Below are 70,100 nucleotides of genomic sequence, written 5' to 3' on the forward strand. Positions count from 1 at the left end.
GACCTTCTTGCCGATAAATGACTTCATGGTACGTAGGAAACAGTAAATAACTTAAAATCTGCCTCATCCATTTTCTTCTTCTTGTTTTAGCTGGACTAACATGGCTGATCTGTTCAGTAACAAGCATACTCTGTATTTGCACAGTGCTTCACAGTTTGTAAAGCAATTTTTCAGATGTTTGTTCTTACCATAACCTTGTTGGCAAGAAGAGAGAATTTTACTTTCCTCAATTTGTTCATGAGAAGTGAGGAAAAGTGAGTTGTTGCCTAAGGCAGAAGTGGAATGAAGACTTGGCCTTAAGTTTACAGAAGTTAAGTCATGGCTCTCCCTACTAACTGGACTCTGTTATTATGTCAGATCATCATCTCTTTTGCTATGACCAGCGCATTTTCTTAGCAAAACTCGATTAGTCTTTGCCCTGCTTCATTCCACATTCCAAGGCCAAATTTGCCTGTTACTCCAGGTGTTTCTTGACTTCCTACTTTTGCATTCCAGTCCCCTATAATGAAAAGGACATCTTTTTTGGGTGTTAGTTCTAAAAGATCTTGTAGCTCTTCATAAAACCGTTCAACTTCACCTTCTTCAGCATTACTGGTTGGGGCATAGACTTGGATAACTATGATATTGAATGGTTTGCCTTGGAGACGAACAGAGATCATTCTGTCGTTTCTGAGATTGCATCCAAGTACTGCATTTTGGACTCTTTTTGTTGACCATGATGGCTACTCCATTTCTTCTGAGGGATTCCTGCCTGCAGTAGTAGATGTAATGGTTTTCTAAGTTAAATTCACCCGTTCCAGTCCATTTTAGTTCACTGATTCCTAGAATGTCGACGTTCACTCTTGCCATCTCTTGTTTGACCACTTCCAATTTGCCTTGATTCATGGACCTGACATTCCAGGTTCCTATGCAATATTGCTCTTTACAGCATCGGACCTTGCTTCTATCACCAGTCACATCCACAGCTGGGTATTGTTTTTGCTTGGGCTCCATCCCTTCATTCTTTCTGGAGTTGTTTCTCCACTGATCTCCAGTAGCATATTGGGCACCTAATGACCTGGGGAGTTCCTCTTTTGGTATCCTATCATTTTGCCTTTTCCTACTGTTCATGGGGTTCTCAAGGCAAGAATACTGAAGTGGCTTGCCATTCCCTTCTCCAGTGGACCACATTCTGTCAACAACACAAGAGAAGACTTTGCACATGGACATCACCAGATGGTCAACACCAAAATCAGATTGATTATATTCTTTGCAGCCAAAGACGGAGAAGCTCTATACAGTCAACAAAAGCAAGACCAGGAGCTGACTGTGGCACAGATCATGAACTCCTTATTGCCAAATTCAGACTTAAATTGAAGAAAGTAGGGAAAACTGCTAGACCATTCAGGTATGACCTAAATCAAATCCCTTATGATTATACAGTGGAAGTGAGTAACAGATTTAAGGGTCTAGATCTGATATACAGAGTGCCTGATGAACTATGGAATAAGGTTCATGACACTGTAAAGGAGACTGGGATCAAGACCATCCCCATGGAAAACAAATGCAAAAAAGCAAAATGGCTGTCTGGGGAGGTCTTACAAATAGCTGTGAAAAGAAGAGAAGTGAAAAAGGCAAAGGGGAAAAGGAAAGATATAAGCATCTGAATGCAGAGTTCCAAAGAATAGCAAGAAGAGACAAGAAAGCCTTCTTAAGTGATCAATGCAAAGAAATAGAGGAAAACAACAGAATGGGAAAGACCAGAGATCTCTTCAAGAAAATTAGAGATAACAAGGGAACATTTCATGCAAAGACGTGCTCGATAAAGGACAGAAATGGTTTGGACCTAACAGAAGCAGAAGATGTTAAGAAGAGGTGGCAAGAATACACAGAAGAACTGTACAAAAAAGATCACGGCCCAGATAATCATGATAATGTGATCATTCATCTAGAGCCAGACATCTTGGAATGTGAAGTCAAGTGGGCCTTAGAAAGCATCACTATGAACAAAGCTAGTGGAGGTGATGGAATTCCAGTTGAGCTGTTTCAAATCCTGAAAGATGATGCTGTGAAAGTGCTGCACTCAATATGCCAGCAAGTTTGGAAAACTCAGCAGTGGCCACAGGACTGGAAAAGGTCAGTTTTCATTCCAATTCCAAAGAAAGGCAATGCCAAAGAATGCTCAAACTACCACACAGTTGCACTCATCTCACATGCTAGTAAAGTAATGCTCAAAATTCTCCAAGCCAGACTTCAGCAATACGTGAACTGTGAACTCCCTGATGTTCAAGCTGGTTTTAGAAAGGGCAGAGGAACCAGAGATCATATTGCCAACATCTGCTGGATCATGGAAAAAACAAGAGAGTTCCAGAAAACCATCTATTTCTGCTTGATTGACTAAGCCAAAGCCTTTGACTGTGTGGATCACAATCAACTATGGAAAATTCTGAAAGAGATGGTAATACCAGACCACCTGACCTGCCTCTTGAGAAATCTGTATGCAGGTCAGGAAGCAATAGTTAGAACTGGACATGGAACAACAGACTGGTTCCAAATAGGAAAAGGAGTACATCAAGGCTGTATATTGTCACCCTGCTTATTTAACTTCTATGCAGAGTACATCGTGAGAAACACTGGACTGGAAGAAACACAAGCTGGAATCAAGATTGCTGGGAGAAATATCAATAACCTCAGATATGCAGATGACACCACCTTTATGGCAGAAAGTGAAGAGGAACTCAAAAGCCTCTTGATAAAAGTGAAAGAGGAGAGCAAAAAAGTTGGCTTAAAGCTCAACATTCAGAAAACGAAGATCATGGCATCTGGTCCCATCACTTCATGGGAAGTAGATGGGGAAACAGTAGAAACAGTGTCAGACTTTATTTTGGGGGGCTCCAAAATCATTGCAGATGGTGACTGCAGCCATGAAATTAAAAGACGCTTACTCCTTGGAAGAAAAGTTATGACCAAGCTAGATAATATATTCAAAAGCAGAGATATTACTTTGCTGACTAACGTCCGTCTAGTCAAGGCTATGGTCTTTCCTGTGGTCATGTATGGATGTGAGAGTTGGACTGTGAAGAAGGCTGAGAGCCAAAGAGTTGATGCTTTTGAACTGTGGTGTTGGAGAAGACTCTTGAGAGTCCCTTGGACTGCAAGGAGATCCAACCAGTCCATTCTGAAGGAGATAAGCCCTGGGATTTCTTTGGAAGGACTGATGGTGAAGCTGAAGCTCCAGTACTTTGGCCACCTCATGCGAAGAGTTGACTCGTTGGAAAAGACTCTGATGCTGGGAGGGCTTGGGGGCAGGAGGAGAAGGGGCTGACAGAGGATGAGATGGCTGGATGGCATCACTGACTCGATGGATGTGAGTCTGAGTGAACTCCGGGAGTTGGTGATGGACAGGGAGGCCTGGCGTGCTGAGATTCATGGGGTCGCAAAGAGTTGGACAAGACTGAGCGACTGAACTGAACTGAGCTGAATCATCTTTTTTTCTGAGTCTACAGTGCTCCTTGAATTTTCCGACAAGAAGACTGAGAATTTTTTGGTACAAACCATCACCATGCTCGAAAAAAAGTAAAAATTTTGAAGTTGAAAATTATAACCAAGACCCGCAGTAATGAACACTCTAAGAGAGCTGGCAGATTTAAGTCTCTCTGTTTTTGATGCACTTGGGGAAAACGTTGCTTCTTTCCTCATATTTCTCCGAAAACACTGCAGCAGTGTAGTGGTGTTAAGAACTTATCTAACCGATAAGATAGGAAACTCGGCTTACATGTGGATCCCAACTCAAATTCTGATTTAATTATATTCACTGGCCTTTTCTATATTCACTCTTCATTTCCATGAAAAACTTTGTGAATGGTATGCAGCAAAGAGGAATAGAAAAGACTGTTGCTGCGTTCATAATTTTAAAGTATTTAACTTTTCTGTTTAGGTCAGTGAAAACCAGCAGGATAATCCCAATACTTCTCAAATGGAGATGGGCTCCAAGACAAGTTCAGAGAATATAGACAACACCCAGGCTGAAGGACCCCAGAAGAGACAATTTATGTTATCCTGGATGTAAACAGCAAGCAAAACAAGGGAAGGAAACACAGGCTGCCTGTAGTGATGGGAGAGCCTATGGGAGGCCCTCAGCACTCTGAGGTTGTCAGAAAGGCAGTGAAAACTCATCCCGGCAGAGAAAGGCTGGTATACGGTGCAGAAGGAATTGGCGCATTCTTAAACCTTGGAATGCCTCTCAGGTGTTCTGAAAACCGCCATGTGAGAGTTACTTTTTCTCCAAAGTGGATCGAGACAGGGAAAGAGGAGCAGGTATTAAGTGTTCCTTTCTCCTTCCTGCCGCAGGCCCTCTTGTTAACAGCCTGGATGGCAAGAGGAAGGATTCAAACAAGTCATCCCCATGGTTCCTAGTTGTTACTCAGGCTGTTCTCTCTCCTCCAGGCAGGAACGTTTCCGACGAGGCTCAGCAGGAAAGACTCTGCCTGTGATGCAGGAGGCACAGGAGACGAGGGCTTGTTCCCCGAGTCAGGAAGACCCCCTGGGGGAGAAAATGACAGCCCACTGCTGTATCGCCTGGGAAATCCCCAGGACAGAGGCGCCCAGCGGACTGCAGCCTAGGGAGTCACAGAGAGCCAGGCCTGACTGGCATGGCTGAGTGACTAAGCATCGAGACAGGAGCAGGAAGCAAGGTCTTCACAACAGTGGGGCAGCAAGCCTCGTGGCCGGCAGAAAAGCCACGTGGCTCTGACTTCTGAGTGCAGGAGTCCGCAGAGCTGAAATCGACAGTGCCTTCCTTTAAACCTTACAGTTTGCTGTCTGCCTTTGAGTGAACTAAATCAGGAGGTCTTTTGCTTGAACCCAAACTACCCGCCAGCCACACAGAGACAGAAATAAATGCATGCTGTCACTCCTGGTCTCTCCCTGCCTGTCTCCATCAACCTCAGATGCCTTTGGGGAGACTTAGAGATGGAGCTGAGACTTCTTTGTCCCCCCCAGGGGACCAAAGCCCATACCCCCTTGTGTGAATGTACTGGGGATTTCAGGGAGGGGAGGAGTTAAACTTCCAGGCACCCAAGTCCCTTTCTTGCCCTGAGAGGGGAAAAGATTCTGGCCCAGGTGCAGGCAGTCAGAAGCACCAAGGACTGAGGGGTGGCATGAAGGCACATGTGTGGAGTCAGAAGGAAGTCCCTGAACCTGGTTTTCACGAGACGCTGAGAGGTGCACGAGAGAGGAACCAACAGTGGCACGTGGGCGATAACCCTGCTGCTGCTGCTGCTGCTGAGCCACTTCAGTCGTGTCCGACTCTGTGCGACCCCATAGATGGCAGCCCACCAGCCTCCCCCGTCCCTGGGATTCTCCAGGCAAGAGTACTGGAGTGGGGTGCCATTGCCTTCTCCAATAATCCTGCAGAAAGGGGCTAACGGAGGAAGAGACCGACACTTAGCTTCTCTCTCTCTTGCGTCCACTGTCCTCTCTTTTCCGCCCAAGCCAGACTTTCCCATCAGCTCACGACAAACAGAAGGGGGACGGTGGAAGTAGTGGCAGCTTTTACTTTCCTGGGCTCCAAAATCACTGCAGACAGTGACTGCAGCCGTGACACTAAAAGACGTTTGCTCCTTGAATTGAAAGCCATGACCAACCTGCTGCTGCTAAGTCACTTCAGTCGTGTCTGACTCTGTGCAACCCCATAGACAGCAGCCCAACAGGCTCCTCCGTCCCTGGGATTCTCCAGGTAAGAACACTGGAGTGGGTTGCCATTTCCTTCTCCAATGACCCACCTAGACAGTGTATGAAAAAGCAGAGCCATCACTTTGCTGACAAAGGTCCCCATAGTCAAAGCTATGGTTTTTCCAGTAGTTGCGTGTGGATGTGAGAGTTCGACCATAAAGAAGGCTGAGTGCCAGAGAATTGATGTTTCTGAACCGTGGTGTTGGAGAAGATTCTTGAGAGCGCCTTGGTCTGCAAGGAGATCAACCAGTCATTCCGAAAGGAGATCAGCCCTGAACGTCCACTGGAGGGACTGACGCTGAGGCGCCAGTGCTTTGGCCCCCACCAGCTTTCCCCTGCCGCCCCGAACATCCCTGGGCAGCTTTAATTGTGCCCCCTGGTTTGCACTGTGATTCTGTAGGAGGAAAGACACCTAATCCGCTCAGTGGGGCTCCGGTAAGATGTGAGGTGGGGAAGGAACTGTGAGCTCCTGGAGGAGGCTCTTCGGATGGACTCAGTATACTTTTGTCTGTTGTGTCTGTACGTGTGTGCGTTCAGTCGTGTCCGACTCTTTGCGACCCCATGGACTGCAGCCCTCCAAGCTCTCTGTCCATGGGATTCTCCAGGTAAGGATACTGGAGTAGGCTGCCGTTTCCTCCTCTGGGATCTTCCCGACCCAGGGATCGAACCTGCATCTCTTGCCTCTCTTGCGTTGGCAGTCGGATTATTTACCGCTAGCGCCGCCTGTGAACTGCTGTGGAATGGGTGCCTTGCACACCTGAACTCCCATCTCATAAACACCAGACAGATTTCTCAGTAACTACTTCACGTGAGACATGTAGACTGTCTCCAAACCATTTCCCTGTCCTGTCTGGATATTCCAGCAAAAATTAATCCAGAATCCCTAAAGGAGAACGGGAGTTCCCAGTTTAGCTTAAAAACACTGGAAGCTGGCCTGCATGCGCAGTTTCCCGGTACCACATCGCCACCTGCTGGACGGAGCCGCAAAACGCACACCTTCCAAACCGAGGCCTTGGTCCTCTTGCAGCCAGGTGTTGAAACTGGCCAGGGGAAGTTCCATCTGCTGTCTCCTTTGCGGAGCTGTCCAACTCTGAGTCACGGACTGTCAGCGGAAGGATCCAAAGACACTAGCAGTCAAACGCAAACGGTGTATTCAGGAGCTCCGTCAGCCCCCCGCACAGGCATCACTTTGGATTTAACGTGAAAAAGTGGCACTTGCCTTTCTGGGAGAAAACTTCTCCCCCACTTCATCCCCCATCAGGATGTTTTTCTGTTTTGTTTTGTTTTTGCCCTCCAGGGAAAGGTCACTCTGTCTTCTGATAGTGTGAAATCAAATCATCTTCATCTTGTGAGAGATGAAACTGACCTGAAATGGAGTCACAGAATATTAAGGCTTTGCCTACCTCTGATCCACTCCACTCTAGAGTTTAACCTTCTGGGGGTCCAGCCAAGAGCCTGGGATGCTTATTAATGTCCTTCCCGTGTCAAACTCTGAGCCCCAGTGTTTATCTCATCAGCACCGTAAGTCTTTGAGGAAACTTTTTGCTGACTTACCTACCCCCACTGGAGTGGGAGGGGAGCCGGGAAACTAGTGCAAGCTTTAAGGCCCTGAAGAGCACAAAAAGAGCGGCCTCTGTCACACAGGCCTTTGACTTGTCAATCTGTCCCCTGCAGAAACCTAGCAAGTCCTGAAGAATGAAAGTCTCTTTCCTACAAGTCAGCCAAGTGGCAGGTCCAGCTGTAGCTTCTATGCCAGATGCAGCATCTTTGCAAAAGAAATGAGCGTGGTCTCAGGTATATGGTTGTGGTCACTGATTGGATGAGTGTGGTGTTTCCCCCCCCCCTTTCACTATTAGAAAAGGGGATCAGAAACTTTTGAACTCGCACAAAGAGACAACAGCATATATTATTTAGTTTTGCCCCAAGAAACTGTATTAACACATTTTCCTTTTGTTAGTGAGAGAGTGTGGGTGATGTGTAATTCCCACAGACCATCATATTAGTCAGCTCTATCGATGATGATTAGTAAAGACCCTGACGCTGGGAGGGATTAGGGGCAGGAGGAGAAGGGGACGACAGAGCATGAGATGGCTGGATGGCATCACCGACTCAATGGGCATGAGTTTGAGTGAACTCCGGGAGTTGGTGATGGACAGGGAGGCCTGGTGTGCTGCGATCCGTGGGGTCACAAAGAGTCGGACATGACTGAGCGGCTGAACTGAACTGAACTGAACTGATCAATGGTATCATGCTAATCGAGCCAGAGGAGCTGAAGTAGTCACCACTTAAGAGGCCCTGGCTCACATGCATTTCAGATGCTGGGAGGTAATTCTATGAAGAACCTGCTAAATCAGGGGCACACCAGGATGTCTCCTCTTTAAGCAATGTTATATCCCACTGTACAGGAGGAGGCCACAGTGCCTCTGGTTCCTGGGGGTAGCATATTTTGCAGCTGGGTATACTGCTTCTGCCCATTTATACGGTGACAAAATAAGCTTCCAGCTTTGAGTGGAACTTAGATTAGGGACAGGTTTTGCAGAAGATGCAGTCTGTGGTGAAAACAGCGCTGCTACTCGGATCATCCAGCCGAGCTGACCCTGTGGTATTAGAAGGATCAGATATAGAAGAAGATTCCATGTGGAGTTCACAGCACATGTGGGAGAGTCACAATGCAGACCCCTGTGGCTCTGCAGCAAGGCCACGCCATTTTCAGTGGAAGGTGTAAGTTTTCAGAATAACACCTTCTGGTGTTCTAGTGGACCCTGGCTTAAATGGAGCACCTGACCGTGAGACGTCTTGTGACGATTCGTTCAGAACGGCCCGTTGTGTGGTGAGTTCTGTCAGGTTTGCCAAGTCATAATTCAGGTGTGGCCAAAAACTCCCTCTTGTAATTCGGAAGTGGTGTACCCAGAGCTGAGTGTGAGCGAGAGAAAACATCACAAGTGAGTGGCATGGGCACCGTGGGGGGCATTCCTGCAGAGACATCCGTGGCTGCACTCCTGGAACCTGTGAAAAAGCAGAGACGTTACCTTGCCAACCAAGGTCCCTCCGATCAAAGCTTTGGTTTTTCCAGTAGTCATGTAGGGAGGTGAGAGTTGGATCGTAAAGAAGGCTGAGCACCAAAGAACTGAAGCTTTTAAACTGTGGCATTGGGGAAGACTCTTGAGAGTCCCTTGGACTACAAGGAGATCCAACCAGTCCATCTTAAAGGAGATCAGTCTTGGGTGTTCATTGGAAGGACGGATGTTTGGCCACCTGATGCGAAGAGCTGCCTCACTGGAAAAGACCCTGATGCTGGGAAAGATTGAGGGCAGGAGGAGAAGGGGACGACAGAGGATGAGATGGTTGGATGGCATCATCGACTCAATGGACATGAGTTTGAGTGAACTCTGGGAGATGGTGATGGGGTTGCAAGCTGAACTGATGAATATGTTATTTGGTAAATGGTAAATGTGAGGCATCTCTGATTGACCATTTTTAGCTTCTTAGCTTCCCGTTGGGCAAGACTGTTATAATGTATAAGTTCAAAAGTTTCCAAAGACCACCTTTCAGTTCAATAATTTGCTAAAAGATTAGTAGAGCTCAAAAAACCATTATGCTCACGCCATGTTTTATTACAGTGAAGGAATACAGACAAAAACCAGCAAATGAATGCGGTTTAGTCTAGGCATGCACAGCTGGTTCAGCATCGAAAGCCTTGTTCATGTGATTCATCCCATGAGCTGACTAACGAGGGAAAGCCATATGATCGTAACAGCAGATGCAGTAAAAACCATTTGACAAAACCCAACACCCATTTGTAAAAACTGTCAGCCAACTAGACATAGAGGGCAATTTTCTCAAGTTGATAAAGAGCATCTACAAAAGTCCTATAGCCAATATCATACTTCATGGTGAGAAACCGGATGCTTTCCTGCCAAGATCAGACACAAGGCGAGGATGTTTGCTTTCCCCACATCTGCCCGACACACAAACCTTTCATCTCAGTTCGTGGCTTGCCTATTCATTCTTTTCCCTTCTATCTCTCTCTTTCTTTAACCTCTAACATATTAATAGCTACAGTGAATGTAAATGGTTTAAGTGTATCAGTTAAAGGGCAGAGATTGCCAGAGTAGATTAAAACATAGCCTAGTTACAAACTGTCTTTAAAAACTCAGTTCAGATATAGCTTTAGAGGCAGACTGAAGAGAAAGAATGGGGAAAATATATGCATAATGAAGACACCGATAAAAGGAAAACATTAGTGCCTATCTTAATACTAGACAAAGTTGACTTCAGATCAAAGAAAATTACCACTAACTACTACTACGTAACGCTGAAAAGGTCAGCCCATCAAAAAAGAAAGCAATCGTGAGTGTGCAAAAGCAGAAGCGACAAAGGGGCAGTGTGTGTGACGCGAGACCCGCGAGAACAAGAAGGGAAAACAGGCAAGGTCGCAATTCCAGTTAGGCACTCCGGTTCGCCTTTTTCAAAGCTGTATAGAACAACTATACGGACAATCAGCCTCAGAGAAGAAGAGCTCAATAAAGTCACCAACCAACAGCACTTAATGAAAACTTGTAGAACACTCCACTCAACGGCAGAATACAGGCTCCATTTAAGCACCCACAGAACGTACCTCTCGTACCAGGCTTCGGCTTTTTCTACCTGGGAATTCCTCATTTAGTTGGTCAGGTGCTGTGTTGTTTTTTTTTCTCTGATACTTCCAACTCCCCTTAAATTGTTACTGATATTTTCTAGTGAATTTCTGGATCTTTGCCTGCCCAGACCATAGGAAAGTTCCCAGGGTCTTCATACTCTTGGTCTCATGACTGAAAGTAAAAATAGCTCGATACAAGTGTATATTCATTTTCATTCAGTTCTACTTTTTCTTTCCAGAACATTCTATCCTGTCTGCCTCACTCCCTTTCTTGCACACTGAGGCAGTTTCATGTTGCTATATGTCTTGCCTCTCATCACACCATCTCCTCATCATATAACGTGTCACAGAACAATATGGGGTTTTATTTTGTCTTTGTTGTTGTTGTTGTTCTTGGTTTGATTTGGCTTTTTGTCCACTGAATTTTTGAATCTCAGTTTCCCCTCTGTTAAACATGTAACTGGGGCAAACTGCTCAAATTCCCAAAACTGTGTCATTTATAAAATGGGAATAGTGACTCTTGGTGGATTGTGGTATCCTTAGCTCCTTTTCCTTTTGTCCTTCAAACTCTAAAATTATTTGTTTTAATGAGAGACGTTGATTGAGTTGGATTGGGAGACTGATCCTGGGGAAGAAGTTTACTGGAGACTCTGGGGGTGGCCTTGGGGAGATTTCTGGGCAAGGGGGCCAGCAGGGACAAAGCTCAGAGGCAGCGTCACGTCTGGTGCTTTCAGAAGCCCGACAAAGAGCGTGCTTGGTATTTCTCGCTGACTTCATGTTTAGGACTCAGTGAAGAGGGAGGTAAGGGAAGAGGGGTGAAGAGATTTGGAAAGTACTAGTGATGGAAGAAAGGGCAGATACAATTCAACGGAGAGCAAGGAGTGGAGGGAACACAGATCTTCCAAAACAAAGGAGATCATATGGTGTTTTGGCAGAAAACGATTGTTTCAGAAAGTTTCTTAATCCCCGTTTTAATTACAGAAACTACTTTTGTTTCTCCAGATCCTATCCTGGATCTTGATCATATGAATGCACTGTTTCATGTGGTTGCAGCTTTAGCAAAGCAAGTTTTGTGCTTTCTGGAAAGATTAATAGGTAATCCTGATGTCAATCTAATCTTTTAGTCAGAACATATCCATTTTAGACTATTTTCCACGTTGACTGTTGATGACCACAACAACCAAGTCTAACTTTTGTCTGTCCTGAGAAGGGTCCCATTCTCTGCAACCCCATGGGCTGAGGCCCGCCGGGCTCCTCTATCCACGGAATTCTCCAGGCAAGAAGACTGGAGTGGGTTGCCATTCCCCCCTGCAGCGGATCTTCCCCACCCAGGGACTGAACCCGGTTGTCCTGCTTTGCAGGCAGATTCTTTCCCATCTGAGCCACCAGGGAAGCCCTCGCGTCTCATTATTTGCGTCACAGAAATTCTGCAAAATAAATCCATTTAACACATGCCTCCTTTATTTCAGTAAGGTAGTCTAAAGTGAAAGTGAAAATCACTCAGTCGTGTCTAACTCTGTGAGACCCCCTGGACTATACAGTCTATGGAACTCTCCAGGCCAGAAAACTGGAGTGGGTAGCCTTTCCCTCCACCAGGGGATCTTTCCAACCCAGAGTATGAACCCAGGGCTCCCACACTGCAGGTGGATTTTTTACCATCTGAGCCACCAGGGAAGCCCAAGGTAGTCTAAGCAGGCCAGAAAACCCACATTTGCCCTCTACACCGACAGGGTTAATCCGTCATCTCTCCAATCTCTGCACGCCTTTGCAGGGGGTCTCAGCAGAGAGGCTCGTAAGTGCTGAGTCGCTCAGTCGTACCCGACTGTGTGGCCCTATGGACCGTAGGCCGCAGGCTCGTCTGTCCCCGGGGTCCTCCAGGCAGGAACGGCCAGCAGGGGGCGGGGGGCTCCGGGCCGCGGCTGGGCCCGGGGGCGTGGCCCCGCGTCCTTGACGGACAGCGCAGGATGCCGGCGAAGATGCGGGAATACGGCCCCCGCGGCGATAGCGTGCAGACCGTGAGTGTGCCAGGCGCTGCGGGTCCCGGAGCTCGCGGTGCGGACAGAGATCACACTGCACTTTAAAAAAAAAAGAAAGAAAGAAAAAATTCCCTTTTGAGGAGGGAGCCTGCCAAGTCGAGGATGCTGACAGCGGCGGTCCCGGGGCCGAGTCCTGGTGGGGGGCGGGGGTGTCGCTCCTTCGCGTCTCGGGACCGCGGAGCCCCTCGCAGGCGCGGTTTGCCCGGGCGCGGGGCTCGGGAGGGGCGGCTCCTTCCCGAGGCGGCGGCGCGAAGCCGCAGGGAGGGGGAGCTCTCGGCCCGCGCGGCGGGCGGGCGGGGGGGCGGCGGGGGCCGCGGGGCGGGGAGGAGGGCCCGGCCAGCCGCCCCGAGCGCCGCCGCCCGCCCGATCCCGCCGGCGCCCGGTGCAAGGGCTGGAGCCCCGGCCGCGCGCCCGTGTGCGTGAGGCCCCGCGACCCCGCGGGGCGCGCGATCGGAGCCCGGCGGCCGGGATCTCGGGGCCCCAGCGGACGCGCGGCGGCGGCGCGGCCCGCGGCCCGGGGCTGAGGCGGCCGGGGGCGCGGGGTGCGCGGCCGGGGCCCGCGGGCGGCCGGGCGCGCCATGCTCCTGGCCTCGGCCGTGGTGGTCTGGGAATGGCTGAACGAGCACGGGCGCTGGCGGCCCTACAGCCCCGCCGTGAGCCACCACATCGAGGCGGCGGTGCGCGCCGGCCCGCGCGCCGGCGGCAGCGTGGTGCTGGGCCAGGTGGACCGCCGGCTCGCGCCCTACATCATCGACCTGCACTCCATGAACCAGTTTCGCCAGGACACGGGTGAGCCGGCCGTCCCCGCCCCGCGCGCACCCTCCCCCGCCGGGGTCCCCTCCGGACCTCCGGGTCCCCCACAGGCTACCGAGCAGAGGGCGCCCCCGCCCCGCGATCCTCTCATACCTGCTGCAATAAACGTCCGTGCAGATCTGGTTAGGCCGGCCGACTTTTACCCTCGCCCCTAAGAAAGCCCTTCACGTCCCCCTCTCTTTAAACGCTCGGTACCCCAAGTCCGCTCTTGTAGGAACCGAGGGGCCGTGCCAGCATCCCGGCCAGTGGGCAAGACTACCTGCCCGCCTTCGCCAGCATCACGTGGGCTGAGCCTTCGTTGCCTCGGGCACCCTGGGGCCTGCCACCCGCTCCCTCGGTTGCCCACCTCGCCGCCTCGGCCATTCCTGGGGGCATGCGGTCTCCCCAGCCGCGTCCTGGGGGTGGGCACCGGGCGCGCGGGAGGGTGGAGATTCGCGGGAGGCCGGCGCTGTAGTCGAGCCTGCGAAGGGACAGGCCTCCCCGGAGAGACCGATGGACTTGGGGGGCTGTCCGGGCCGGACACGCCCTGGCGGCCGCTGGGCGGTGAGCGCCTCTGTTCGGGCGCTCCGAGGGTGGAAGCAACAGGCCCGCGCAGATGGACAGGGGACGGGGAGGGCCGCCGCTCCGGAATGCCAGCGGGAAAGCCGAGCGTGTTTGTCCCTGGGGGCGGAGGCGGCCGGGGCTGCGCATTCCTGCAAGGAAACTGTCCCCAGCTTCCTCGCACAAAGGCCCCGACGGGGGACACATTGAGCTCCCATCTACTGGTGAGAAGTAAGTTGCGGCTGTGGCCACTACCAGCCCGGCTTCCCAGCCCCAGTGAGGATGGCGATCAGGGTGCCCGGTCCTTGGCGTGAGGGTGGAGAAGCTGGGGACACCTGCCTCTCTGCGAGGCCCCCGGCCGGGCTCAGCTGGTCTGGGACGCATCTATCCCTGAAGAGCCTCTTCAGGGAGGCGGTGTTTCTGGGGGGAGTTTCTGGAATTCTGGCTGGGCTTTCCCCATGGGGGTGAGAGCTTGGTTCAGTTCAGCCGCTCAGTCATGTCCCACTCTTTGCCACCCCATGGACTTCAGCTCCCCAGGTCTCCCTGACTGAGGAGCCCCCCGAAAGGCAGGTGTGGGGGCGGAGGGGCCGGAGAGGGGCCGGGAGAGTCCCAGAGGGCCGGACAGCAGCTGCCTGAGCAGGGCATGTCCGCCCGCCTTGGAAAGCCCCCACGGCCTGAGCGCTAATTAGGATGGTCATGGGAAAGGGGTGTCTTTCCACCCCCCGTCTTCATCTGTAGCCACGACTCCCAACAAGCTCCCTGCCAAGGATTTTGCAGACATTCGCCTATTGAGGGAAGCCCTCTGGGGAAATGATTCCAGAAGTGTTAGCCTCTGGGGGGGCTTCAGCCTTGGTGAGAGAGGGGGGAAGGTGGAGCTGAGAGAGACTGGGGGAGGAGGGGCTAAAGAGGGAAGTGGGGAGACTGGGGCAGAGGACAGTGGGGAGACTGGGGCAGAGGGAAGTGGGGAGACTGGGGCAGAGGATCGTGCGGCCTGGGGAGATGGGGAGAAGTTAACTGTGGACTTAGGGTAGCGGTTGGAAAGGTCTATCCCTGTCAGTGGGTCCAGAGTGAGGCTGACAGTCAAGACACCTAGCAACAGGGAACTTCAGTCCTGCTCAGAATTCATGGACAGGTGTTAGCTGTTCAGCTGTCATTGTTGAGCCACTAAGTCGTGTCTGACTCTTTGGCAACCCATGGACTGTAGTCCACCAGGCTCCTCTGTCCACGGGATTTTCCACGCGAGAATATTGGAGTGGGTTGCCTTGGCCTCCTCCAGGGGATCTTCCCGACCCAGGGATCAAACTTGTGTCTCCTGGATGGGCCGGCTGGTTCCTTACCGCTGAGCCACCAAGGAGGCCTATGAGCTGTCCTATTTCAGATTAAATCTCAGCTGCAGGTGGAGGGACACCTTAGCAACATAGAGGTCCCAGGCCTGGTCCCACGTTTGGAAAGGAGGAAAGCTTACTCAGTGTTCAGGGATGTCTGTAGTGGGCCTGGTACGGGTCCTTGGTACAGAAGTGAAGTCTGGAGGAGACCCAGTGGAAGGACACACCCTCCTCCCCAGGTCTAACCACTCTTCCTGAGAACCAGCTGACCACTGCCTGGGGGTGGGCAGGGACCTGGGGGCTGGGGCGCCCCACAGGTTAGGCCTGAGCTGGCCCTGGAGCCTTGGTCTAACTGCCTCGGGGGACTTGTCCGGTTGTTCTCTTCCTTTTAGAGACTGTTTTGCTTTCACCCACTCATGCTAAGGGTCGGCTGGCCAACCCATCCTCTGCAGCAGACCATCCTCCGTGCCAGACCCGGTGCAGAAGGCCCTGGGCTGGATTCCCGGGAGTGCTGGGTCTGTCAGGGAGCTGGCCAAAGCAGAACAGCATCTCGGGGTGTCTGCAGCCCCCCGCCTCTGTCTTCTCCGCCAACAGACACACCGTTCTTCTCCATATAGCTCATGCATGAAGCTGTGACAAGGTAGGGACTGGAACCCACTGGCTCCCGGGCAACCTCGGCCAAGCCCTAGCGATGTCTAATTAAAGCACCCACCATCCCCAAGCCACAGTTTGAAGCTGGGAACCAGAAACATCTCCATAAACAAAGGGGAGCTGGAAGCCCCTTGCCCAGAGGCGATTCCTCTCTTTCTTTCTTTCTTTTTTTTTTTTCTGTTGTTGTTGCCTGCGCTCTGTGGGGAGGTTTCCTGACACGGGAGCTTTGTTTTTTTCAGAAGTTGCCTGCCTTGCTGCCAAGTAAGTCCTCAGCGTCTCCAGTCCCCCAGCTCCAGCCTCATCCAGTCTGTCTCCAGGGAGATGGCTGGGGGGTCGCAGACACCTCGCCCGCCTCTGTTTGCGCTGGGCCCCTCTGCTCCCAGACTCTTAGCTTACTTGCATTCAGTGTCATTTTTCCTCGAGGTGAAGGGAGAAGGAGGAAAGAGACAGGGAGGTGGAGGCGAAGGAGTCTTGCCTGCTTCCCAAAGCCTTGGCTGGGTCCTCTCTGCCCCTGACCATTCGCCTTGACCAGGCTGACCTTCACCGCCTGTATCTTCCAACATCACTGTCCCATGTTCCCCTGTATGTTTCAGCGGACCCGATCATTACCACTGAGTCCCTTGACTGCTTAAGCGTCATTCTCACCTGTAGAATGAAGGGCAGCCTTAAGGTTCCTTCTGGCTCCCTGCCTCCCATCATGCAGGTCAGTGGGCGGATGAATCTGGAGCCTGCGCCACTGAAGATGCTGAGAGAAGTACCAGGGTGTGAGGGAGGATTCCTTCCAGCTCAGTTTTCCAGGGGACATCCGTCTCTTTTATGTCTTTAACACAGTGAGAAAGGTCAGATGGAGCATGAGTCAAGGGAGCTGATTTTTAAGCCCACTCTCCCGCGATATTCCCCGCCGTGTGTGAGCACAGGAGTGCTGGGGGCGAGCGTCATGACCACAGGGTGCTGCGGTGTGGGGCCGGCAGCAGGCACCTGGTGTGCAGTACCTGGTTCCATCCTCCATGGTCCTCTTATGAAGGACCCGCTGTTCTGGTTTCATAGTAAAGGAAGCAATTTGGAAAAGTTGAAGTTGCCCAGAGTTTTACAGCAAGTGCACAACAGAGCTGAGGTTCCCAGTCAAGTGCGCGTGCCCTGCCTCCTCTGGGGAACACTTGCGGACCGCTTGCTTCACGCAGGCCCCGTCCCAGGCCCAGGGGATATTGCAACAGCAAACCGTCCAAGTCTTCGCTTTCGTGGAACGTTCGAGTGCGGATGAAGGCTGCTGGTCAAAGAAGCCTGGGACATCCTGAGCACAGAACCACAGAGATGTGGATGAAATGCCCTGGGATCCTAGGGTCATTCCTGGAAGGCGTTGTCTCTCATTTCCCAGGAGCCAACAACTTGGGTGGTGTTTTGGGGTGTCAGCATCTGAGTTGCCAGGGAAACCTTTCATTTCTCTCTCTTTCTTCCTGCTTAGTCTGTGTAATCCTTTATCCCTGTCTTTCAGTCACTGCACCTTGGGACCCCGTGGATTTTCTCCGACCATCTTGTTCAGGCTCTATAGACAGGTCCAGGACCCACCGGTTCCTGATGGAGCAGTCTCTGAAAATCTTCAGAGAACGCACCCCCACCATCCCTCCTGTCCCCCACCTTTGGTGCCGAGGTCCACCTCCTGGTTTTAACTTGCCCTCCAAGGCTGAACTGAACGCAGCATCTTTCCCTCCAAAAGCCAGCTCTTCCTTGTGACACCTCTCTGCTTGGTGAATGGCATCACCATCTTATGGCCTGCCCATAATCGAAACGAGTCTTTGACCCGTTTCAGCTTTGTGTTTGGATGTCTCATCTATACGGACATGTGGGATTTGAAAGTTGAGCAGTCACGATGAACACGGCAGGGGCTCACGTGTAGGTTTCTGGGCCCGGCCCCCGGCCAGGCTGACCATCGGTGACTCATCTGTTTCCCCAGGAGACTCAGAAGCCGATGACCCTGGATGACTTAGAAAGCATTCAGCTACTCAGGCTCACGCCCTGCCCGGCGCCCCTCTGTAGGATCTGTGGTCTGCCACCTGCTTTTCATTTCTGCTCCCAGCACCCTCTCCCACCTCCATCCCTTCACCACTTCCCACGCACCCCCCCCCTGCCCCCCACCCCAGTACTCAATAAACAGAGCAGCTCTGGTGTCTCTGTGCTTCCCCAGGGGCTCAGCGGTAAAGAACCCCCGTACCCATGCAGGAGACACAGGAGATGCAGGTTCGATCCCTGGGTCTGGAAGATCCCCTGGAGGAGGGTATGGCAACCCACTCCAATATTCTTGCCTGGAGAACCTCACAGACAGAGGAGCCTGGTGGGCTACGGTCCGTGGGGTGGCAAAGAGTCAGACTCGACTGAAGCGAGTTAGCGTGGACACACCGGGGCCATCACTTCTCTGTGTCACGAGCCTCAGTGGTTCCTCGAGACCTGTAAATAAAAGCCCTCCGGGCCCAGCGTTTCCGACCATCTGTGCCTTGCCTCTCACATGCCCTTCCAGGTTTAGCTTGCTCTCTGCCCATATTTTCCCCTAGACCTGCCAGACAGGCGAGCCTTTTATTCAGGCATTCCCTGGGACCCACACCCCCTCCCCGACTGCAGCAGCTTGCTTCTCCTGAGCTGCCCTGCTTTGGCCTTGTCACCTCCTGAGATTCCCCCTCTCCCCCGGGCCCTAGGCTCTTTGTCATGCTCTCCACCTCTTGAAATGTTCTCCAAGTGCTTATTACCTCATGTGTTCCATGGATAAGTACAGAGCTCCTAGGACATGCCCGGCATGGGGGCCGCAGCTGTGAGCAAACTCCTGGATACCCACTCTGTGAGACCGGGAGTCCCATGGATTAGAGTGATGTTCATCAGATGAGTCACACAAAGAAATGTGTGACTACACCTCCAGATCGGTGTTAATAATAATGAGAGGAGCGGGAATTTGAGCCAGTTGGATGGCCCAGAGAGGTTTCCTTGAGAAAATGAACTGAGATCTGAAGGATGGGCACCTAAGAGGGTGCCAGAGGCCGGTGAGGCGGAAGTGTGAGCAGAGAGTACCAGGGTGTGTGGAGGCCACAGAGGGGCGGCTGGAGCGGCTCTCGGTCTTGACCTCGAGGAAGTCGTGCCCGGGACTGGAGCTCCCAGGGCGTGTGGTTTCCTGTTAACACTGCCCTGCTGGCAGCCTTCTCCGGGCAGCCTGTGTCTCGTAACTTCCTTGCCTGGTTTTAGACTCCAGGCGCTTGAGGAGCACCTGAATCGGCCTTCCTCACAGCCGCTGATACACACTCAGCAACATTTGTGATCAGATGCCAGCGTCCCCAGAGGTGCGTCTTCCACGCACCGCTGCGCGTCTCTGGCGTCCGCGCTGCATTAGGCGCTGGAGGGCAGGGAGCTCTGCGGCAGCATCTCCGCCTCCGCGCGAGGCGGTGTGTGAAAAAGGCTGGTACCCAGCAGACGGAAGGCGCCGTGCTTCCCCAGGCTCCCTGAGGGTGGTGCCCGGACCGGGAGGGCACGTCCAGAAGTGGGTGACAAATGGCACAGGAGCCTAACGGTAAGGAACATTTCAGCAGATGAAAACGGCGAAGAAGGGCGTCCCCAGAGGCCAGCCCTGGTGACTAGGAGGCGTGGGGGAGGCACTGGCGAGGGAGCAAACAGGTGGGGAAACGAGGCTGGACCAAGCGGCTGGTGCGGCCGGAAGCTCCGCCGTTGGATCCGAAGGCCGCGACTTTGTCCCCCAGCGAGCTGGCTCCTCAGGGGGGAACCGGGGGAAGGACGGGGGCCTCCTGGGTGCCCCTTCTCCCTCCTCCCCCGCGCCCCCCGCGTCCCCCAGCAGAGCTCCCGGGCCTGAATAAGGGGCTTGTTCTGTCTCTCCCTCCAGCCTCTGCATATTGATGCTCTGGGTCATTAAGGGGCTTGGAGGCGGGGCGGGAGGGCGGGTGACGGCCTGGCAAAGGCCTCAACAGTCATTGTTCCTTTTCTTCCCCCTTTGAATGGCATTCTGTCCCCGGTCTTGGTATCTCCTTCTGGCTTGGAGGAGGGGATGGGTCAGGGGCCAGCGGAGGGGAGCCTTTTCCCACCGCTCTGACGGAGCCTAAGCTGACAGATGCAGAGATTCCAGCATCCTAGGAGCTCTCCCAGTCTCCCCCTCCTGCCCCAAGCCAGGCGTCCTCCGCCTTCACTTAATGCCCATGAAATGAGCCTGGGTTGGGCATGGGTCTGCATTCAGGGTTCCGGGAGGTAGAGGAGAAAGAGGCAAGTTACAGGCTTAGTTTTCCCCACCAGTCCTGAAGATTCATCTCTGCCCTAACCGATCCCCTGCAATAACCTGGATCTCTCCCCTGCCCTTGCCACCCCCTACCCACCCACCCTGAGACAATCCAGATGGAGACTATCCTATCTTTTGTTTTAGAATTACAGGACCTCTTTTTATTATTCAGGAAGCAGGCAGAGTTATCTGAGGTTGAAGAACATGATCTTTGCTCACACACATCTGGATTCCAATTCTTGATGTGTATTTCTACACTTTGTCTCATTGGGCACTACAAATGAGACCACCCGTGTGGCTCAGATGGTAAAAATCCTCCTGCAATGCAGGAACCCGGGTTCAATCCCTGGGGTGGGAAGATCCCCTGGAGAAGCCAACGGCAACCCACTCCAGTATTCTTGCCAGGAGAATTCCATGTGCAGAGGAGCCTAGTGGGCTACAGTCCATGCGGTCGCAAAGTGTCAGACAGGACTGAGCAAGCAGCACTTTCACTTTCATGCCACCTTTGGCTTTCCTGGTGGGTCAGCGCGTAAAGAATCCGCCTGCCAGTGCGGGAGATGTAAGAGACGCGGTTTCAGTCCTTGGGTTGGGAAGATCTCCTGGAGAAGGAAATGGCAACCCATTCCAGTATTCTTGCCTGGAAAATCCCATGGACAAAGGAGCCTGGTGGGCTACAGTCCATGAGGTTGCAAAGAGTCAGACACAACTTTTGACTAAACAGCAACTAAACAGCCACAACCCTATCTTTAGGAAGGTTGAGCTTCTTGAATAAAAGATGTTAGATAAATAGAAAGTTGTTCTTAGGATCGCTATTACTGTTGTTGATACAAGATTTAATGCTGGGAAATATGAGAGAGCTCTCCCACCCTGATCTTTATTTTTTTCCGCACCCATAAAACTCCAGAATGCCAGCTCCATCACCACGTGGGCGGGCTTCCTGGGTGGGGACAGAGCCTTCCTGCGTTCTCTAGGGTTCCCTGACCTGTGTTCTTTTCCTCTTAGCCCTTGGGGGCTTAGGCCTTTAGAGAGTCACGGAAGAAGAGAGATTATTTAAGAGCACCTACTATGTGTCAAAGGTGATATGCTTTAGTGCAAAGGACAGGGCGCTTGAGAAACCCAGGACTTGGCACAAATACATGCATGCTGAGTGAGAGAGCAACATTTAATTACGGCAAAAACTTTGCAAAGGAGCTGTTATCGTTATTTCTCCTGGGGAGAAAAGGAGGTTGTGGGCTGTTATATTAAGCAAACGAATGTGGCTGCAATCTAACTTAGGGTCTTCGGACTCCAAACCAGCCAGTGCTCTTTGGGGTACCCTGCAGCGTCATCCACATCCTTCCTTGCAGCTCATCAGCTTCCCACCCTGCCCCCCACCCCAGCCCGCAGCCCTGAACCCTCCCTCACGGCAGACTTTGAAACGGCAGGAAGGGGCCTCCTTCAAAGCCGAGGCAGCCAAAGGCCCGGCCCCACGGTAGACTCGCTAACCGCGAGCCTCCTAAGGCAGCACCCGTGGGTTCCAGCCCTGGGTGCCGCTGACCGCCTCCTCCGTCCCTCTCCGGCAGGGACCCTCCGGCCCGTCCGGCGCAGCTACTACGACGCCGCCTCTGCGCCCGGGCAGGGCGTGGTGTGGGAGTGGGAGAACGACCGGGGCTCCTGGACGCCCTACGACATGGACGTGGGCATCAGCATCCAGCACGCCTTCGAGAAGCAGCGGCCCTGGATCGACCTGAGCCCCATCGGCTTCGGCTACGTCATTGACTTCGGCACCATGGGCCAGATCAACCGGCAGACGCAGCGCCAGCGCCGCGTGCGCCGCCGCCTGGACCTGGTCTACCCGCTGGTCACGGGCGCCGCGGGCCGCGCCGCGTCCTGGCCGGCCGCCCCCGGGGCCGCCGCCGCCGCGGGGCCGCGCGCGCCGCCCTGCTCCTGCCCGCAGTGCGTCCTGGTGAGGAGCGTCAAGGCCGCGGCGCCGCCGGCCCCAGCCGCCCGCAGGAGCGCCGCCCCGCCCGCGGCCGTCAAGGGGCCGCCGCCCCAGGGCCCCGGGGCCACGCCGCCGGACAGCGCGGGCGCCGGCCAGGGCCCCGGGAAGCCGGCCCCGTCGTCGCAGGCGATCCGGAGACAAGCCTCCAGCGCGGCGGCAGGGGCGGGCCCCGCGGGCTGCCCCGCCAGCCCCCCGGGGGCCAACGGCAAGGCCGGCCGTGTGGCCCTGGCGACCTTGAATCGGACCAGCCTGCAGCGACTGGCCCTCGCCCAGTCCCGGGTGCTGATCGCCTCTGGGTAAGTGCTTCTGCGGAGACACCCTTGAGCGCTTCCGGAGCCCCGGGCCTCAGACCTGAGGATCGCCTGAGTCAGAGAGGACCCAGGGGCTGCTCTGGCTTAAGCTCCTCCTCGGCTTCTCCAGACCCTCTGGTGGCAGGGGGAAGGCCCGCAGTGGTGTGGTGGTGTGGTGCGGAGGGGAGCCTTTTGGTCTTTGGGGTCCCGGCAGGTCTGAATTCTGAAGGAGACGTTGCCTCTTACTAGGAGCAAGAAATAGCAACCCAGTCGTGCTCTTGCCTAGAGGATCCCTTGGACGGAGGAGCCTGCTGGGCTGCCGTCTATGGGGTCGCACAGAGTGGGACACGACGGAAATGACTTAGCATGCCTGCATGGTTTGGAGAAGGAAATGGCAACCCACTCCAGCATTCCTGCCTGGAGAATCCCAGGGAGAGGGGAGCCGGGTGGGCTGCCGTCCGTGGGGTCACAGAGTCGGACACGACTGAAGCGACCTAGCAGCGGCAGCAGCAGCAGCCCTGTGCTAGGAGCCGTTCCCTAACACTGTAGAGTCCTGACTTGCTCATCTGTAAACCCGGCCGTGGTGTCAGGATTGCAGTGAGGACTGTGCCTGCCAAGGAGGAGCACTCACCATTGGTGGGCTCCCTCACCTCCTAGTTTGCAGGCCTCATCGCTTTTCTTAATCCTTGCAAGTCTGCAAAGCACGTGGTTTTGGTCCCATTTTACCTTGGAAGACCCGGGAGGATCACTCGCTCCACGGTACGTATCTGGTTATCAGCAGAGATGATAACCTGAAGTTTGAGTCCCAGACTCCTTCCGACCGTGCCACGCTGCCTCCCTGGCAGTCGCACACCGCACACGCAAGTGTCCCGTGAGAGTTACTCCCTCGCCTCCAGGGACTCCAGACTGGAATAACAGCCCACGTTTAGTAAGTGCTTACCGTGGGGTTTCCCTGGTGGCTCAGATGGTGAAGAATCCGCCTGCCCTGCAGGAGCCTCAGGTTTGATCCCTGGGTTGGGAAGACCCTCTGGAGGAGGGTGTGGCAACCCACTCCGGTATTCTTGCCTGGAGAAGCCCATGGACAGAGGAGCCTGGTGGGCTGCAGTTCATGGGGTCTCGAACAGTCGGGCACGACTGAGCGACTTCACTTTCACACACTCCCTCTTACATATGCCAGACACTTCCGGGCTCGGTGTCAGTCATTCCTGTGACCACTTGTTGTCCGCTCTGTTATTCCTGTGTTCCATCAACCTTCTTAGTCTTCCTGATCATAAAGTCAGAGAGACCCAGGTCCACGTGGTACCCACCGCCTTTGGCTGCTGGCCACGGATTTCATGTGAGATTTGGCCTCTCGTGCCTGCCAGTCTTGCCTTTCTCTATAGGAGCCTGACTCGGCGGACGGCCCTAGCCGCAGATATTCAGGAAGGCTTAGAGTTAGGGTGGACACCAGCTTGCGAAGATTGGGCTGCCAGGAGGAGGATCTCTGCACCGGGGGGCTCGGCCCTGGGCAGAGAGAAGACGAGGGGATGCTGAGGACTGGGAGGTGGCCCAGCATACCCCTGCCTCTGCCTCTGGGCGAGCTCTAGACTCTCTGCACTTCCACGTTCCTGCCTGTGTGGACTGGGGTAGCAGGCTTGCCCTGCCCCCCACCCCGAGTCAACGTGTAACCCTCAGTGAGGAGAGGGCACTCCTTAACAGCTGCCCAGATGCACTCGCCAGCAGGGACCCACTCCAAGTGTCAGACACAGGGAGCGCTGCACACTCCACGTGTTTCAGAGTCGGGGCTGGGGCCCAGGTCTTCGTCCCCTCATCCGATCAGTGCTCTTTTGGCTAAAGCCCAGCTCCTCACTGTATTCAAAGGCAAGTTATAAATGGTCAGATGCCGGTCAGGTGCCATGGCTTTTCCTATGACCTCCTCTGGGCCTGCAGGAATGTCTGGCAGAGGGACGGGACCCGGCGCGATGCTGCTGGTCCTGTCTCCACGCTGGCGTAAGGCAGCCTCCTGGGGCCCCTTGCAGGAGTTCCTGGTGCATGCCACCGTGGGAGAGGGACGCTCCTGTGGAGGTAAGAGAAGCTCACCCTCTAGAAGCTTCAGCACCTGCGCTGGGACCCAGGTTTCTGGCTGTGCAACTCGGGGCACGCTGTGCACCATCCGTCTTTAGTTTATCCATCTGTAAATTGGGGTAGGAATGGCTCCTTGCTTATAGTATTGGCCATGGGGATTATAGGAGGCTTTCAGGTTTTTCACCATAATGCTGGGCACGTGATAAGAATTTGGTCACAGGCTGCTATTATTATTACTATGAACTGTCTGAGCGAGGCAGACAGTTGCTGCCTGTGGTTGCTGAAGTCAGATCTAAGCTGACTCCACCGCTTCATTTCTGGTGCCCTAGGCAAAAGCCGAGTGACCTCCTTGCCATGAGAGGATAAGGAAGCCCAGATCGCCTTACATCTCAGCTTCTATCTCTGCTTTAGCGTCTGCAGGGCTGATGGAATCTGAGCGACCCAGGAAGGCAGAGTTCCAGGCAGTTCAGTTTGGAAAGGGCTATAGAAAGTGGCTGGTTTTCTCCGCCGTCTCCCCAACAGCGTTGGCCCCTCCGCAGCGCTCTCCGTCTCCCAGCCCTCGCCTCTCAGCCTCTCCCCACCCCCTCACCCCCGCGGCCACTTAATGAGCATGTCGATTCCCTTTGTCTGCCTCTGCCATCGACCTGCTGTCTTCCAGCGGCCCCGGCCCCTCCCCTCTCTGCCCGTGACCTCTCCCAGCAACTTCCCCCCGGAAAAGAGGAAGACCGGCAGGGTGGGAGAGGTGCCCTGGAGAGAAGGGTCTGGGGGGAACAAAAGACCCTGTGAATTATTCAGAGACACAAGCGGTGGTTTCTAAAGAGGGGGGAGCTGTGCCCCCGAGGGCGGGAGTCGCCCCTCTTTTCCAGATGCAGGCGGCTCCATCTCCAGCGAGACCTCGGTCGCTGGAGAGACAAGAACGCGGTTCTGCTGAGCACCCCTGGGCTGGCTCAGAACCCCCGAAGAAGCATTGCCTCTCCCCGCGGCGTCTGCAGAGGGCTCTCCCCTCACCAACCCCTCCTTCCCCGCCACCCTGCCACTCCTCTCTCCGCTTTGTATTCTCGAGACTGAAATTAAAACGTGCACCCGCAGCACGCAGGCCGCAGGCCGGACCGACTGGCCGACAGGGGGTCGGGTCCTGCAGCTTTGGCTGAGCCACGCTCCCTGGAGGAGGTGGATGGATGCTCGCAGCCCTTTGTCTGGCCTGCTGATTTCTAGACAAAGGGCTCAAGCGCCTATAACCCGGGGGCCCCAATGGGGTGTGACTGGTGTGGACCCTGGAGGCTGCTCTCCTGGGTTTTCACCTCCACCAGGAACGCTGCTGGAGGGTGATCAGGTGTTTCCAGCTCCACAGTCTGCCCAGCACTCAGCCTGATGCTTACCCTTGACCCCCTCAAGAATCTGAGAAAACTGGGATATTAAGCGAGGAGGGGAAAAGGCTTCCCTGGTGGCTCGGCTGGTAAAGGGTCTGCCTGCCATGCAGGTGACCTGCGTTCGATCCCTGGGTCCGGAAGATCCCCTAGAGGAGGAAATGGCAACCTACTCCAGAATTCTTGCCTGGAGAATGCGGGGCCTGGTGGACTGCAGCCCCTGGGGTCACAGAGTCCACTGCGACTGAGTGAGTAACCCACCATCAGGCAGGAAAAGGCTCTCTCTGGATCCCGCTTGCTCTTACCCTTGGCAGGCAAGAATGTAAACCATCACCCAGATTCGCATAGGGCTGGGCTGTTTACAGAAGATGTGACCCAGATCCGCATTCCTCCCGGGGACTGAGATTTGGGGCGCCCTGTGTACTGCCTCGGTAGCGCAGACGTGGCTGAGGCTGGCAGAGTGACTGTGGGGTTCTCAGAAAGGCCCCGCGGGGTTGGCCTAGAAGCCAGGCCTCCCGACCCCCTGGCAGGCCCTTCCCCTGGACGCTTCTGCATTTCACAATCACGTACCCCCTCCCCAGCCCTGCTCCCAGCGTCCAGTACCGCCAACAAGCCCTTCCACCTCTCCTGCCATCCAGCAGTGGTGGGGACGCCCACCCGTCTGCCAGCATTCGAGGGCACACCCTCCCTGTCTCTCCAGACCCTCCTCCCAGCCCCCAGTTCTCAGGCCACCCTGGGCATGCCCTCTGGGGAGGTTGGACTATTTCCTCCTTCACCAGACCAGGTAAACCTGCTGGTCCAGTTTGTGGGAACAAAGGTGGCTTTTGTCCTGCAGATTGCAGCTGCTTATCAGCCTGAGTGGGGGCCTCAGAGGTGGTGAAAGGGGTAGGTAGGTGCAGGGCTGGGCCATGCCTGCCGTCCCCAGTGGGCATCCAGGGAACAGGCACTCCCGCACCTCCTGGAGAGGCTGGAGGGGAACCAGACCCGGTGCGGAGCCCAGCAGGGAGACTGCCCCCAAGGTGGGGTCGTCAGATTCTGGGGTGGAGAATCATCAGGAAGTCTCTCTTGGCAGCCTTTCAGTCGTGAAAGGCTCAGTCATGTCCGACTCTTTGTGACCCCACGAATCACAGCACGCCAGGCCTCCCTGTCCATCACCAACTCCTGGAGTTCACCCAAACCATGTCCATTGAGTTGGTGATGCCATCCAACCATCTCATCCTCCGTCATCCCCTTCTCTTCCTGCCCCCAATCCCTCCCAGCATCAGGGTCTTTTCCAATGAATCAGCTCTTTGCATCAGGTAGCCAGAGTATTGAAGTTTCAGCGTCAGCATCAGTCCTTCCACTGAACACCCAGGACTGATCTCCTTTAGGATGGACTGGTTGGATCTCCTTGCAGTCCAAGGGACTCTCAACAGTCTTCTCCAACACCACACTTCAGAAGCATCAATTCTTTGGCTCTCAGCTTTCTTTATAGTCCAACTCTCACATCCATACATGACCACTGGAAAAACCATAGCCTTGACTAGATGGACCTTTGTTGGCCAAGTAATGTCTGTGCTTTTTAATATGCAGCTTCCTACCTAAGACTTTCGCAGTTTTACAGATAAGGAAATGGAGGCTCAATAAGGTTGACGGACATTGTTACTGGTGGGCTTCCCAGGTGGCGCTGGTGGTGAAGAACCTGCCTGCCAGTGTAGGAGACGTAACTGTCGTGGGTTTCACCCCTGTGTAGGGAGGATCCCCTGGGGGAGGGCATGGCAACCCACTCCAGGATTCTTGCATGGAGAGTCCTGTGGATAGAGGAGCCTGGAGGGCTGCAGTGCATGGGGTCACAGAGAGCCTGACACGCCTGAGGTGACAGCATGTGTGCGTGATCCTGATGGGGCTGGGTCTTGAACCTGGCTCTTCTGACTCCCACCTGCTGTACCACACCTGGCCGTGTGGGCAGGTTACAGAGTCCGGAATCAAGTTGGTTCCTCTTTTTCTTGGTGACTTTCTTCTTCACTTTTTTTTCCTTTAATGTTTGGTTATTTGGCTGCACTGGTGGTTGCAGCCCTCAGCATCTTCTCGCTGCAGCATGTGGAATATTCATCTGTAGCACGTGGGGTCTAGTTCCCGGACCAGGGATCGAACCCAGGCCTCCTTCACTGGGAGCTCGGGGTCTTAGCCACTGGACCACCAGGAAAGTCCCCTTTATGACTTTCTTTCATGTTGAATTCAGCTTCCTCCGCCAGCACCCCCCAATCAGCATTTGATTCATCTTGAGGCCAGTTTCTGAGGACAAGTGGCCTTCGGTGGAGGCCACTCCACTGTGGAGACACAGACGCTCCCGCCTCTGTTATTCTCACATCGTCTCACAAGCCTGGTGCACGGTCACCGTCCCCCGGAGGAGACAGAGGCCCCAGAGGACTCCGCATGGTGGAGGGCACGCCCATCCTCCCGGCACATGGGGTTCAGATGCACCAGCGCCCAGCCTGCAGGGGCCGTTCTGGCCTCACCTCTCGGCGGGGTGCTTATTCCCCAGGCTCGCAGCTTCACGCTTTCCGTCTGCAGCACGGGGGAGTGATAAGAACCGCACAGACCCAGGAGCATACGTCGTGAATGGCTGAGACCGTGGGCTCCAGAGCCAGATAAGCGGGCTTCAAACCCTTCGCTGTGTGGCCTCCCTGAAGCTGGCTTACCCTCTCTGCACCCCAGCGCCCCTGCCTGTGAAAACGGAGTTGATGACAATCACATCTCTCGGATAGGTCGTTGCAAGGGTTGAGTGGATGTGTCTATTCTGAGCATTCAGAATGGTGTCTGGGATCAGGCGGGCTGGACTCGTTAGTGATTTCTGCACTGGATGAAAGGCTGTGTGGGCCACTGCTGTGTCCCCAGCATCCGGCAGTGTCCAGCACCAAGGTGGGCTCTATAGGGATGGACAACGAAGCGCATGAGTGAACAGTAAGCCAGCAAAATGCTCTTTCCCCGCCCCCCTGCTTTCCCAGCACCCCCTCTCGCCCCTCCCCCAAAGCAGAACTGCTGGCTTCTCTGGCGGTCTGTGACCCGGGCCATCAGGATCTCCAGCCCTCGTCCCCCTCTCCAAGCCCAGCTGCAGAGGCCTGGGTGGCCGGGGATGGCCCAAGACCGAGCCTCACGCGCCCTGTATTCTTGTCCTCAGCCCCGTGGGACACCCTGACTTTCCCAGGCAGTGGGGCTGTCTTGTCTCCAGCCTGGCTCGAGTTGCTGGGGAGAAGGACAAGGAAGGAGATGCTGCTTGCCGTCTGTGTTTCTCTGGGTAAAGAGGTGGCAGCTGTTAGAGCAGTGGTTTCCACCTGCTGGGCTGGGGCTGGGCGCCCTCTGCCCACCTCTCAGCAGAAGCTCCTCAAAGTGCAGATGCTCGCGCCCTGCAGCTGGCGCTTCTGATTCAGGCAAGGGGCTCTCTCTTCCAGAAGCTTCTAAGGTGACTATACCCTGTGGGTTTGAACTCGCTTCTTTTTTTGTATTTCATTGCTTCCACTAATATTCATGAAATGCCTCTAAGTGTCAGGCTCTGAATGAGACAGACAGCAGTGTTTGTCCTGATAGAGCGTAGATTTCGAGAGGGGAGATAAGTAACAATTTATTTTCAAAGACCTTAAGTGGGACATCCCTGGTGGCCCAGTGGTTAGGACTTCACTGCCGGGGTCCCAGGCTCCATCCCTGGTCGGGGAACTAAGATCCTGCAGGTCGACCAGTGTGGGCAAAAAGCAAAAAGGACCAAGGAAGAGAACTTGGCATCTCAGGGTGGGGTGGAGGTGTGGGTAGCCGTGTTAAGTGGGATGGCCTCAGGGACATCGCCGAGTAGGGGATGTCGGAGCCCAGACTGAAGGATCTGTAGCAGGGAGCCAAGCGGTGGTCAGGTGGAAAAAGGCTTCAGGCAGAGGGAACCGCAAGTGCAAAGGCCCTGAGGCTGGGGTGTGCCCGGCCTGCAGCAGAACGGCGACATCACGAGAGGCAATGAGTGACTCGGGGCAGACCAGGGAGCTGGCGGGGGCTGCTCAGGCGGGCTGTTCGGTGACTCTACAGAGTGGGACAGGCCTCGCTGGGAATCTGAGGGAGCCCTGGGCCATTCTGAGCTGTGAGGTTCTGAGTGGAGCTGTACCATGCTCTGCTGGGGTTCGCAGGGCTCCGTTCTGGCTGCGCACTGACTGCGGCTTTAGTAGGAGCAAGTGGCTCCTGTAACAGGGGAGCCCCTCTGTGGGCGACGTTCTGGGGCACCCAGCACTGTGGCCCTTTTTCCCGCTTGTCGGAAGCATGACGTGTCTGCTCTGTGCTTCTGCAGGGTGCCCACTGTCCCCGTGAAGAACCTGAGTGGGTCCAGCCCCGTCAACCCCGCGCTGGCAGGTAAGGAAGCCCCGGCTGAAGGGAGAAAAGGGAGAGACTAGGAGGCCCTTTGGGATGGACGCGTAAGCACTAAGTGTAGTGAAAGTCGCTCAGTCGTGTCCGATGCTTTGCGACCCCGTGGACTGTACGGTCTGTGCTGGTCTATGATAAATGGACAGGTAGCAAGGACCTGCCGCAGAGCTCAGCGGACTCAGCTCAGTGTCGTGTCAGCCCGGGCGGGAGGGCAGTTTGTGGTGGGGTGGGTGCCTGGAAACGTAGCTCTCCCGAGACTGTCGCCACATTGCTCATCCGCTGAACCCCGATACGAAATGAAAAGCTTAACAACAAACAAAAAGAAGTTAAAGACAAGGAGAGCAAAAGCAACAGGTGTCATGGACGTTTGTAAAAAGAGAGAGAATCCTGGTGGTGACTGACACAAACGAGGACCTCAGAGGGTGGACGGGAAGGGAAGGAACAGTGTGGGCAAAGTGATTGCAAAATGCAGAGCTCGCTGCTGAGAAGAGGGGAAGGGAGGCTAAGAGGATCAGCGTGCAGAAGGGGCAAGCGGGTTACTGGGGAGGGAGAGGGTGCAGCGGGTCACTGGGAGGGGCGTGTGGAGCGGGCTGGGGCTGACCCTCCGCCCTCCTCCCTGGCGCCCTTGTCTTCCAGGAATCACTGGGATCCTCATGAGCGCGGCAGGGCTGCCCGTGTGTCTCACCCGGCCACCAAAGCTGGTCCTTCACCCACCCCCCGTCAGCAAGAGTGAAATAAAATCCATCCCCGGGGTTTCCAACACAAGCCGCAAGACCACCAAGAAGCAAGCCAAGAAAGGTATCAGCCTCCTTGTCAAAAGGAGTCCTGGGAGGGTGGGGCTGGGTCATAGACTTGGCTCCCAGCCCAGCTCTGTCTCCACCACTGAGGGTCACGCCCGTGCCTTCTGTGCCTCGGTTTCTGCATCTGCTAAATGGGCTAACTAAGCCCCACCCTGAGGATTACACTAAAGTGGATAGGTTTGGATCTGATGGAGACCCTTTGAGAAACAGAGAAATTCAGGGCAACAGTACGGGCACATAAAGATACAGCGTGTGACACAAAGAATACACAGTAGAGAGATGGAGCACTCCGGCATGGGAGCCTGAACAGCCTGGATTCAGATCCCAACTTTGTCCCCTGCAAGTCACGAGACCCCAGCCTGCCTCAGTTTTCTCCCCTTTACAACAGACACAGCCGGTACCCAGCAGGTGTGTCCTGGAAGGCAGTGGAGGTCGCCACTTTTCGTGTCCCTCGGGATGCTCCAGAAGCTCTGGCTGCTAGAGCTCATACCCCTCCTCACAGTCCCGCAGCTACGAGGTCAATACCTGTGCCTACCTGGGCCCCAAGGACCCAGCCTGACCTCTGTGGCTGCTCTCTCTAGCTCTGGGGTGTGTGTGTGTGTGTGTGTGTGTGTGTGTGTGTGTGTGTTTAGTGGCTAAGTCATGTCCAACTCTTTGTGGCCCCGTGGACTGTAGCCCGCCAGGCTCCTCTGTCCAGGGAATTTCCCAGGCAGGAATCCTGGAGTGGGTTGCCATTTCCTCCTCCAGGGGATCTTCCCGACCCAGGCATTGAGCCTGCATCTCCTGCTTTGGCAGGCAAATTCTTAACCACTGACCATCTGGGAAACCTCTGGTCTCTAGTATCAGTTTCTAACCGTCAGCCCTAAGCCCTTCCCTTTCAAACTGGTGACGTTTCAGTAGGATCATATGCATGTTACAGCTTAGCTCAGCAAGCAAGAGGCTCTCGGTCGACAAAAGCTTAATTCTTGTTAGAGGAGCAGGGCAGGGGAAGAGAGGGCCTGCGCCCCAGCTTTTGGGCGTTGGAGGACCCACTTCGTGAGACCCTTGTCCTACTTCTCCAGCCTGCCGACATTTCTCTGCTTAAATGAACTCGCTCGTCTTCCTGGCGGTCTCATAGGAAACGATGGGATTTTGCGCTTTCCCATTCTTCCTGTTATTATTAATAGCACTTACCCGACTCTTAGCGGGCAAAGTGCCCGCAGGGCTGTAGGTCCATTTAATTGTACGTTGCATTTAATTGTCCAAGCGCGCCTCTGAGCAGGTGCTATTGTTCTTGCCTGCTGTCTAGGTGAGAAACAGAAGCTCAGAGAAGTTCAGGGAGTTGCCAAGGAGGCTCCAACCCTTTATTCCTTCCTGCCCCTGGGCAAGGCTGTCTCATGCCAACTGCTGCTTTTAGTCCAGGCTGCTTCTTAGGGGCCTGGCTCCCCCTCCCCACAAATCCCAGAGTCACTGCCCCCGGCCAGGACACATCATCCTCTCCCTACTGCTGGGCAGCGACCGCAGCGTCGACAGGAGGATGGCCGTCAGAAAGCCGCGGTCGTCAAGTCCCGGTTTCCCATAAAAACGATGGCGCTTCGACGACACGCTACAGATCAAGACAGTCCTTTGCACATTGTGAAAGGAATGCCATACCCCGGCCCAATGTTTCAAAATGTGAAACTGTTTACAGAGAGCTTTCGTTACTGTTAGCTCAGTGCAGCCTTTGGGCAGGTCCAGGCTCTTTGACGTTGGGGAAGGGAAGCCCGCTCGGCCCGTGCCAGTGAAAAAGTGGGCTTGCTGTGATCAGGCAGGCCGGTGTCAGGGAGGTGATGGCAGGAGATGAGGCGAACGTTAACACCCCCCGACTCAGACTAACTGGCCCCCGCGTCCCCCCCGTGTCCCCTTTCCATCCTTAAGCCCAACTGCGCGATGGTTCCTCGTCTTTTCTGAAAGCTCTGAGCCTGCCTAACATCGCCCCCCTCTCTGGCATGTCCAGCTTGTCTTGGTGGCGCCCTGATCATCCTGTCCCCACAGGGAAAACCCCAGAAGAAGTGCTGAAGAAGTATCTGCAGAAAGTGCGGCATCCGCCAGACGAGGTGAGTCCAGGGCCGGTGGGGCGGGGTTCACCCTCCCTGCCCCTCAGTCATCTCCCCGGCCAGTTTTCTGCAGGAGGCGGCCGGCGCTGCTTTCTGGGTCGCGACCGACGCAGAGCTGGTCAGACTGGATGTCCTAGACCACAGCTGTGGCTTCACTTCTCACACCTGCCTGTTCAGCAAACCGCTGACTGATGCTCAACTGCCTTACTGTGAATTTAAGCAAAGTGGTGTGATAAGCTATGGGAACCGACTTAAAAATGGGCTTGATGGTGATCAGAGATTCTCAACCAGAGGTGATTTTACAGAACTGGAGAGAGGAGGAGACGCTGGTGGCATCCAGCAGGCCAAGGCCAAAGGTGCTGCTAAACCACCACCTTCCTCAGGAAGGCCTGGGACAGCGCCTGCAGCGAAGAACTGTTCTTGTTCAGTTGCTGAGTCAGGCCTGACTCTCTGCGGCCACGTGGACGGCAGCCTGCCAGGCTCCCCTGTCCTCCACTCTCTCCCGGAGTTTGCTCGGAGTCGTGTCCACTGAGTTGGCGATGCAGCCCATCTGGCGTCTCGTTCTCTGCTGCCTCCTCCTTTGTTCTAGACCACAGGCTCTGGAACTCAGGGCTTCAGAAGTTGCCGTGTGCGGGCTTAGCTGCCCTGCGGCGTATGGGATCATTCCGGACCAGGGGTCAAACCCGTGTCCCCTTCATCAGCAGGTGGATTGTGATCCACCGGACCAGCAGGGAAGTCCTCAGCAAAGAGTCATCCAGCCCCAGATGTTGAGACACGCTGCAGCCTCTCCAGAGCACTTCAAATACAGTTCCTTTAGAAACGTCCCACTTAAATAAGCAAATGGTCAGTGGGTCAAATCAGCAAGTGTTGGTTTCCTCCACAGACCACTGAGGGATCCCACGGAAGGACAGTCACAGCCCCCAAGGAGGGGCTATCATTCTTTTTGGCAGCCTAAATTAACATGTATCACCATCAGGTATTAGTTCAAGAGTTACTCTGCTGTGCCAAGGAAGCAGAATTCTGTCTAGATTCTCAGAAGCACATGTTCCGCAGTCTGTGGGCTTTCTGGAGGAGCAGTAGTAGCAGCCCGCTTGGCCGCTGAGATCACGCTGGAATCCCGTGGAGGCGCTGTGGGCCCCAGGCCGAGTGGGGCCTCAGGCCGAGTGGGGCTGACGGTCTCTCTCCTCTGCCCCCTTTCTGGAGGAGCAGCAGTAGCAGCCCGTGGAGGCGCTGTGCTCAGGCCGAGTGGGGCTGACTGTCTCTCCTCTGCCCCCTTTTCCGCCCCCAGGATTGCACCATCTGCATGGAGCGTCTCACGGCCCCGTCCGGCTACAAGGGCCCCCAGCCCACGGTCAAGCCGGACCTGGTGGGCAAGCTGTCCCGGTGCGGCCACGTCTACCACGTCTATTGCTTGGTGGCCATGTACAACAACGGCAACAAGGTGGGTGCCAGCTCAGGGCATGCCACCGCCTCCCAGGCAGCACCCAAGCCTGGAGGCCTTATTGGAGTGGCACCCAGGGGCTTCGGGGGGTCTTAGAGGCACCCCCAGGCTTCCCTGGTGGCTCAACGGTGAAGAATCCACCTGCAATGCAGGAGACACGGGTTTAATCCCTGGGTGGGGAAGATCCCCTGGAGGAGGGCATGGCAACCACTCTAGTATTCTTGCCTGGAGAGTCCCATGGACAGGGGAGTCTGCCGGGCTAAGGGCCTTAGGGTCGCAAAGAGTCAGACATGACTGAAGTGACTGAGCTTGCAAACAGGGGTACCCAGGAGGAGCAGGAGTGATGAGCTTGGTTGTTCTCAGCCTGATCACTTTTCCCCAAAATTACTATGCTGGCAAAATCTGTCTGCACCTTCCTTCTGGGCTATGCTGCCTAGCTTCCCAGAGCTTCCCTGGTGGCTCAGCAGGAAGGAATCTGCCTGCCAATACAGGAGACTCAAGCTTTATCCCTGGGTCAGGAAGATCCCCTGGAGAAGGATAATGGCAGCCCACTCTAGTATTCTTGCTGAGATAATCCCATGGACAGAGGAGCCTGGTGGGCTACAGTCCACGGGGTCGCAAAAGAGTTGGACAGGACTGAATGGCTAAACAACAACAACAACCAACCCAACTCCTCCCAGTGTCTACACTGCGTGGTGGTCTGAGGTGTAGACGTCTGTCCCTGAGGTTTGGAAGGGAGTTTTCTGCAATGATGAGCCCGTGGTGAGTGTCCGTTCGTGCTGGCACAGGACTCCCCAGGCACCCTTCCTCCTCCCAGGCCTGGTGCTTTTCAGTTACATTCATGGTCTCTGGCACCTTTCATTGTCCTTTCAAAAGCACTAAAGGTTTTGTCAAAGGATGGCTGGAAGGCCCTTAAGGTCCGCTGTTGGAGGGGAGGGCTGTGTGATCCTGTCTTACCCACCATTGATAGTGGAGCAGCAGTCCCCTGTTAGAGCTGGTTTCCAGGAACCTGGGTGTGTCCTCAGATGATGAGTCTCTCCGGACCACGCCTAAAATGAAAGCGAAGTCGCTTAGTCGTATCCAACTCTTTGCGACCCCATGGACTGTAGCCTACCAGGCTCCTCCATCCATGGGATTTTCCAGGCAAGACTACTGGAGTGGGTTGCCATTTCCTTCTCCAGGAGATCTTCCCAAACCAGGGATTGAACCCAGGTCTCCCGAATTGTAGACAGACACTTTACCATCTGAGCCACCAGCGCCTAAAGCCCTTGGCGTTTCTCATGTTCTGTCCCAGGCCTGGGTCACCTTGACCCTGTCTATGGGATTCCGAATTCTCATTTCTCCAGGCCCAGCTGGGACTGCAGCAGGGTCTGGGATTTTTGTGATATCCTCCTGCCATTTATTCATCCAAAAGTATGTCTGGCCTTCAGGGGCCGCCCTGTCCTTATCCTGCTGGGGGAAAATAGCAAAGGCGGCCTACCCAAGCGCAAACCTTGGCTGAGGGGCCAATGAGTGCGGGCAGCAAGATTTTCAATCTCTCTGAGATTTCATTTCCTATCTGGAAAATGGAGATAGAACAATCCCTACTTCCTAACATGCTGAAAGTGTGAAGAAAAAGGGAAAGGGGCTCCCCGGTGGCTCAGACGGTAAGGAATCTGCCTGCAATGCAGGAAACCCGGGTTCGATCCCTGGGTTGGGAAGATTCCCTGGAGGAGGGAAAGGCTACACTCCAGTATCCTTGCCTGGAGAACCCTCAATGGACAAAGGAGCCCAGCAGGCTGCTTTCTGTAGGGTCACAAGGAGTCCAACGTGACTGAGTGACTAACACTTTCAACCCTTTTTATTCAAATTGACACCTCCTTTGTACTGTGACTATTTTTTTCCCTTCATCCTAATGTGGCCCTATGGTTGAAATTCCCAAAGTGCCGATGTTGGGATCTTTCTGTGTCTCAGAGAGCTCAGTTATTGATGGACGCTGTGTGTCTGGATCCCGTGATTCCCTGCTCAATTTCCTGACCCTACAATAAAAAGTTTCACTGGGACTCGGCCTCTGAAGAGGTTATTTTGGATTTAAAGGGGTTTCTTAGCACCTTTGTTCTCCTTTTGATAACTGCGTATAAGAATAATCTCATACCTTTGCGTTTATTTCCATGGTGCTTCGAAAAGGGTGCGGACACGATCTTTTATCCTCTTTTGCACTTACACTTTGAAGTATGCCTTTTTTATTTTCTTTAAAAGCAGTGAAAAGGGCCCAGAGAGAAACGGGGTGATTCATCCAAGGTCATGAAGCAAGTTGAGACCGGAGCAGAGAGTGGAACCCTGACCTTGGCTTCCCACCCTTTGATCACACGAACACAAGCTGAATGCAAGCTGTTTCTTTCAATGAGTGGAGTTGGGGTGGAAGCGTCCTTAAATAGCCCTGCAGCGGGTCCCAGTCTTCCCCGAGGAGACCCGGATGTCCTGGAGAGCTCTGGTCCCAGCTGCGTGACGGCACTTTGTACACACGTCACTCCCTGCCCACTCACGGGCTCCTCTGCACCCCCTGTCTGTTTTCAAGCCTGGGAATAGGGTTTACTGTCCAGGCTCTCCCCCCAGACAGCACTTCACGAGGTCCTGCTGTGAAACCAGGACTCCTCACCTCGCTGAATCCAGAGTCCCCTGCCATTGCCCCAACAGAACCCTCAAAGTGGAGGTGCTAGTCGCTCAGTCACCCGGGGAGCCCCCCAGAGCCCTGATAAGCAGGGTAAATCCTGGTCCCCTTCTTAAGGATGCTGCTGCTGCTGCTAAGTCGCTTCAGTCGTGTCCGACTCTGTGCGACCCCATAGACGGCAGCCCACCAGGCTCCCCCGTCCCTGGGATTCTCCAGGCAAGAACACTGGAGTGGGTTGCCATTTCCTTCTCCCTCTTAAGGATGAGGTCTTTCTTATATGTCCCTGAGCATGGAGCCCGGGGCTGGTATGGAGTGTTCCTCCTGTTGCTTTGGAGAAAACTTCACCTTTCAGTGGCCCTGATAGCAGGCAGGGGAGCAGCTAAGATTTAGTACTGGTGTGGGTGCATTTTGCCCCTGACCCCAACTTCTTGGGGCTTCCCTGGTGACTCAGACAGTGCAGAATCTGCCTGCAATGCAGGAAACCCAGGTTCCATCCCTGGATCAGGAAGATCCCCTGGAGAAGGGCATGGCAACCCATTTGTCTTCTTGCCTGGAGAATCCCATGGACAGAGGAACCTGGCAGGCTACTGTCCCTGGGGTCGCAAAGAGTCGGACACGACAGGGTGACTAACACACCAGCCCTTTATCTCTGGTAGCTTTTGGGGTTGGGTGGGGTGGTCCTGACCAAATCTGTTTCCCACACTGGAAGTTCGGGCCTTGTCTCTTCAGGATGGGAGTTTGCAGTGTCCGACCTGTAAGACCATTTACGGGGTGAAGACGGGCACCCAGCCTCCAGGGAAGATGGAGTACCATGTCATCCCTCACTCCCTGCCTGGCCACCCGGACTGCAGAACCATCCGGATCATCTACAGCATCCCCCCCGGCATCCAGGTCAGCCCGCCCTTGGCCACTGGCTTTCATGACTTCATATTTAAATGTTCGCAGGTCAGTGTTTGTCTTTAGTCACTCAGGCTGCTGTAACCAAGGGAAACCACAGAATGTGTTCATGTCTAACCCATCTTTCTGTGCACCTGAAGTTCACACAACATGGTTGATCAGCTATTCCCTGGGGCTCGGCAGTGGAGAATCTGCCTGTAGTGTAGGAGCCACAGGAGACCCTGGCTTGATCCCTGGGTTGGGAAGATGCCCTGGAGGAGGGCACGGCACCCCACTCCAGTATCCTTGCCTGGAGAATCCCATGGACAGAGGAGCCTGGTGGGCTGCAGTCCCGGGGGTCACAAAGAGTCAGACGTGACTGAGGTGACTCAGCACGCACGCACCGATATAAAATTTTTAAAGAGAACAAAAACACACACTTTTAAAAAAAATTATTGGAGTACAGTTGGTTTCCCACGTTCTGTTGTACAGCAAAGGGATTCAGTTGCGGCTATTGTTCAGTCGCTCAGTCGTGTCCGACTCTTTGTGACCCAATGAACCAGAGCACGCCAGGCCTCCCTGCCCATCACCAACCCCCGGAGTTTACTCAAACTCATGTCCATTGAGTTGGTGATGCCATCCAACCATCTCATCCTCTGTCATCCCCTTCTCCTCCTGCCCTCAATCTTTCCCAGCATCAGGGTTTTTTCAAATAAGTCAACTCTTCGCATGAGGTGGCCAAAGTATTGGAGTCTCAGCTTCAACATCAGTCCTTCCAATAAACAGCCAGGACTGATCTCCTTTAGGATGAACTGGTTGGATCTCCTTGGTGTCCAAGGGACTCTCAAGAGTCTTCTCCAACAGCACAGTTCAAAAGCATCAATTCTTTGGCACTCAGCCTTCTTTATGGTCCAACTGTCACATCCATACATGACTACTGGAAAAACCGTAGCTTTGACTAGATGGACCTTTGTTGACAAAAATGATGTCTCTGCTTTTTAATATGCTGTCTAGGTTGGCCATAACTTTCCTTCCAAGGAGTAAGCGTCTTTTAATTTCATGGTTGCAGTTATACATATAGACACATATCCACTCTTTTTTAAATTCTTCTCCCATAGAGGTCATTACCGAGTGCTGAGTGGGGTTCCCTATGCTATACAGCAGTCCTTTATTAGTTTCCTGTTTTATATATAGTGGTGCATGTATGTCAGTCCCAATCTCTCCGTTTTAAACAACAGAAATTTACTTGTCATACTTGTGGAGGCTGAGACGTTCAAGATCAAAGTGCTGGCAGACTCAGGGTCTGGTGAAACCCTCTTCCTGGTTTGTAGACCATCCTCTCACTGTGTCCTAACGTGACAGCAGTGTGAGGGGCTGTCTAGTGTCTGCTTTATAAGGGTGCTAACCCTGTTCATCAGCGAAGGAAACAGCATCCCAGTCCAGTCTTCTTGCCTGGAGAATCCCATGGACAGAGGAGTCTGGTGGGCTACAGTCCATGAGTCGCAAAGAATCGGACACAACTGAGCAACTCACACACACACACACACACACACACACACACACACACGACCCCCTTCATAATGGCTTCACCTAATCACCCACCGTGAACACTCCCACCTCCTAATACCATCACATTGGGGGTGATATTTCAGCATATTAATTTTGGTGGGAACCCAGACTTTCAATTATAGCTTTTTGCCCCTGGCCTCTGAAAATTTGTGGGTCCTTCCTACCCACAAAATACATTCATTCTGTCCCAGTTCAGTTCAGTTCAGTTGCTCAGTCGTGTCTGACTCTTTGCGACCCCATAAATCGCAGCACGCCAGGCCTCCCTGTCCATCACCAACTCCCGGAGTTCACTCAGACTCACGTCCATCGAGTCAGTATGCCATCCAGCCGTCTCATCCTCTGTCGTCCCCTTCTCCTCCTGCCCCCAATCCCTCCCAGCATCAGAGTCTTTTCCAATGAGTCAACTCTTCGCATGAGGTGGCCAAACTACTGGAGTTTCATCTTTAGCATCAGTCCTTCCAAAGAACACCCAGGACTGATCTCCTTTAGAATGGACTGGTTGGATCTCCTTGCAGTCCAAGGGACTCTCAAGAGTCTTCTCCAACACCACAGTTCAAAAGCATCAATTGTTCGGCGCTCAGCCTTCTTCACAGTCCAACTCTCACATCCCAGTAGTCCTCAAATTCTTCACACAGTCCAGCACCCACTTTCATTCATTTTTTTTAAAGTGTTTATTTGTTTATTTGGCTGCTCTGGGTCTTTCTTGTGGCATGTGGGATCTAGCTCCCTGATGTGGGATCTGGTTCCCTGACCAGGGATCGAACTCAGGTCCCCTGCTTTGGTAGTGCAGAGCAGCCCCAGGACTGCTAGGGAAGGGCTCCAGCACGCACTTTAAAATCTAGGTCCCAAGTCTTTTTAAATATCATCTAAACCAGCGCGAGATGAGGCTGAAGGTATAATTCCTCTTAGGGCCTCTTCATCTCCAGCTGTGAACCTGTGAAAGCAAGCAATTTGCATGGTAGAGTCTCATCAGACACTGAGTCTGCCCACACCTTGGTCTTAAACTCCCCAGCCCCAGGAACTGTGAAAAATGAATTTCTGTTGTTTTTGCTGTCATTCTGTGAGAGCAGCCTGCGCTGCTAAGACGATGTTGCGCTGTGGACAGTCTCCTTCCCACTCTGGGGCCCCTCCACGCAGCCTCCCCCTCCCCCTCGCCACCCCTATCCTGACTTTCTTGCGCACCTTCCAGGGTCCTTTGTGCATTTGCAACAAAGACTTCTTCCACTCCTCCCAGCTTCACGCAAAGGGTGACGTATCAGCCACATTGTTCTGCAAGCTGTATTTTCAATGCACAATACAGTCTGTAGATCTTCCCATGGCCATAGAAAGAGAACTTCCGCATTCTTGCTTAGCTTTGCATAATCATCCCTTGTATAAAGGGCCATAATTTGTATTCAGCAGTCTCCTTGTGATGGGCGTATGGATTGTTCCCAACCTTTTGCTTTAACAAATAATGCCATAATGAATAACCTCTCACGCCTGTGAGTATCTCCATAGAGTAATTTTCTAGAAGTGGAATCTTTTTGGTCAGGCGGTATTTGCGTGTGTAAATTGATAGTCTTTGACTTTTGTGGGCGTGTCTTTCTTCTTGTGATTCTTCTTAAGAGAGCCCATAGGAAGAAACTGAACAATTTCCCAGGCAGTAAATACAAACGTGGGGTTTTCCAGGTGGCTTAAAGATTCCGCCTGCTAATGCAGGAGATGTGGGTTTGATTCCTGGTCCAGGAAGATCCCCTGGAGAAGGAAATGGCAACCCACTCCAGTGTTCAAGAATCCCATGGACAGAGGAGCTTGGCGGGCCACAGTCCACGGGGTCGTAAAGAGTAGGACATGACTGAGCGGCTGAAGAACAGATACAAATGGCCCTTCCTTCCGACACGGAAGCTTTTTCTAAACGTTCGAGGGGGCTCCCTGGATCCCTTTATTTACCCAATATTTGTTAGTTTTCCCTCCCCTCCTCCTTCCTCCTTGCCTTCCTCCCTTTTATCTTTCATTTACAAATACCTGAGCGTCAACTCTAGGCCACACCAGGGGCTAGAGGGAGAAGGGTGGGTGACAGAGACACAGTCTTTACGCCTGCGAAGTCCCCATTCTAGTGGCACTGGGAAGAAACAAAACGGGGAAACGCAACAGCCTGCAGAAGAGCTGGGTGAAAACCACGGCTCTCCTTTGCAGGAATTAGCAACTAGTCAAGAAGAAATAAGTGCATGTCAGTAAGCTCTAGAGTGAAAACTGACGTGCACCACTGGCACAAGCCGTGGGAAGCAGGGTGGAAAACGCACAGGGGCAAGAGAAGGCCTTCAGCCTCTGATGGGCCTGGGTTCTGATCCTCGGGTGACTTCCTCCTTTGCAAGGGATTTTGGACCTTGACCCCTGGACTCTCCTGAGCCGTGTTTCTTTATCTGCACAACCATGAAGCCAATATGCAGGGGTTTTGTAAAGATGGGTGATAATGTTTGTGTGTGCATATGAGGGTCCCGGGCACAGGACCAAGGTGCTCAGTACCTGGGCCCCATCATTTTTGAGTATCCTACTTGTCAGGGCAAGGAAGGGGGCCTATGCCTGCCTGTCTGTCTGGGAGAGTCAGAGGAGCCTTTCTAGGGCAGAGCCTTCGGTAGTAGAGCAAAGCTGAAGAAATGGAAGAGAAAGTTTTTAGTGTTTTGTTATTTCTTTGACTTTTTAGTTTATACTGGGATATAGAAAGTGAAAGTGAAAGTTACTCTGTCCTGTCCAACTCTTTGCGACCCCATGGACTATCCATGGAGTTCTCCAGGCCAGAATGCTGGAGTAGGTAGCCTTTCCCTTCTCCAGGGGATCTTCCCAACCCAGGGATCGAACCCAGGTCTCCCTGGGTTGCAGGTGGACTCTCTACCAGATGAGCCACGAGGGAAGCCCACACCGGGATACAGCCGATTAACAGTGCTGTGATGTTGCAGGTGAGCAGCGCAGGGGCTCAGCCGTGCGTGTACATGTATCCTTTCTCCCCTCCCGTCCAGGCCGCCACAGAACATTGCACAGAGCTGCACGTGCTGTGTGTGCATGTCCATCCCGGACTCCCTAACTAGCCCTTCCCTCCACCCCTTCCCCCTGGCGACCGTAAAGGAGAACATGTTTTGGCTGGCGGGCACAGCGGAGATTTGGAGGAGAGACCGGAGGGCTGTAGGAGGCCCGTAAAGAAGTCTGCTTTGGGTCGAGTTGCCCGAGTGATGGGGAGGAGGAGGGAGCAGGCAGGGGGTGGAGACAGCGACCTGGTCTGGGGAGGCCCTGACCGCTGGGCTGGGGACCTCGGACTCTGCTTGACAGGCCGGGGGCACGGCTGGTCCTTGAAGGTCGTTGGGCGGGTGGCTAGGATCGTGGGAGGTCACATGGTTGGGATGATGCTTTAGCAAAGCCAGTCTGGCCAAAGAGTCGAGATGACGTCACCACCCAGTTAGGGGACCGCTGCTTCCGGCAGTGACCCCAGGAGGACTCTGGACCAGGGCAACGCAGCTGGATGTGAGGACAAAGGAGACTTCAGGGGTGACTCTAGGGCTGCCGAGGGGGCTGATGGGGAAATGAATGGCAATATGGAAATCCCAAGAAATAGCCCGTGGCCTTGGTGAGAAGCAGGACAGACCGCAGGGGGCAAGGTTTGGGGTGGGGAAACCACTTGGGAGGATGCGGTGTTTTTCCAGGCTTCAGGACCAGAGGGTGGAGAGCCCGCACAAGGGTCCAGAGGCACCCACCTGCCGCCCCTGTAGGCGCCACGGCTCCCCCAGGAAAGCCCAGGCTTGTGTCGAAGGGCGCTGTCCTGGCAGCCGGTCCACAGGCCTCCCCCGAGAGTCAGTGGCTATATCCTCCACGCCACGTCCATCCCTGGAGACTCCAAGGGCCAGTGGGCTTGGGCTGTTGTGCAAAGTGAGGACCTGTAAGCTCTGCCTTGCCTGCAGGAGATGATTCTCTGGGGGAGAAGCTGTGAGGAGGCCCAGGGCAAGTTGTGACTGCTGAGCGTAGCTGGTGCGAGGCAGGATTCTGCACTGGCCACACGACAGACAAGTCCTGGGCGGGAGAGGGGAGCAGAGCCGCAGTCAGAATCGGCCACCAGTCATCCAGCCTGGCTTAGAAACAGCCTTGGCTGCGGGAATCTTGTCAGTGTGTTTTCACATGAACATCAAATTCACAAACTTCCAGTCCCGTGTCTCCCAGAAGACACTGCTGTCTCTCTCCGATCCCTGTAATTTCTCCTTCCCTGAGGCCTCACTGGACTCCTGCTGCTCAGTTTGCAGAATCACAGACAGTCTGAACCATGGGATTCATTTTTGCTTTAATCACATAATTTTTGAATTGTTTTGGAGCTGTCGTGTATCGTAAGGGAAAATGGGAAATCTGTTTTCTCGAAGTTTGGTTACCACCCATTTGCTCACTCATTCGTTTGTTCAGCCGGGAGATGGTTGCTGGTCTCCTGTGTGACAGCTTGTGCCCGGAGCGGTGTGGAATCTTCCATATTCTATTGGCTTCGTCGAGAAGGGATTTTAAAACAGGGTTTCATACCCTCTGAGGAGGGGCCGGGCTGCTCAGAAATGATACACAAGCACGTGTGTGTAGGGGAGAAATATGTGTATTGACACTGGGAGGAAATCCTTCATTTTTCATGAGCTTCTCAGACGGGCCTGTAGATTGTTCTAACCCTGATTAGGAGCACTGGCTTTTGGCTAAACTCCGCTTCAGTTTCTTTCCCACCTGGTGGCCTGTGACGGCTTGCTTCACAGGGATGCTGGGTGGTAACAGTTGAGATCTTAGGAGATTTTTAGTCATGCAGATGCCAAGACTTATTGTTCAATAAGGAAACAGACTGACACCCATGAGGACCAAGGAGAAAATCCCCGAGAGCCATTCACATCATTCTGATCTCTCGGCTCTTGGCTCAGAGCTCGGAAGCACTTGGGTCATTCTGAGCGGTTCAGCGGTTAAACAATCCAGAGTGCAAGCCAGGAAACCTGGGCTGAGGTTCTGGCAAAACCGTTAATGTTCCGGAAGTCATTTAACCTCTGGGGCTGCAGTTCTCCTCTTTTGTGAAACAAAAGAGCCAGAGGAGATGCTGACCAAGATGATATAAACAGCTCCTGGGCTCTGAGAGTGTGCCAGGCTCCCCTAACCTCGCGTCCTACGAGGCGAGCATTGCACGTCTTCCCTCCTTGAGGGCCGGGACACCGACAGCCTCGGAGATGGCAGCTCTGGCTCACACAGCTGGGAGGCCCCCGCTCTGAGTCCTGACCCGGGCCCAAGGACCCCAGTATGCGTTAAACCACCACCCCATCGCTCCTTGGGTCTGTTCTCTGTCTAGACTCGATGGCTATTATTATATGGATAATATTTGGGTCCATCAGTTTTTGGATCAATCACAACCCTTATCTGAAGAACTTTAAACAATGCTGTCTGCTCTCTTTTTGCTGCTTTCAGGGGCCGGAACACCCAAATCCTGGGAAAAGCTTCAGCGCCCGTGGCTTCCCTCGACATTGCTACCTCCCGGACAGCGAGAAGGGGAGAAAGGTGAGGGCAGGCGTCGGCGCCCCGGCCCCAGCCCTGCTCGCAGTGGTGCTGAGCAGGGCCCGGTCTCTCAGCTCTACATGCCTGTGAAATCAAGTGCCATAGAGAGACTTCCCTGATGGTCCAGCGTCAAAACTCTGCCTTCTCACGCAAGGGTGCAGGTGTGGCTCCTGGTCGGGGAACTAAGATCCCTGACGCCTTGCAGTCAAATCACAAAGTGAAAACAGAAGCAATATTGTAACAGGTTCAATAAAGACTTTACAAATGGTCTGGGTCCAAAAAAAAAAAGGGCCCAAGTCGTAGTGGAGTTAGCTAGAGGAGTGAAGAGATGTGATTACAGTTTCGCTTTTGTAGGACGATGGGGGCTGGACTTTTAGCTCTTTTCTCCCCTGGATTTTACGGGCAATAATTCATCTATTTTAGGTTCCTCCTCTAGAGCTTTGCTGCTTACTGGCAGGTCCTGGGAAGAGCAGCAGTAGCAACACCTGGGAGCTCGATGTAAATACAGGGCCTTAGAACTACTTCATTTAACTGGATCTCAGGGGGCCTGACAGCACCTGAGTGCTTGGGAAGCACCGCTCTGGGCAGGGATCTTAATCTGTGGCATTTTAATGTTTTCTGTAATGAAGATTTTTGTTGTTATTTAGTTGCTAAGTCATGGCTGACTTTTTGTGACCCCATGGACTATAGCCCACCAGCCTCCTCTGTCCGTGGGATTTCCCAGGCAAGAATACTGGAGTGGGTTGCCATTTCCTTCTCCGGGGGATCTTCTTGACCCACGGATCGAACCCAAGTTGCTGGCATTGGCAGGCAGATTCTTTACCATTGAGCCACCAGGGACTCAGTCAGTGAATACTTTGACTTTCCCCAAAAGAGCAGAGGGAAAAGTCTCTGGGTTTCTGGATTCCTAGTGATTCCGGGGGAGGCTTCAGTGGTTCTATGAACTTGAAAGTTAGAATTACAACTTCATGTTCATTTTTTCTGTGGATAAGCCCAGAAAAATCGCTAGGTTTTTAAAAACCTTTCCTGATCTCAAAAGCGAAAAGAACTATTGATTTATTGGCCAAGAGGTGCGTCTTGGTTAGCTCTCTAGGTCATGGCACGTAACAAACAGCCTCTAAATCTCGGTGGTTTCCTCCAGCTAGCGTTTATTTCTCATACAGTTTGTGTGTTACTGACTATGGCTCAGTGGCTGCTGTGGGTCAGCTTTCAAGGATCTGGTTCTAAAATTCAGGGGGAAAGAGATTTTCTTCCCAGGTCCATTCCTTCCCCGTGGAATGGGCAGAGGACCAAGAGAGAATCCGAGTGGATTCTGCAATCCCATCAGAGCTTCCCCCTGAAGCTTGTCACTTCTGCTCCTGCTGTGCAGATGCTAAGTTGTGTCCGACTCTAAGATGTGACCCTGTGGACTATAGCCTGCCAGCCTCCTCTGTCCATGGAATTTCCCAGGCAAGAATACTGGAGTGGGTTGCCATTTCCTCCTCCAGGGGATCTTCCCAACCCAGGGATTGAACCCACATCTTCTGCATTGGGAAGCAGATTCTTTACCATCTGCACCACCAGGGAAGCCCCGCCCCTTTCATAGGCTTCCGCAAGTCACGAGCAAGCCAGACCAGGAGCTGGTGTCCTGCTTACCAGGAGGCTCCTTGGCAAAAAGCGGGCCTACAGTCACTCACAACTGGAGAAGCGGAGAGTCTGGGACAACAAGAAAGTCAACCACGTCATCCTGAGGAGGTACCCAGTGCAGTGTCCCCAGATTAGTCGTCAGGGGCAGTCCTGGTACCCGTTTGCCCAGAGCCAGCAAGTCTCTACACCCGAGACCTGCAGCCACCATCAAGTCCTGTGGTTAAAACGTGAATCCCCTTGCCAAGAGCTGTTTCTCCACCAGACCTCCTTCTTTGTGTCAATGACATACACTAAGTCCCCTACATGGGAACCTTCAAGTTATGAACTTTCCAAGATGCGAGTGTGGGTTCCACCAGCATCAGGCGTGAGTGACGCTGCAGCTCGCCCCCCATCTCCTGTTGCTGATGGTCCCTCAGCTCCACCACCTCCCACGTCCTCTCCCACCTCTAATCAGGGACTCTTCTTGCCTGTCCACTCGATGCCGGCCTCTGTGTGCCAGCTGTCATACTATGCTTTTCAGGGTGCTGTTCAGTTCCGTTCAGTTGCTCAGTTGGGTCCGACTCTTTGCCACCCCATGGACCACAGCATGCCAAGCCTCCCTGTCCGTCACCAATGCCCGGAGTTTACTCAAACTCATGTCCATTGAGTCGATGATGCCATCCAACCATCTCATCCTCTGTCGTCCCCTTCTCCTACCTTCAATCTTTCGAAGCATCAGAGTCTTTTCCAATGAGTCAGTTCTTCACATCAGGTAGCTGGAGTATTGGAGTTTCAGCTTCAACATCAGTCCTTCCAATGAACACTCAGCCCTGATTTCCTTTAGGATGGACTGGTTAGATCTCTTTGCAGTCCAAGGGACTCTCAAGAGTCTTCCCCAACACCACAGTTAAAAAGCATCAATTCCTTGGCACTCAGCTTTCTTTATAGTCCAACTCTCACACCTGAGGTACTGTACTATAAGATTAAAAATGTTTTCCTTATTTTTTGTTTGTTTTTTATGTAATATTTGTGTGAAAGTATTATAAGCTGACATTATGGTATAGTACTGTACAGCTGTTGTGTTAGTTGGGTTGCACTTACAAATGCATTGGACTTATGGATGCGCTATCGGAACAGAACTCACTCATATCTCGGGGACTTGCTGTGCTCTGTATCCCTGGAACCACGTCGGGTGCATGAACATAGCCCTGAGACACACACTTATCCCTGCACTGCCCTCTGAACCACTTGAATCTTTTCCTAATCCTCCAAACTAGTTACTGTCACCAGAACAGTGATTCTAAAACAGTTTCTCATGTCAGTCTCCTTCGTTTAACAGAAATAAAGTGAGAGAAAACAACGCAAAACTGCTAGGATGGCTTTCCTTACAAGGACAGCTTTCTCAGTTCAGTAGACAGGACCTCCCACAGTTTGGGTCTGAATCTTCTCTTCCCACCAGCTCCTCGCCTTTAACCCCCCATGCTTGCTGTTCTCAGACCCTCACCCTGGGTTCCTTTGCAGAGCGAGTTGATAGAGTGTAAGCTTTGAAGCCAGACCAGCCTGGCTTCGGATCCTAGTCCTGCCGTTTAGCGCATGTGGGAAATGGACATGAGGTTGATTTAAGTGTCAGTCTGCTAATCTCTGAAAGAGTGGGATTATTTCTAGCTCTGTGGGCAGGATGTTGTCAGAGTTAAATGAAGAATTCTTTTTTGTGAAGAGTTTCTTCACATTTGTGAAGAATCTGCCTGCAGTGCGGGAGACCTGGGTTCAATCCCTGGGTCGGGAAGGTCCCCTGGAGGAGGAACGGCAACCCACTCCAGTATCCTTGCCTGGAGGATCCCATGGGCAGAGAAGCCTGGCGGCTACAGTCAAGGAGTCGCCGAGTAGCACACAGCTGAGCCACTAGCACATACGGCATTCGTGAAAGGCTCCCTTGGTGGCTTCATGGTAAAGAACCCACCGGCCAAGGCAGGAGATGTGGGTTTGATCCCTGGATTGGGACGATTCCCTGGAAAAGGAAATGGCAATCTACTCCAGTGTTCTTGCTTGGGAAATTCCATGGACAGAGGAGCCAGGCTGGGCTGCAGTCCATGGGGTCACCAAAGAGCCGGATGCAGGTTAACAACTAACCAGCAATAACAATAAGCATTTTGTGAAATGCCCGGTGTGCAGTGACCTATGCCTTGGACCATATGTCTTTCCTGCGCCTGTACATTCTTCTCTATGCGTACACCTCAAATCCTCCCCACTCTCTGCGACTCAGCTCACAAACATCCCCTCCGTGAAATCTATCCTGATGCCCACCTGCGGGTCAGCAGAGTCATGCCCGAGACCAGAGTGTAAAGGCAGGCAGTCCTGAGTCCGGGCCCGCTCTGGCACTTTCGAGCTGCATGACCCAGACACATCTGCTCTCTTCTTCCGTGGAGAAGGGACAATGAGCATCCTGTCGTAGCCAGCTGTTAGGACCATCAGGTGACCCAGAGCCTGGCTTAGGACCATTAGGTGGACCAGAGCCTGGCACTCAGCCAGTAAGCGGCCGGGAAGCGGTGGCTGTTAGCTTCAGCATCTTCCAGCCCTTTCTTTCTTTCTTTCTTTCTTTCTGTGCTGGGTCTTCAAGCCGGCTCTTCACCACACAGACTTTCCTCTCGCTGCAGTGCCTTCTCTTGTTGCAGGGCATGGGCGCTGGGGTGCAAGAGCTTCCGTCGCTGCAGTCGTTGGGGCACAAGGTCTCAGCAGTCGCAGCTCCTAATTGTCGTGGCTCATGAGCTCTGAGGCCTGTGGGATCTTCCCAGCTCAGGAATCAAACCCACATCACCTGCACTGGCAGGCGGATTCTTTACCTCGGAGCCACTAGGAAGCCCCTGCCAGTCGGATCACCATGAAGTTTCCTCACCTCCAGTTCACACCCTGTTTACAGCCGTTCAGTTTTGAACCCAATGCATTTTTATCAGGTGCCTTCTTCACACTGGTCAGGGTGTCAGGCATTTGTCCTCCTCAGCCAAGACTGTTTTTCAGTGTAGCTGAATTGGAACATTCTGCACGTCCTCACACCTCTCTGAGCCTCACCCATAACTCAGAGGTAATGATAGCACCTGCCAGACCTGGGGCTAGATTTCCCATCTGAGCCTCACAGCCAAAGGTGGATATGAGGACCGGATGAAAAACTAACTGTGAAATGGCCTGGAAGAGGTCAGACATGCCTACCATGGCCCTGGAGAAGCACTGCACAGCGTCAGCTGCGAGTCAGCTAAGGCCACACTCTGGCGCTGGTGGCGGTGGGCATGGCTCAGAAGGTCTCAGATTGCCCCTAAGAGCCTCAGATTCCTAGATCCCAGCTTTTAAAATGCAGCTATGATGCTGGTTTCCCAGGTGGTGCTCGCAGTAAAGAACCTACCTAGCGCAGGAGATGTAAGAGATGTGAGTCCGATCCCTGGTCGGGAAGCTCCCATGGAGCATGAAATGGCAGCCCACTCCAGTATTCTTGCCTGGAGAATCCCATGGACAGAGGAGTCTGGTGGCCTATGGTCCATGGGATCACAAAGAGCTGGACGCAACTGAAGCGACTTAGCATGCGAGATGCTGGGCCCTAACATTAGTTGAGTGGATATACCAGGCACTGCTGTGAAAGCACTCTGCATGTGAGGCCCCCTAAGACGCTCACAACCTTTGGGGGTAAGTGGTACCACTGGAAGCTCAGAGAGGTCATGTAACTTGCCCAAAGCCACACAGTTTGTCCGTGACAGAGTCAAGACTGAACCTGCCAGGTCCTTGAGCCCACTTCCCAGCTCCTGCCCATTCCCTGTGCCTCTTGGAGCACTGTCGTGCGGGCAGGGCTGGGACCCCAGGGCAGGGGAGGCGTTCTCCCTGCGGATGGCCTTTGACCAGCACAGCCTGTCTGGCACTGATCTCCCCTGTTTTCTCTCAGGTCCTGAAGCTGCTTCTCGTGGCCTGGGACCGCCGCCTTATCTTCGCCATCGGGACGTCCAGCACCACGGGCGAGTCAGACACCGTCATCTGGAATGAAGTCCATCACAAGACAGAGTTCGGCTCTAACCTCACTGGCCACGGCTACCCAGATGCCAACTACCTGGATAACGTGCTGGCCGAGCTGGCCGCCCAGGGCATTTCCGAGGACAGCGCTGCCCAGGAGAAGGACTGAGCTGGGGGAGGGGGGTGGATGGGGCTTTGGGGTGGCAGGGGTGTGGGAACCACAGGGCAGGAAGGAGGGAGAGTCAGGGTGGAAGTTGGTGCCGTGCCCTCCCGAGCCCCTTGTGCCGTCTCCATCTCCCATCCTTCCGGCCACAGCGGGGAGCCAGAGTGAATAAGGGGATGTCATTCACAAACCTCATCCAACACGCAGGGGCCTCGGGACGGGGAGAGGGCCGCCCTCGCCTGTTCCCGTGGAGCGCCGGTGCTGGGCAGGCAGGGACTCCTCCCCTCACACCACCCCCAGCCCCCAGCAGGGGGCACTGTCAGCACGCGTGGGGGACGGGCACCTCTTACCCTGGCCTTGTGAAGCCAGGGGCGCCCGCCGTGGCTGGCTTCTCGCTGCTTCCACTCTGCTTGGAAAGCGGGGTTTCTACTTTTCTCTCATCCCCCGGAGGTGCGGCGCTCTCACTGTGCAAGCCTGAGAGGCAGAGGAGTGAACCGCTGCGGCATCGGCAACCAATGCCTCGATGTACAGGGAGGAAGTGCTTCTCACCAAGAGGGGGCGAGGGCAGCGAGGGCTTCCGGGAGCATCTCAGCTCCCATCGCGGTCCTGGCTGCTCCCGCCTCCCGCTCACCCCTCTGCCCTGTCCAAAGAGGCATCTGATTCTCTTATGCAGACGGAGGAACTCTGGGATTCCTCTCTGGGGCGCGATGTCTCCCGCCCCTCTCTGATCAGGCCAGAGCCTGCGTCCCACTTAGCATCTGAATTAGTCCTCAGGGAGAGGAGCCCAACTCTTCCAACTCATCCCAGACCAGCTCAAAGATTCCGTGTGATTCATCCAGTCACTGTGAGTGGAGCCCAGGCTGGGCTCCATCCCATCCGTGGACGTGTGTGTGTGTGTGTGTGTGTGTGTGTGTGTGTTTGTGTGCGCGTGCATGCACGAGTGCACCGCGCGGGACCAGGCTCTGCCGCTTGGCCAGGTTGGCAGAGGGTCCCATCGTGATCTCACACTCTGGTTCTGCAAACTGTCAGACCCCAGTTCTGATGGGACTGAAACAGCCAGGCAGCGGTTCGTTGGTGTGCCTCACTGTCTGACACCCGTCCCCTAATCAACATGAACCCAGACCGAGACAGGGCTGTGCTTGGGGGGGGGGGGGGGGAAGGGCGGAGGGGGGCGGGGTGTAGGGCGGGGGGTGGACGGGCCCCTTTGTATATCTCTCGCAAGGTGGGATCTGAGCTGGTCCACGAGGACCTCAGCGGGTCTCCATGCACGTTGTCTAATGGGCCTGGAGGTGTGCGGGGACCCTCATCTTCCTCTGCAATGACAGGCTGGCCCAGCACATGAGGGAGCCTCTAGCCCTTTCCCAGCAGGGTTGGGACCACCTTGGGGTCCAGTCCAACCTGTGTCAGGGTTGTGGCCCAAGACCCTGCCTGTCCCCCACATTCCCTTCGGCTCCCATGAAGGAGACAGTTGGGGGTCAGGGAGGAGAGACGGGGATGAAGAAGGGAACCCCAATTCTGCCCCCTTTGAAAGTGGATTCTCTGAACTCCGTGTTTGGGGGAAGTTGCTCTGGATCCTAATTTGAATTTATATACCTCGTGTCTGGGGGTCTGACATATATATATATATATATATATATATATATATATATATATGCACATATATTTCATAGTATTTGGAAGGTTTTCGATGCTGGAAAAATGGAAAAGCCTTCAGACGCGGTACTGAAGTAAGAAGCGGCAGCCAAGCTTTTCCAAGGGTCGGCTCTGAGTGTCCTGCTCTCAGGCCTGCAGACATTCTGAGGAGGGGAGGCACTGGTGCTGAGCTCGTCCTCCTCTTCCACGTGGCAGAAGGCGTGAAAGTGTTAGTTGCCAAGTTGCTTTGGGAATATTAGTTAGCTCCAGCGAAGGGCGCTCTGGCAGGAGGCCGTCCAGTCTCACCCATTAGTCCTTCACCTCACCAGCAGACCAGGAGACTGGCCCCCAGCCCACCGCACCACGGGGCAGTTTCCTGCCGCAGCCGGCAAGGAAACATCCGAACTCAGCGGGAGAAGGGCTCTCGCCCTCCCTTAGCGTTTGACGTCAGCCCATGCCCGTTGCCGGGCCACCCTGTGCCAGAGACAGGCCTCATCATAAGCCCGGCTACACCCCCACCCTCCTTCAGCATCCTTGGTCCAGGCTCCTCCGGGCTCCTCACCCACAGGAACGAGAAAACAGACCCGGAGCCGGCGGGTAGACAGAGCGGTGTGGCGAGAGGTGGTGAAAGAAGGGAGGGTGGTAACTGGCAGAGGGCCGTGCGGAGAGACTGATTTCCCTGGGTCGGGCAGAAGAAGGTGCGGGTGGAGAAGGAGCCGGGCCCAGGGCAGAGAGAAGAGGCTGCAGGGAAAGGCAGGCAGGCGGCACCTCTCTGAGAGTCGTCTTCACACCTTCCAGCCTACCCCTCAGGATGCTGAGAGTACTGACGGCCTGTGTCTCTTCCCAAGATGCCCGTAGGGGCTACCTCATCTGCTGCTCTTCTAGTGGGACTTTCTGGGCAGAAGGAACTGTTCATGTCCCTTCTAACACTGTGCCAGGCAAAGGGGGTGGCAGGGGCATGCCTCTGCCCTCTCTCTCATGCCAACCTGAAAAGGTACAGCCCTGGGTTGGGCGAGAACCCCCGCCGGCAGAGGTCCTGTGCATCCATCACTCGGACGCAGGAAGTCCTCCCGCCGGAAGCCCTGCTGTGTTCCCTGCCCCATGCAGGGAATCCCACGCCCGCCCTCTCATCGTCAACACCAGCAGCCTCATTTCTCCCCTCCTGAGTCTCCGGGGAGGACACGTGGGACTGGAGACAAACCCTGTTAGTGCTCATCCCTTGAAAGGTGGATCGTGTGTGTGTGTGTGTGTGTGTGTGTGTGTGTGTGTGTGTGTGTGTGTGTGTAAGGGGGATCGTGTGTGTGTGTGTGTGTGTGTGTGTGAAAGGTGGATCGTGTGTGTGTGTGTGTGTGTGTGTGTGTGTGTGTGTGTGTTAGGGGGATCGTGTGTGTGTGTGTGTGTGTGAAAGGTGGATCGTGTGTGTGTGTGTGTGTGTGTGTAAGTAGTTGCCTTTGTTTTCATCCCCCTTTTGGGAAGCCTGGACTTCTCTGTGGTTTCACGCCTGGTCCCATGCGCGTCCTGGTGTTGTGGGCATGGGATGGTTGAGGGGGAGGTCCTGTGTGGTACAAGGGAGGGCCCTGTCCTCTTTTCCTGGTCTGTGGTCCCTGGCATTGATGGGGGGCGGCGGGGCGGGGGGGTGGTTCTGGGGGAGAGCGGGTGACTGTCCTGTTGTAAATCACTGTAACGTGTGTTCTGAAGTTCTTGGTGTTGCTCTGTGAGTGGACATCGCCACCTGGTGCTCATGAGGTTTACGTGCGGAACAATAAACGGCAAACAACCGCAAACTGTCCTCAGCCTGTTTTCCGTCCATCGCCTACCTACCGGTGAGGACTTGGGGAACCTCCCCCAGTCCGTGAGCAACCGCAAGCCCTTCCACTGAACGGGAGAGTCCCTTTTTCTACTCTTCTTTAGATCTTCTTTACCCACACATTTGACCAAGTAACCTACTTTGACTTCTTGTTCCTCCAAAGAAGCAGAGGACCTGGCAGGGGAAACCAGTGAAACAGTAGGGGAAAGACCGTCTTAAAAACCATGAGTGTTTGCTTCTTAAAGTTCCCTTCACTTGGCCACAATATCGGGTATGTTTCAATAGCTTACAGGCTGTGTTTTTCAGATGTGCTCAATTGCTAAGTGGTGTCCAACTCTTCGACCCCAGAGACTGTCGCCCACCAGGCTCCTCTGTTCATGAGATTTCACGGGCAAGAATACTGGTGTGGGTGGCCATTTCCTCCTCCAGTTTTTCAAATCCCGATTCGAATGAGAACACAAAGATAAAATGCAATTGCAAAGGGGCTTTTGTCACCCCAATGTGTCCTTGTTTCTGACAGCCTGTGGAGTGTGGTTTTCCTGGAAGTCTGGGTCAGTGTTTCCACAGACTCCAACCTGAGCTAGCCAGTCAAGAAAGCAGGACTCAGAGAGCAGAACCTATGCAACCCCATCAGGGTTTGGATTTTGTAAAGGGACTTGATGAATGCAAACCTCAGGCTGTCTCATTCTGATTTCCTGTGGATGAATAGAAAACACATTCCTCAAGTACACATTTTAATACATATTTATGTGCAACGTTGTTAGAAGTATAAGTTGGTGAAGAACTTTACATTTCAGTGGGCTGTTAGTACATTAAAAGTCTCAGAGGTTAAAGGTATACTTTGTTTATCCCACTCAGTAATCTTCAAGAACTCACAGGCAAGTCAGTATCAGCAGGAAAGTGGTCAGCTTGGCTGAAACATACCCACAAAACCCCCAGAGGTAAGGGAAGGCATATTAATGCTTAAGAAGCAGGGGTTTAGTACAGAGGTTGTAGAAATCTCTGTCTGGCTGAGAGCTCAGCTCCAGTTCTGTGAGTCATGCCTCTGTATCGTAGTGGCAGTGACTGTATGCTCTCCCTCCTGTCTTCTCACGATCTGGGACAGTTCAAGCTCCCAGAAGGACCTGGTAGAAGCCAAACTTGTGACTGCAGGTGTTAAATGAGGACAGGACAAATTATCCTTCAGAGAGGATAACTCACCCATGACATTCGATCTGGTGAAGAAATATATAGCTTTAAAAATACGGTGCAGATTATTAATGGAGTCACCCTAATAATTACAATTAGGTGAGACCATTCTTAAAATTAGGCAAAGCATCAAATGTCAGGTGACAATCATGCATCCCGTGAGGTGTCCCAGGGGAGCCAGTGTGGGACTGAAATAAACGCGCCACAAATGATGCTGGGTGTCGTTTTTCATTTCATTTAAGAACACTTATTTGATCACGTGAACCTCCTTTCCGCTGGAGAAAAGAAAAGACCAGGGTACACAATTGGGTTTTTTCTATCTTGTTCAGATTTGGGGGATGAAATGATAATTAGGTGTAGGTTCACTTTGATTTCTTGCATCTTTCTTGTCTTCTACCCCCAGAAAAATTTTGGAATGTGGGGTGTGTGTACGTGTGCATTGATGTGGGTTGTGTGCACGTGATGGCAGAATAGAACGGGGGGATGGTCATCTGTGGATGAGGGAGGGAGGGTACCTGGGTAACAGAACATGAGAGAGTCATGCTCGATCTAGCCAAACCTGCAGCTCTTTTCTTTGCCCCACTTAGCATAAGCTGAGAGGATGAAGCCAGGCAGCTGGTTGTGGGTAAGAATTCCAGTTCCCCAAGAGCACCAGAATCTTTTCTAGCTTTCACCCTTTCTTCACTCACTGCTGGTCTCCAAACCACCCCTTCTCCCTTGACCTCCTAAGAGAAGTTTAAATGTTAAAGTATTCTCTGAAGGCTTTACGACACTAGTCTGAAGTCCAAGAGTGGCCTGGTCGCAGTAAGTCTTAATTGTGGGGAGCTTGAAAAGAGTGGGCTTGGTCTAGACACCATCTCCTGGTTCAGAGGATGCTGAGATGGTCCAGAGGAGATGACACAGTCATCAGTACCTCAAAAATGGGATGCGATAGCCAGGCAGGACCTCCTGTGTCTTCCAGGGGCTTTTCTGGGAGTGTGAAATCCAGGCAGCTTTCAAAAAACACAAAATAGTTGGGAGGGTAACATTTAAAGACATCTTTAGAGCTCATGAATTGGAAACCATGGCTGACCTCACATTAAATACATCTTCAAATCCAAATATGAACATTCTCCCTTGTCCTTCTTATACATAAGCTTTCAGGTGAAGAAAATGGCACACACTGAGAAGAGACGACCCCCTCAAGTTTTAGGATGACTTTTATTTAAAAAGTCACAACTGCCCTCCAACCCCTCTCCCAACGTTGTCCATGTGGCTCTGTTTACTTCCTGGCCCAGAGACCTAGAAAGCCCCAGTCCCACAAGGCCTTCTGTCGCACTTGACCCAGCAGTACTTAGAAGGGCAGAGTGGAGAGAGAAAGAGATGAAAGCCATGCTTGAAGGCGTGACCGGGGAGGAGGGAAGCAGTGTCCTGGGAGAGTCTAAGCAGGGCTCTGTGCCTGCTCTTGGTCAAGGGCATCTCCATTCACGGCAGCGCCTGCAGCCAAACTCTGCTTCTCATCCTGGAGGGCCTGGTATCCCCTTTTCCTGGACTTCCGGGCACCATAGATGGCCAAGGAGATGACCCCTGCCAGGGCGACGGTCACCCCCAGGGTGAGCCCCGCGGCTGCTCCTCCAGACAGACCCTCGCTGTCTCCGTGGATAACTCTCATGGCCCTGCGAAGTTCCAGGGGCTCCCCCAGCCTCCACTGGTGGGTCTGGGGGTCTTTAATCCAGGAGCTGGCCGTCTCAGGGTTAGTCACCAGGACAGTGTTGGTGGCTGCCTGACTCATGAGGGGTGGCCGGGTGTAAGGAGGGAGCCTGACAGCAGGCAGAGACCCTCCCGTAAAAAGCCCAGCTTTGACACAGTAAGACACTTGGCACCCATCGCTGATGAGGGCTAGGTGTTGGCTGAAGCCTCCCGGACACTTTTTTAGAGAAGGTGCCCCCAGATCTTTGGATGCAGCAGAATCCACCAAGGGGTTCCCCACCACACAGCTAAAGAACCCACCAAAGGGGACAGAAAATCTATATCCCAACTCATAGTCCTGAGAGGCACATACCTTAAGGTTTTCAAAAAGTCTCAGTTGAAAATAGCCGGCTGGGCACGACTGGGCATTGGTCAGAGGATTTATGCTCTTACCACTGAAGAGCCCGCCAAAAAGGAGCCCCGAGTTTTCAGATACTTGGCCACTGGCTGCACACCAAAAAGCCCTGAATTCAGCCCTGGCTACTCGAAACACGTCTTCACACACGGTCTTGCAGAAGATGTAGAGGGTACACTTGCGTGAGCACTCCAGGTGGTTGTACCCCTCCTCATGGGTCTGGGCGAGCAGCTGGACTGGGGAGTAACCAGAGGGGCAGGACATGCTGCCAGTCAGCGGATTCTTCTGCTCCAGGTTCTGGCAGAGTTGGACAACCTCATTCCCCAAGAACTGGGTGCATTCCTGGTAAACTCCTCCGAAGGAGAAATTGGTCATCTTCCCTTCGCAAGAGCCATCGTCAGTGTTGGCTTGGAAGTTGAAGTTGGGCGAGCTGAGATCCGTGCAGCCAGGGTAGGTGTTGACCGCATAATACCTGCGCACGGCCGCCTCCACCGTCTTGGACAGCTTTCTCACCAAGGGCCCCGGCAGGTCAGGCAGCCGTTCGGGGTTGATGAAGAAATGCAGAGGCAGGCCAGCTCGGTCCATCGCCACCAGGTGGCCGGTGACGCCCTGCTGCCAGGCCTGGAGGGTGATGCCTGGGTAAAATGGAAGTCCTCCGATGCTCTGAACTCTGGAGTTGGTTCGGTTGGAGAGGTAGCTCCTGGTGAAGGCATTCTGCGAGGTGTAGTTCTCCTCGAATTTGAAGTTCACGATGTTCAGGAAGGTGATTCCAGCGGATGTGGTCACGGCGGTGCGGCTGCTCTGGCTGTCCTGCAGGAAGGACGACCTGATGTGGTCCTCCTGAATGAGCGCGGCCCCTGCATCCACGCTGCTGATGACATGGGTACCGTAGTTGAGGACCAGGAGTTCTGCCAAGTAGGTGGCCATCCGGGTCTGGTTGTTCTCCAGTTGCTCTGAGATGTCCATGAGCGCCTTCTTAAACCCCCAGCTTAGCTCTGCATCTGGGTTGATTTTGACTGTGTAGACCAGGTTTCTTACCTGAACCTGGGTAGTTACAGCTTGGTCCTTCACCTGAAGGGTCTTTATCCTCTGGAACTCAAGGGAGAACTTGCCGTTGACTTTGGAAAAAAGAGAGAGCTCCATGTTGATGGAGTTGGAGGTGCTGCTCTGGTAGTTCACCCAGGACTCCAGGATTTTGGAGTTCATCTCCAGGTTGCTCTGCCTCTGGGGAATGGTGAAGATCTCGTCCGGGATGATGTACTGCCCGTCTTCCGTGGTCCTGCAGTGTCTGTAAGCCAACTCCATCACCCGTCCCATGTCCACATTCCGCAGGTTATCCCAGCCGCCTCCGGGCAAGACAGGCAGAACGGGCACTTTTAAGGCATTCTTGCAATTTTGAAACCCAGCCTCATCAGTCGCTCCCCAAGATGTGTCCGTTTTAGCCCATGTTGCCACCGCCCAGATTAGAAAGGTACTCCTGAAGCTGTTCATGGCTCAGACAGCCCTGGCCTGACCCACCAGTCCTAAGCTGCGGCCAGCAGGCTTGGGGCAGACTGAACTGATGGGAGAGAAAGCTGTTGCTGAAACAAAAAGTTCAACAGTTCTCCTAAAGCCACCAGTTCCTCTTTGGGCTAGTCTAATCTCAAAACGGGGAAATGAGAGTCGATTCAAACGCTAAGGTCCATCAGGACTTTGAAAAAATTGTATGGCACAGCCACACAATTGTGAAAACACAGCCCTGTATCCTTAACAGTCAGCTGCCCCCTGACCTCCTCCAGCACCCAGCTGGTTACTCTGCACAGCAGTGGGCACTCAGAAAAAATACAACCACACACCTTACCGTTACCCCCATGAGAGCGTTCCAGCTTTGAAAGAAAGCTTTTGTTTCACTTTTTGTTCACTCTCTTGATGGTTCTGCTTTCCCCCAACGACTCTCTGCTGGGACTTCACTATCACTGTCCTTTTCCTCTGTGTATAGTTGGCAATAACTTGGTACCTGCTCTTATAACTTTAATTTTTTCATTCCATGGTTAAGTGCATATAACTTAGACAGATGTGTAAAAACGAATGTGGTCTTCACCACTCCGGTTTTTACCACTCAGGGTTTTAAAGCAGCAATTCATTTGTTGTGTCATGAGGAGAAGATAACTTCATGAAGTTGCATTTGTGTACTAATGCTACGTCTATTAAACCTCTTCATTTAAAGCAGTCTTTTCAGGCCCATTGACCTAAAACCAGGCTTGATTGGAGCCCAGTTCTGTTGGTTCTTTGAGACAACTAGCACACGGAGTGGAAGCTGGGGAATCCAGAGGCGTTAATGCAAACTCCCAATTGCACCCTTATGTCACCCTGATGGCTCCCAACTGCACCCTTACACCGTGAACCAGACGCAGGACTGAGGCTGCAAAAGCCATGTTTCAATTCACAGGCCTCCTGTCTGCATTCAGGAAAGGCAATTTCAAGGAACTGAATCACCACAGGATTGTCACTGATGCAGCTGACAGGTGTTTTCAGAAATAATGAGGCCAGTTGCCTAGCTTTACAGGCGGAGCGTCACTAGCTGCTATTAAAACCTTGATGCAATCTAGAAAAAATGATACAGATGGACCTGTTTGCTTAGAGAACAGACATAGCGAACAAATGCATGGGCACCGAAGAGGGAAAATGGGGTGGGGTGAACGGGGTGTCTGGGACTCACACGTGTATCAAGTAGATCGCTAGGGAACCAGCTGAAGATCACAGGGAACAAGAGAAGACACGTGCAGGCCGTTTGCAGGACAGACACCAGCCAACCTTAGAAATGTGCTCCAATATACACCAGATGAAGACAAATACTGCTTGATTTCACTAATGCTAGGGACCTAGAGCAGTCAAATTCACAGTCAGAAAGTACGTTGGTAGCTGCCAGCGGGGTGGGAAGTTAGTCTTTACTGGGGACAGAGCTTCAGTTTAGGAGGGTGAAACATTCCAGAAATGGATGATGGTGAGACTGCACAGCAACGCGGACGCATTTAGTGCCCTGAACTGCACAGGCAACGACGGATAAAGTAGCATGCTTTATGCTCTGTGACTTTCACCATGCTGGCTCAGATGGTAGAGAACCTGCCTGCGGTGCAGGAGACCTGGCGTCAGTCCTTGGGTTGGGAAGATCCCTTGGAGAAGGGAATCAGTTCTTGCTTAGAGGATTCCATGGACTGAGGATACAGTCCATGCAGTGGCCAAGAGTCAGACATGACCGGGCAACTAACACTTTGCCACAATTAAAAAAATAAAAAAGTCTGATTTGCATGGGCATGTGATACTGCAATCCTACTCCTAGGCATATATCTGGAGACAATTCTAATTCAAATAATATATGCACCTCAACGTTCATAGCAGCACTGTTGACAATAGATAAGACATGGAATCAGTAAGTGCCCATTGACAGATGAAGGGATAAACTATATGGATTTTGTGTGTGTTCTCAGTCACTCAGTCATGTCTGACTCTTTGCAACTGTGGCCTGTGGCCTGTCAGGCTCCCCTGTCCGTGGGATTTTTCAGACAAGAATAGTGTAGTGGGTTGCCATTTCCTCCTCCAGCAAATCTTTCCAATCCAGGGATCGAACTCGCATCTCCTGCATTGGCAGGTGGGTTCATTACCACTGAGCCGCCCAGGAAGCCATGTAGATTTACATGTAATGGAATACTGTGTTTTAGTTGCTAAGTTGTGTCTGACTCTTTGCGACCCCATGGACTGTAGCACCAGGCTCCTCTGTCCATGGAATTCCCCAGGCAAGAACACTGGAGTGGGTTGCCATTTCCTTCTCCATATTTCCGAGTCATAAACAAATGAAACAATGCCATTTTGCAACACTGATGGACCTAGAGATTATCATAGGAAGTGAAGCAAGTCAGACAGAGAGAGACGAAAATCATATGATTTCACTTGCTTGTGGAATCTAAAGAAAATACAAATAAACTTAATAGACTTGTGGTTGGCAAGGGGGGAAGTGGGTGAGGGCGTGATGGATTGGGAGTCTGGGGTTAGCAGATGCGAACTGTTATATATAGGAAGGATAAACGCAAAGCCCTACTGTATAGCACAGGGAACCTGAGTCAGTATACTGTGATAAATCATAATGGAAAAGATATGAAAAATACATAGATATGTGTCTGAGTCATTTTGCTGTATAGTAGAGATTAACACACCATTGTAAATCAACTACATTTTAATAAAATAAAATTTAAAAAACCTTGATGGTGTTCTGTAACCCAGAAATATCACACTCTGGCTCTGTTAATGCCTCAGTCATCATGCTCTGGGGAATTCACTTACACTCAAGTTCAGTTCAGTTCAGTTCACTCGCTCAGTCATGTCTGACTCTTTGTGACCCCATGAACTGCAGCACACCAGGCCTCCCTGTCCATCGCCACCTCCTGGAGTTCACTCAGACTCACATGCATCGAGTCAGTGATGCCATCCAGCCATCTCATCCTCTGTCATCCCGTTCTCCTCCTGCCTTCAATCTTTCCCAGCATCAGGGTCTTTTCCAATGAGTCACCTTTTCACATCAGGTGGCCAAAGTATTGGAATTTCAGCTTCAACATCAGTCCTTCCAGTGAACATCCAGGACCAATCTCCTTTAGGATGGACTGGTTGGATCTCCTTGCAGTCCAAGGGACTCTCGAGAGTCTTCTCCAACACTACAGTTCAAAAACATCAATTCTTCAGCACTCAGCTTTCTTCACAGTCCAACTCTCACATCCATACATGACCACTGGAAAAACTATAGCCTTGACTAGATGGACCTTTGTTGGCGAAGTAATGTCTGTGCTTTTCAATATGTCTAGGTTGGTCATAACTTTCGTTCCAAGGAGTAAGTGTCTTTTAAGGGTTTAGTTTATGAACCAGTTTCTGGGCTTCCCAGGTGGCTCATTGGTGAAGAACCTGCCTGCCAGTGCAGGAGACACAGGAGATGTGGGTTCAATCCCTGGGTCACGAAGATCCCCTGGTGGAGGAAATGGCAACCCACTCCAGTACTCTTGCCTGGAAATTTTCATGGACAGAGAAGCCTGGAGGGCTACTGTCCATGGGGTCACAAAGAGCACCTGAGCGAACAGGCACCCGGCTTCTACTTGACTAGAGAAGCAAGCTTCTGCCCAGGTTATAAATTGATCGCTCAGTGGGGGAGCCTGGTGGGCTGCTGTCTGTGGGGTCACACAGGGTCGGAGACGACTGAAGTGACTTAGCAGCAGCAGCAGAGTGATCACAGATTTAGAATTAGAAAAGTTAGAACCGAATGCCCTTGAGTACTTCCAATAAGTTTGCTGAAATATCCATATACTTTTCTTCAAACTATTTCAAGGCTAGTTCATCAGAATCAGAAAACTCGCTTACCCTGTTTTGAAGACATGCTGACAATTTCTTATTTTTTCTTTTGGCTATAATAGATCCTGATGGAATCTCACTCTTCTTCAATGAGAATACAAGTAAGGTGAATATAGATTACGTTTAGGCATTCCTATTATCTCTAAACACCTAGTCGTTGTCATTTACTTCTGGACCACCTTCATCTTCATTTTTATTATAGCAAAAAGGAAAAAATGAAACAGCTAAAAGATCCCCAAAGAGTGAAATTACATCGCATTCATATGACAAAATATTTTGTAGCCATCATAATTGTATTTTCAAACAGTTTTAATAACATAGGAAATTCTTATGCCCTAATGTTAAGCATTCAGTATGATCTCAACTATGTACAAATATAATGAGGAATATGCACCAACTGACCCACTGACAGTAGTTGTATCTAGTAGCTGGTTTCATGAATTATTTACTTCTTTCCACTCTTCTACATATTTTGAGCTTTCAACAATGAGCATTTCACTCATTTAATAAAACTTTATTGAGAATCTACCAAGTCCCAAACACAAGGAGGAGTAATCATGACTTTCATATTCAGAAAAATAAGCAACAAATGTACATTTAAAAACCAAAAGAAACGAAGTAGTTCCGGAATTTCCGTACACCTGAGATGATCCAAAGCCTATGACTGTGTTCGCTACAGTCAAGGAAGTTCTCTTTTCAATTTACGGAGAAGCGATGAAAGAAGAAGTGCTAATTTGGGAATTTCGGCTCAACCGAAGCTTGCAGGCCACCAGCAGGAATCGCTGCTCATAGTGGGCAGGTAGGAGGAGGTGACCTCCAAGAGCCTGACCAGAGCATTTCACCCATTCCTTTCTTGCTTTGCTCTGCTCACCAGTGATTGCTTCCACTTTTGCTTGTATTGAAAGGCCCAGGCACCTCCATAAACTCTCCAGAAGGCTGCTCTCAAGGGCTTGTGCCTAAAAGCCCAACTTTAGTTTCTAAAAAGAAAAAGGCAATTTTTCTACAAAAGTTGGCCACCTGCTTTGCAGCAGAGTGATTTCACTTCCTCCAAAAAGAGGCAAGAGGGAAGTCCCAGGTCCGCTTTCTTTCTCAGTGTGAACACGTGCTTTCTGACACCAGCTCATGCAGAGCCACACCATGACTCAATGTCTGAGGTTCAGTTCTGTGTGGGCTTGGAGCCGATCCAGGTGTTCCCTATTTCTGCATTTCACTTGCAATCTGAAATAGAAACAAACAGTTGGCTGTGTTTGGAGTGGCAGCCCCCTTTCTTAGTTTTAGCAGAAATCTATGGATGTATCAGGAGTCTGAAATCTGAAAGCCAAATAGTCTAAATGGATCAAAGGTCTGTGACTTCTAAAGACTCTGGAATAAACCTGTTTCTGGAAAATCCAGGAGGAATTTGTCACAACGTGACTGTTTTCTTTTCTGAGCAGTTGATGGCTAAGCTGGTGTTTTGATCCTTGCTTTGTCAGCTCCTTCTCCTCAGAGACTATTCTTCCCATCAGGACTGTTTGTGTCCTGACCACAGTGGTTTCTTGATTCTTTTTCATCTTGAGGGTAAAAACAGGAGACCCATGTGAAATTCTGCAGATCCCACTGGATATACCAGAAAGTGGCAACTGTGGTCATTTCATTTCTTTTCTCTATCAACACGTGCCCTCACCTTTTTTTCTAATTCTTTTTATCCTTATCAACTTTTCCTTTTTTGCTATTTTTTTTTTCCTCTTTGCTGTGTCCATATTTAGGTTTGGAGGACACAAGTCTGTGATTTAAACTGATACTTCCACTGCCCTAAAGAAGAAGGAAGTCATACTGTGTCAGAGATTTCATCTTTAGGATACCCATTCCCTACGACACAGTCACAGCAATCTTCACTCATCAATCACAGCATTAATTTCCACTGAGATCTGAAGCTGCCTCAAGTATCATTTTCAGTACAGTTCCCTAGGATGTTCTACAGGAAACCTATTTCATCCACCCCTTAAACAAGCATTTACTGAGCATCTATTCATCAGTACCCTTTGTACATGCCATTTTTGGAGTAGCCAAGGTCAAACTTAATGCTCTTTTAAGAGTCTAGCTGAGCAGGTGAGCCCTTGGAATCACTCCTTCCTTTTTTCTACCCTCCAAGCTAAGATCCAAGCTAAGGATCCAACCAGTCCATCCTAAAGGAAATCAGTCCTGAATATTCATTGGAAGGACTGATGCTGAAGCTGAAGCTCCAATACTTTGGCCACCTGCTGCGAAGAACTGCCTCATGGGAAAAGACCCTGATGCTGGGAAAAATTGAAGGTGGGAGAAGGGGATGACAGAGGATGAGATGGTTGGATGGCATCACTGACTCAATGGACATGAGTTTGAGTAAACTCCAGGTGTTGGTGGTGGACAGGGAGGCCTGGCCTGCTGCAGCCATGAGGTTGCAGTCAGACACGACTGAGCGACTGAACTGAACCAAACTGAACTGAACTGAAGCTAAGCTCCACTGGATTGAGCAGTTAAGACCAACCTTACTCCCTCTCCGATCAGTTTTCAGGTTTCCTAATAACACCAGCCTAATATGAAGAGCGCCTCTTGCATTCGCATTCAGCTGAAGACAAACAGAGAGCTCGTCCACCACAGCGTCAGAAACACCTGGGATTCCTCTCATGCTCTTGTTTCTTAGTCCCAGAGTCTTTCCTGTCATGTAATTCCCTCTTGGAGGAAGATTTGACCAAAAGAAGTGACTGGGTGGCATCTGGCCGCTCTGGGTTAACTGCTGGCAGGAGTTCATATTTCTATATTTGTTTTATTTTTGGATAATACAAACCCCATCTAATATTCAGTCTTTCCCTCTTTAGCTGCAGGGTCTTCAGACAGACGTTGAGCAGAGATGAAGTGAAAATCGCCACCATTTTTCTTTCTGTTTGAAATAACTATGAAAACAAGTGAGTTAGGGGAGGTGGTTCTGCCATCATGGAATTATGCAGAATCGGGAGCTTTGGGTCTTCCGATGAAATATTCCCATGGTCGTGACTACTTTTCTGTGATCTAAATATGAGATTAAGCGCATGGGCTGGGCTGTGAGTCTATTCAGTCTCTAGACTGTGTTGTGCTTTGTACAGTCACTCAAAATATCTCAACAGCTAGACTGACATACGTATATACGAAATAGAGGTTTCAGAATTGAAATAGAAGCAGCATCCTGCCTCCATAGGTGACTCAGGGCAAGTTCTGGAGTCTCCCTAAGCCTCCATGTTCTCAACTGTGACGTCCCTCTAAGCAGTAGATGAAGTTGTTAAGAGGATTGACTGAAACTCTCCATGTAAAGCTCTGCACAGCCCCGCTAGGAGCTCCGTGTGTATCAGCTTTCAGCTCTGCCGAGCTTGTTGCTGCAGTCTTCAGGCTGACTCTGCGGCTCAACTCTCGCAGGAGGGGAGGGAAGGAAAGCCATGTTGGAGCACCTCAGGAGCCTTTTTTCTCTCGATCCATTTGATAGCACTCGTCGGGAAGTCACACTGACTCAGAGGGAGCCCCTGAATATTTTTTGTTAGTATCCTGAACAAAGACATGCGTATCTTTAAGGAAAGCAATCTAGCAGCCTTGCCATACAGATTAACGGCACAGGTAAGTCGGAGATAATCGGAGGCTTTATCAAAGGCTTCATCCCAGGAGTCTCTTAGAACGACGTTCACAAGCTTTTCCTATAAATGGCCACCAGCTAGTGAATGTCTTAGGCTTTGCAGCCAAACGGTGTCTGTGATGAATGCTCAACTCTGCCATCAGAGTGCGAATTATGTGTGGATGATACAAAATGTATAGCATGCCTGTGTTCCAATAAGTCTCTACAGAAAGAGGTGGAGGCTGGGTTTTTCCTGGGCTCCATAGCTTACTGACATCTAATTTAGAAACAAGAATTATGGAGTCTCATGATTGGAAGGGACAGGCGCTCTCAGCCCAAGGCTTCAGCGTCCTCCAGGACTGTCTTGCAAACTGGCCATCCACCCTTGGCTTGGATGTTCCATGGCAGGGTGGCTCCCTACCTACTGTCTCTGGATGGCTCTGATTCTTAAAAAGCTGTTGCTTCAGCTGAGCCCAAGCTGTCTTTGTGATCTCTGTGGCTGAGGTCACACTTCTGTGCTGTGGCCATCTTGGCAGCAATGCTATATTCCAGATGCAAGCGAGAGAAGGTGGCTGACTTACATACTCACCAGCCTGGAGGTCCTGGAGGGGGTGACTATTTCTATCCTGTTTAAATGACAAATGAGGATGGATAAAGACCATGCTCAATGCAAGAGTCCCAGAAGCTTCCTTCATCCCTTGATTGTGGGGAATTTCAGGGATTTCCAGGGCAAGCATCAGGATGGATAGGGTACTTGGTGAGCTTCAGTTCAGCTCAGTTCAGTCACTCAATCATGTCTGACTCTCTGCAACCCCATGGACTGCAGCACGTCAGGCCTCCCTGTCCAAAGAGTTTACTCAAACTCAAGTCCTCTGAGTCGGTGATGCCATCCAACCATCTCATCCTCTGTCGTCCCCTTCTCCTGCCCCCAATCTCTCTCAGCATCAGGGTTTTTTCAATGAGTCAGTTCTTTGCATGAGGTGGCCAAAGTATTAGAGTTTCAGCTTCAGCATCAGTCCTTCCAGTGAACACCCAGGACTGATCTCCTTTAGGATGGACTGGTTGGACAGTGGATGCTGTTTATTCAGATGGAACTACTCCACAAATTATCCAGGCGAATTCTTGCCGGTCCTTAATATTTCAGTTTAAATGTGATTTCCTTCTAAAGGCCTCTGGAACCCACAGGCTTAGGTTGTACCAGGTGAATTTATTGCCTCTCTAGATATCTCCAGCTGCATCAGCCACCCCAGCCCTCCACTGCTTCCCCTGTGAAAAGTGCTGGGTGGTCGTCAAATCCCTCACCTCCAAGGGCACTCGACCTCTCCCGGGAGGGGGTCCAGACTCTGCCGTGGCCTCCACCCGCCCCACGAGAGGAAGGTTGCATGACTTAGCAGATGAAAATACAAGACGCCCAATTGCATTCAAATTTCAGGAAAACAACAAGTAATTTTTTAGTAGACGGTTGTCTTGTGCAACATTGGAGGCATACTTATACTAAGAAAAACATTCACTATTTGTCTCACATTCAAATTTGGGAGTTCACGGCAGTCCAGGGGTTAAGACCTGGTGCTTTCACTGTCATAAGCCTGGGTGGGCTTCGGTCTCTGGTTGCGCAATGAAGATCCCACAAGCCACGTAGCCAAATAAATAAATTACTTAAAAAAACAATAAATGACATCCGAATTTGACTGAGTACCCTATTGTGTCTGGAGACTCTAAACACTGTGGAGGACTTCTCTGTGGTCCAGCATTTAAGACTCCACCTGCCAATGCAGGGGACCCGGGTTCAGTCACTGGTCCAGGAAGATGTCACAGCCCGTGGGACCACTGAGCCCGTGGCCACAGCTACTGAGCCCGTGAACTCTAGAGCCGGTGAGCACAGCAAGAGAAACTCACGCGCCACAGCTGGAGAGTCGCTCCCACCTACCACAGCTAGAGAAAGTCCAAGAGCAACTACAAAGACCCGGGACAGCCGGAAGCAGATAAATACATATTAAAAAAAAAAATAAACACGACTGAATCTGGAAAGACTTTGGCTCCTTCCTCACTTTTGAACTCAAGTGAAGCCCCAAGCCACCAGATGGGAGCCGTGGCTCCGCCAGTAGTTGGTCAGAGGATGCTGGAGAACACAACCCAGAAATACAGAGGATTCTGCGCTAGTGAACACGGACAGGCAGGAGGAGACGGGCGCGTGAGCTGTTCCTCCTTTCTCCCTCCAGCGGACCACGGTGAAGACTGGTGGTTTCCTAGGCTCTGTCGGAAGACACATACATGACTCAGCAACTGTCTGTGTCTTTCCTCAGACTGTGATCAGCTCAGGAATCTGAGTCAGGAGATAGATGGGCTCCAGATCAGACATTTACAGCTGGCCTCCTGTCCACATTTCATGGGGTGTGCAGATGGGGACTTCAGCCTGGATACTTGCAGCTGTTAGCATTTCCTGAGACAAGAGTTAGGCGGGGTCCCGTTAAGGCATTGACAATCAGCCTCCTGCTTGCCCTCTGAAAGGGAAGTGACAGACACAGGGTAATTAGCTAGTCTTCATCTCTTGCCAACACCTTACGTTAATAGTCACGGCGATAGTCACAGCAAGGACAAAGAGGCACAAACCCTGTCTGAGTAAAGGGTTAAGGGATCTCCACTCCCTGCCCCTTTGGGGAAAAGGAGACGCTACACTTGTGCAGAAAGGCTCCTTGTGGGTCTAACGTCAGGGGATAACACCAGGCCATGATGAGCCTTGCTCCTCCCAGAAGCTTTCACTCCAAGATCCATCTTGGCCGGGGAGTTTGTGCACACCCAGGGGAGGGTCCCGGGTAGGTCAGTGTGGAAAGAGAAACCAGATAATTGGCTAACAGTAAACAAAGGCCCAGAAGAACTGACCTATGAAAGTGACGTAGCCGCCTCTTTACTGCACTCCTCACTGGGGGACACCCACACTCTTTCTCTCTGGGTGTATATCTCTGCCTTGCTTCTGTCTCAGCTAAACAAACCATTTCTCTGTGCGCTCTCACATTTGTTGTTATGCTATATTTCTAACAGTTTACAGTTTCTGCCTCTGTGATAAATGCATTTTTCCCTGGGGGCAGAGATCCAGGAGAAAATAAGTTCTAGCCTCCTGCTGGTGTAGTGGCTAAGATTCTGGGTTTTCATCCAGGCTAAGTAAGTGTTAGTCGCTCAGTCGTGCCTGACTCTTCTCGACCCCATGGACTGCCGCCCACCAGTCTCCTGTGTCCATGGAATTCTCCAGGCAAGAATACTGGAGTGGGTTGCCATTTCCTTCTCCAGGGGATCTTTCTGACCCAGGGATCAAACCTGGGTCTCCTGCACTGCAGGCATATTCTTTACCGACTGAGCTACAAGGGAGGCACGGGCTCCCCAGGTTCAATTCCTAGGCAGGGAATTAAGATCGCACTTCCTGCCACTGCTCACGGCTGCCTTGCTGAGATCAAACTCACCCCTTGATTTGCTTTGTCTCTCTGCTGCCTTATCTCCTTCTTCTTTTGACATTTGCTGCACCGAGATTGTACCTCCACGGAAACATTAATGAATGCAGAGAATTGATGAACATTAATGAAAAAACACTTGCTCCCTGGAAGAAAAGCTATGACCAACCTAGACAGCATATGAAAAAGCAGAGATATTACTTGGCCAACAAAGGTCTGTCTAGTTAA

General features: G+C 52.5%; 2 protein-coding genes across 2 annotated transcripts; one reads left to right on the forward strand and one right to left on the reverse strand.

Moving 5' to 3' along the window:
* Positions 1 to 12,965: 12,965 nt before the first annotated feature.
* DTX4 (deltex E3 ubiquitin ligase 4) lies at positions 12,966 to 50,757 on the forward strand. Its single transcript, XM_068989092.1, has 9 exons — positions 12,966 to 13,176; positions 21,540 to 22,254; positions 29,983 to 30,044; positions 30,693 to 30,854; positions 32,870 to 32,931; positions 34,220 to 34,372; positions 37,752 to 37,913; positions 44,907 to 44,996; positions 50,524 to 50,757. The coding sequence occupies exons 1-9, from the start codon at positions 12,966 to 12,968 to the stop codon at positions 50,755 to 50,757; spliced, it is 1,851 nt and encodes a 616-aa protein (XP_068845193.1).
* Positions 50,758 to 56,644: 5,887 nt separating this feature from the next.
* Positions 56,645 to 58,952, reverse strand: LOC138092652 (macrophage-expressed gene 1 protein). The gene has a single exon (XM_068988715.1). It carries the CDS (start codon positions 58,950 to 58,952, stop codon positions 56,799 to 56,801), a length of 2,154 nt encoding a protein of 717 aa, XP_068844816.1. The 3' UTR covers positions 56,645 to 56,798.
* Between the last annotated feature and the right edge of the window lie 11,148 nt (positions 58,953 to 70,100).

This window comes from Capricornis sumatraensis, chromosome 16, assembly GCF_032405125.1.
Source record: "Capricornis sumatraensis isolate serow.1 chromosome 16, serow.2, whole genome shotgun sequence".
NCBI classification, from domain to species: Eukaryota; Metazoa; Chordata; class Mammalia; order Artiodactyla; family Bovidae; genus Capricornis; species Capricornis sumatraensis.

Excerpts from the sequence above, each read along its gene's own strand:
- DTX4 (XM_068989092.1), top strand. The coding sequence starts at position 12,966 with ATGCTCCTGGCCTCGGCCGTGGTGGTCTGGGAATGGCTGAACGAGCAC. Across the intron at positions 34,373-37,751 it reads TGTACAACAACGGCAACAAG|GATGGGAGTTTGCAGTGTCC; the intron begins GTGGGTGCCAGC and ends TTGTCTCTTCAG. Across the intron at positions 44,997-50,523 it reads ACAGCGAGAAGGGGAGAAAG|GTCCTGAAGCTGCTTCTCGT; the intron begins GTGAGGGCAGGC and ends GTTTTCTCTCAG.
- LOC138092652 (XM_068988715.1), bottom strand. The coding sequence starts at position 58,952 with ATGAACAGCTTCAGGAGTACCTTTCTAATCTGGGCGGTGGCAACATGG.